Source organism: Lycium barbarum, chromosome 11 (genome assembly GCF_019175385.1).
Source record: "Lycium barbarum isolate Lr01 chromosome 11, ASM1917538v2, whole genome shotgun sequence".
Lineage (NCBI taxonomy): Eukaryota > Viridiplantae > Streptophyta > Magnoliopsida > Solanales > Solanaceae > Lycium > Lycium barbarum.
In genome coordinates this window covers 11,801,307-11,872,870 of record NC_083347.1, presented here as the reverse complement: position 1 = coordinate 11,872,870, position 71,564 = coordinate 11,801,307, and the positions used below count along the sequence as shown (strand labels likewise).

At 36.7% G+C, this 71,564-nt stretch overlaps 7 protein-coding genes and 1 pseudogene across 10 annotated transcripts; 2 read left to right on the top strand and 6 right to left on the bottom strand.

Moving 5' to 3' along the window:
* Window positions 1-7,726: 7,726 nt before the first annotated feature.
* On the bottom strand, window positions 7,727-12,060 carry LOC132616798 (ras-related protein YPT3). Its single transcript, XM_060331461.1, has 2 exons — window positions 11,710-12,060; window positions 7,727-8,486 (listed from the first exon to the last, which is right to left on the bottom strand). The coding sequence occupies exons 1-2, from the start codon at window positions 11,928-11,930 to the stop codon at window positions 8,051-8,053; spliced, it is 657 nt and encodes a 218-aa protein (XP_060187444.1). The 5' UTR covers window positions 11,931-12,060; the 3' UTR covers window positions 7,727-8,050.
* Window positions 12,061-18,029: 5,969 nt separating this feature from the next.
* LOC132617391 (probable alpha,alpha-trehalose-phosphate synthase [UDP-forming] 7) lies at window positions 18,030-24,321 on the top strand. 2 transcript variants are annotated; one of them, XR_009573721.1, is made up of 5 exons: window positions 18,030-18,376; window positions 18,807-20,843; window positions 21,536-21,809; window positions 23,268-23,639; window positions 23,756-24,321. XR_009573721.1 is itself a non-coding variant. In XM_060332382.1 (4 exons), exons 2-4 carry the CDS (start codon window positions 18,853-18,855, stop codon window positions 23,577-23,579), a joined length of 2,577 nt encoding a protein of 858 aa, XP_060188365.1. In that variant the 5' UTR covers window positions 18,030-18,376; window positions 18,807-18,852; the 3' UTR covers window positions 23,580-24,321. The 2 variants fall into 2 exon arrangements, 1 of the variants encoding a protein (XP_060188365.1); XM_060332382.1 differs by having other exon boundaries at window positions 23,268-24,321.
* Window positions 24,322-25,034: 713 nt separating this feature from the next.
* LOC132617392 (pentatricopeptide repeat-containing protein At2g41080) lies at window positions 25,035-27,578 on the bottom strand. The gene has a single exon (XM_060332383.1). The coding sequence runs from the start codon at window positions 27,128-27,130 to the stop codon at window positions 25,172-25,174; it is 1,959 nt and encodes a 652-aa protein (XP_060188366.1). The 5' UTR covers window positions 27,131-27,578; the 3' UTR covers window positions 25,035-25,171.
* Window positions 27,579-27,975: 397 nt separating this feature from the next.
* On the bottom strand, window positions 27,976-33,290 carry LOC132618745 (ATP-dependent zinc metalloprotease FTSH 2, chloroplastic). Of its 2 annotated transcripts, XM_060333745.1 has the most exons (5): window positions 33,089-33,290; window positions 29,716-30,927; window positions 29,325-29,638; window positions 28,964-29,204; window positions 27,976-28,505 (listed from the first exon to the last, which is right to left on the bottom strand). In XM_060333745.1, the coding sequence occupies exons 2-5, from the start codon at window positions 30,898-30,900 to the stop codon at window positions 28,164-28,166; spliced, it is 2,082 nt and encodes a 693-aa protein (XP_060189728.1). In that variant the 5' UTR covers window positions 30,901-30,927; window positions 33,089-33,290; the 3' UTR covers window positions 27,976-28,163. The 2 variants fall into 2 exon arrangements, with proteins under 2 accessions (XP_060189728.1, XP_060189729.1); XM_060333746.1 differs by lacking the exon at window positions 33,089-33,290 and having other exon boundaries at window positions 29,716-30,944.
* Window positions 33,291-34,601: 1,311 nt separating this feature from the next.
* Window positions 34,602-36,782, bottom strand: LOC132616713 (early nodule-specific protein 2-like). Its single transcript, XM_060331305.1, has 3 exons — window positions 35,836-36,782; window positions 35,496-35,572; window positions 34,602-35,421 (listed from the first exon to the last, which is right to left on the bottom strand). Exons 1-3 carry the CDS (start codon window positions 35,983-35,985, stop codon window positions 34,764-34,766), a joined length of 885 nt encoding a protein of 294 aa, XP_060187288.1. The 5' UTR covers window positions 35,986-36,782; the 3' UTR covers window positions 34,602-34,763.
* A 151-nt stretch (window positions 36,783-36,933) lies between these two features.
* LOC132616714 (protein SYM1) lies at window positions 36,934-41,429 on the bottom strand. Of its 2 annotated transcripts, none has more exons than XM_060331307.1 (6): window positions 41,090-41,429; window positions 38,336-38,491; window positions 38,074-38,206; window positions 37,945-37,984; window positions 37,288-37,407; window positions 36,934-37,176 (listed from the first exon to the last, which is right to left on the bottom strand). In XM_060331307.1, exons 1-5 carry the CDS (start codon window positions 41,375-41,377, stop codon window positions 37,320-37,322), a joined length of 705 nt encoding a protein of 234 aa, XP_060187290.1. In that variant the 5' UTR covers window positions 41,378-41,429; the 3' UTR covers window positions 36,934-37,176; window positions 37,288-37,319. The 2 variants fall into 2 exon arrangements, with proteins under 2 accessions (XP_060187290.1, XP_060187289.1); XM_060331306.1 differs by having other exon boundaries at window positions 36,934-37,212; window positions 41,090-41,428.
* Window positions 41,430-43,640: 2,211 nt separating this feature from the next.
* Window positions 43,641-48,335, bottom strand: LOC132619433 (uncharacterized). The gene is made up of 3 exons (XM_060334340.1): window positions 48,330-48,335; window positions 46,670-46,833; window positions 43,641-43,794 (listed from the first exon to the last, which is right to left on the bottom strand). The coding sequence occupies exons 1-3, from the start codon at window positions 48,333-48,335 to the stop codon at window positions 43,641-43,643; spliced, it is 324 nt and encodes a 107-aa protein (XP_060190323.1).
* Window positions 48,336-48,488: 153 nt separating this feature from the next.
* On the top strand, window positions 48,489-52,380 carry LOC132619432 (cysteine--tRNA ligase, chloroplastic/mitochondrial-like; annotated as a pseudogene).
* The last annotated feature ends 19,184 nt before the right edge of the window (window positions 52,381-71,564 follow it).

Genomic DNA, 71,564 nt, shown 5'->3' with positions numbered 1-71,564 from the left:
CGAATTGTTCGTATCTTGTAGGAATTCAGTTATAAAATGTTCGAGGCTTATGGAAATGTGTATAACTCCAATTGACGAGGTATGTAGGGCTTTCTCTTCTCTTCTTGGCATGAATAGAATTCAAATGAGCTTCCATTGAAACGTTATTTTCGTAACTTGTATCAACCACATTCCGAAATAGTTAAGATCATCTCTTCTCATGAATAGCTTATCGTGGAATACTTTCCCGCAGTTCGTATCTATTGTTTGTCAATTGAAGAATGATGTTCATTATGGTACTTTTCACGTCAAAGTTGAGGCAGTTGTATTTCCAATCATTTGAGTTGATCTTTACCTCACGTGTAATCTGTATCAAGTATATTTCATATTCTTTACATTTTTGGTCTTTGTCACACCCCATTTTAACCGGGCTAAAATTTAGAGGTACGACGTATTGGTGATTCCTATTTGTTTTATTTTAAGAAGTCGCCACCTAATTAATTTAACGGTGAATTAGGACACCAATGTTAACTAAGGTAAAGTTAAAACTACCTCTGTTAATAGTCTGCTTAACCAGTGTGATTCTAGGTAAGGGCTCTATGTTATCCTAAAGGGAAGGGGTTAGGCATCCTTTAGAATCCGTTAACTTACGGTTATCCAACCAAACTTAGATCAATTAATTAAGATGGAAATTCATAGAAAAGAGGACTTTGAATGTCATTTTAAATAAACTCAGGCTTTAAATCAAATGCAATTTAACAATAAAACTCATAAGAGATAATTTGCATAAAAGAGGATTTAAATGCTATTTAAATAAAAGCTTAAAATGTTGCTAAGACTTTATATGAAATATAGTAAATGCTATTTAAGATGAGACTTGTAGGGAATATAACAAAAAAAAAATTTGCCTATAAATAATAGCTTTTGAGAAGAGATTTAGCAATTTTGAACTTTATATGAATGTGGCAAATGTAAAAAAATCTAAGCTTATGAATAGGGTTCAAAAGAAAGCGAGTTTTCTTTCTCCTTTTTATTATTTTATAAGTTATGTTTAGTTAAAAATATGATTGATTCAAACTTGAAGAGTTATTAATATAATATATTACTTGTGTTTATATTTGCATATTAATGACGTTTTGAAATGTTTAGATAATAGAAAGATAAAACACAATTCTTTTAATTCAAAATATGTAATCATGCTATGTTTTGAGAATCAATTATTCGGAAAATGAATTAATCGTTAATTTCCTTGAATTATCTACCCATTACTAAGCCCACTAATGTCTCCAAGGTTCATCTAAATTAGCAAAATAAAACATTAGACATACAAGTCAAATGTAAAAGATAAAATAGAGGAGAGAGTTAAATGGGATCAGCCCATTTTAAAAAGACAACTGCAATCTGTTTGCCATTGGGCTTGGCCCAGAATTCCCTTTTTTATGCTTGCAGGCCACTGCTGCTACACACATGGGCCAAGGCCCAAATTTTGTTTTCTTTGTTGCGAATAGGCCTGATGGGAAAATGACTCGAGAATATTGTGTTGGGCCTTTAGCCCAACATCGAATGCGGGAGGGATGAGTCCCCTGGACTCGTATGCGAGTTTCATGCATAAAAATGAAAGGAAAAGGATTAGTATCTAATCGATGAATAAGGTTAAACATGTAGAATGTAATTCAAAACGAATCAATAGATTATGTATATATTGTGTATATTTTGTATATCTTATGTATATACATTCATAACGATGCATAGAAGGTCAATACCGGAATCCCGGGCATGGCTAACAATTAGGCCTGCTGCTACAGAAACAGTAAAAAAAAAAACTTTCCACTGAAATAGGATAAACCAATCAAGCAAAGGAACATAAAATCCAATATCATAAATTATAGGACAAACTAAGTTAATAACAGGAGAATAAGAATGACATGATATGGCTAGACTAAACAAAGATAGGGGCATTATGATTGTAATCGAGAGATATACCATATATACACTGGATATACCATTCGTATATACCATGGGTATACAGAGCTCTGTACGCATCTGATATATTCGGTATACCTTTAGTATGCATGGTTTGCATCTCAGCAGAACAGGCATGCAAACTTAAGAAGCATCTAACTCTATCATTTAACCCATCATATATCATTATTAATTACCTATTCGTCATTGTATAAGCTTCACATGAACACATAAATCCTAGTAAAGACTAAAAATAATTGAACGGAATCAGGACATAAACAGAAAGATTCTGTTAGCTGGAAACCAGAACCATAAAACATGAACATCTAGACCTCTTAACCACTGAAATGAGACAAATCAGAAAGCAATACATAGGCAGAATACAAACGAGCAGATTAGCAGGCCTTGAAATCCCCTTTTTGAACAAATGATACAGACATGCATTACACACAATTGGTTTGAGGTACTTTCCCATAAGAGAACAAACAGATTTACATGAGTGTTGCATGGTATATTTCGATCGTATTTCAACCAAACTAAGACCCACAACATGTGCAAATTCCTCAGATTATCCACTGAAGTCCATAGCTATCATGTTTTGCAATAGGAAGAAAATAAACTCTAAAAAAAACACTCTATCCTCATTCTAAGACCCAGAATTCTGGACCAATTAGCAAGATTTATAGCTCATACTGCACAGCCCAAAACAGAGTCGCACAGGGGTCTTTGTAAAATATTATGTAATGATTGAATGCATGTGAAGAATTATTTCAGATGAAGTATTGTATAAATAGGCAAATAAGCATGAACAGGCAAGCTAAAATGCAAGGAAACCAGATCATATATAGAAAGATACAACTATATGCGCATTCAGGATCAGACCATTGTCAACAAGGAGTAGAAATCAAGCGAGATTCAGAGAGTGTTTAGAGATGTTTCCAGCCATAAGAGTAACTGAGCAGCAGCCCATAACAATTGAGCAACAACCAACAATAGTCAAACAATGTCTAGCCAAAGATATGGCCCCAGATATAGGTTTGGTTTCAAACAATAAGTTTCTTTTGCCTTCAAAGCGATATATAGCAGTAGTAATTCAACCAGTGGGTGGTATGTTGTAGTAAACAATAGTAACAGGCAGCCACATATAGGAACAGCCACATTAAGACAAATTCAGCATACTCAGATCCCACTTTAAACTAACTCTTAAGCATACGTAATGACACTATATATCGTTATCACGGATGGCATTTTAAGCTTACTCCAAATTAGACCAGGATTTCTCTTAATCATATCACACTCTATCAGTCTAAGTCAACAAATGATCAAATAGGCTTTATACCAATCTCAGATAACTCATCACTCATTTAACTTAACATTTTATTCAACTAATCATGTTTTGGTAAAAACACCAGCAGACAGGTTCAATTATTCAGGCATGATATAAGAACAACATCAAGTTTTAGCTAGGTTCAAAATGATACCAAGAAATGTATAAGTAACTTCAAGACTTGCACATGCTATAAACCAAAAGATATGGCAAAGGACAGGAAATCAGTCTTGCTTTTGAAGGGTAGAGACTTTAAGCGATCAGTGATCAGATGATTCATTTTTAGTGATTTTAAGATTCAAGATCCCATCTCTGGTTAAACTTTGCTCTCCCTTTTAAGACTCAGCAACCAAAACAATAAGCCATAACAATGAATTTATCAAGCAACAACAGATTAGTCCAAAATTTAAAGACTTAGAATTTAGAGTCATTTTTACTACTGTTTTAAAGCCTACCAGCAGCAATTGATTGGAAAAGAGAGAATCTTGACATGTCATTTCTAGCTTATACAACATGATGTGGGAAATACAAACAGGGCTAACAATAATCCATAGATGAAATGATTCCTAGAAGTTCTACTTGGTTCAAAATGAATTTTCTGATGTCAAAAAAAAAGTACTGGAACTACTGGTTCTGTTGAAATTTGTTGAACAAGATATTTACACTTAAGAGATGTATACATTTATTTATCCACCATAATTTCCATTCTGTTTCAATGCTCAAGGCAAATAAATGGCTTAAAAGAAGAGCCTATCATTTATACGCAAATCACATTTTAGACCATTACGATCACAGTTCGACTCTGCCGGACCTTCTACAAACAAATTTGGACTTTCCAAATAAGAAATCATGATTTAGACAGGACTTCATTCGACATATGCATACTTAATTGGAATAACAGCATCCTTAACATACAAAACAGCTCATTTAGTCATATCCGAAATTTGTGAAAGCATTGTTAACTGAATACGAGCTTACCGTGTTCTTCAAAATAGGACACATGTTAATCATATGTAAGTTAGTAACATGGTTTCAAAATTGTCATTATCAGTTAATACGTGGTGCACATAAAAACGCATCAAACCTATTTGACTCAGAATTTTAAACAGTAAGTATGCTAATCGCCGAACTAAGCATATGGATATAGATTGACATTAAACATGGGTATCTAATTAAACATATAAACAGGTTTGATGCCTAATCTAAATCAGCTACCAATTGAACAACATGATTAACACACTAAACGAACATGAAGTTACACTGAGTAGGATTAAGCCGAGATTAACCAATTTTGCAGAAAATAGTTCAAGTAAACACCAAACAGATAAAAAATGAATTTCAAGGAAGAGGGGAAATTACCTTCTTCGGGTGCAGCGAAGTGGGAGCGGGGTTTCGATATCTACCTCGAACACTCGTTGAATCCGAGTTTGCGATGCTCGGATTCAAAACCAAACCAACGCAAACGAAACAAAAAATGACTGGAATTCGGACTGGATATTCAGAAATATTGCGACTAAAAGAAAACTAATATTTTCTCCCGGGGTTGAGACGGCTAAAGCTTATGTTTTTATAGGGGATTTTGCGGTTTTTCTTCCGTCTCCTCGTCCCTCTTTATAGGTTTTCGCTTTGTGTTGAAAGAAGAGAGAAGGGAGCGGGAAAGGGAGAGAGAGAGAGGAGCGGGGTGGTGGGGACGAAGATGATGATGATGAAGAAGAGGCGCGGGTGGTGGTGGGGATGACGATGAGAGAAGAGGGGAAATGAGCGGCGGAGGAAAAAGAAAAGGTGAGGGAACCCTACCTGTTTTCTTCAATTAAGAAACGGGTCGGGTCCATTTTTGGACTGGGTAGGATTTGGGTTGTGGGCTGATCTGAAAAATGTGGGTTGGTCATTATTGGACTGGTCCAAGCAGGTTTGTGGAATGGATGAGCCCAAAATTTGACTGATGGATTTAAAATATGGGGCTTTATAAAAAAGACCATCAATTAATGACATAACAACGTGTGCTAAAATATAAAATATGCAATTATTAATGCTCAGATAATATATGTCGTCGTAATAGTCGTGCAATAATATTTTGAAAATCCACAGTAAATAAACACTACTATTTAATTTTGCGAAGATAAATACGATGTGTGTGCGTAAGCTGGTAAAAAATGCTGAAATGATAAAAAATAACTATGAATTATAATAATAATAATAATAATAATAATAATAATAATAATAATAACTCTAATAGAATAATAAAACGTGAGTATTAATAAGAGGCTAATAATTATAGTAAAATATAATTTTTTTTTTTTAATTTTCCCAAAATATTAGAAGCGTAAATAGGTATTTCGGAGGAGAGGCGGGACAAAATTGGGTGTCAACAGTCTTCTTGATTGAAAGCTAAAGAATGTAGCGACAATAATGAAAAATCGGAGGGTAATGACGACGGGTCACTCCGACTCTTTCTATGATGTCTCTTCTGAGGTCAGTCTTGCATTGCACTTATATATATGCATTTACTTTCATTACCGAGCCGCGCTATAGTGGGCCGGGTAGGCACTTATATGTGCACCTAGACATGTTTCTTTCTTTACCGAGTCGTGTTGTAGGCGGCCAGGTAGGCACATAGCTGTGCACCTAGATGTATTTCTTTCTTTACCGAGCCGTGCTGTAGGCGGCCGAGTAGGCACGTAGCTGTGCATTGCCACTGATCAGTTGGGCAGAGATGATGTTATGATGATGATCTCACCCCATAGAGGGATTTATTATTGTTATATGATATGATATATGCCTCCACAGTGAGGAATGATTTTACGCGCATGCAAGCCGTGCTGTAGGCGGCCGGGTAGGCACGTAGCTGTGCATTGCCACTGATCAGTTGGGCAGAGATGATGTTATGATGGTGAGCTCACCCTACAGAGGGATTTATGATTGTTATATGATATGATATATACCTCCACAATGAGGAATGATTTTACGGGCATGCATTTACATTTATGTCATGATTATGGTCGCCCTCAGTGGCCTCGTTCAGAGTTTCAGTTTGTCTCTACATCTTTTCCCACGTTATCTGTATCTCTTATGCTTATGTTATGTCTATGCTTACTGCCTTACATGCTCTGTACATCTTTCGTACTGAAGCATTTTGTGCGCTGTGATCATGCCCACAGGTACGGTAGACGGATTGTTGTACCTTTCTCAATAGGATACCAAAGTTCAATAGGGATGTTCGCACTCCATTCTCCGGAGTTGCTGGTCAGAGTCATTAAATAGGATGCGTGCATATATATATAGAGAGAGAGTATGGCTATGGGTATGTCGGGGCCACTGTCCCGACTGGTTGATGCATATTAGTGCTCTTAGAGGCTTACAGACTATCAGTCACAGTGTACAGGTATTGTGTTTGGCCTTGCCGGCCTTCTGACTAGTTGTCTTTCTTGGTTGTGGCCTTATCGGCCCTAGTTATGCATATATGTGTTGTTGGGCCTTTTCTGCTTGCAGGTTGTCATGATATACTTCTTACAATTGTTATTCAGCAGCCTCGTCGGCCTATGATTCACGTTACATTGTTTAGATATCACAGTTGGTTTGCTCGGCCCTTCGGGTGCCGGGTGCCGGCCACACCCCCAAGGTTGGGGTGTGACAGAACGCATTGTATAAATAGTTAGTGGTAGTAAGATATTTTCATATCATTGTATACACATTTCTGTATTTTTTCTCTCTCTACATATGAATGAAGTTTTAATCTTCTTCTTCAAGTCTTAGTTTTCTCCATTAATCTCTGATCAATTGCCATGGCTGAGTCATTCAACACTACCACACAACTCTGCCTACCAAAGTTTGGGCATATAGAGGGAAATCATCTAAAAATTTTTTTGCCCTTCACTAAAATTTGAACATAAAGTCTCATAGTTCTTTCCCACTTCATTGATCATTAGACAGATCCTAATATATATTTTTGTCTTTTTAAATTTCATGAGGAATCAGACTATGCTGAAACAATGAAAATAGTGGTTAGTTCGATAAGACAAAGAAAGCAATGATGGAGTATCCTTCTGTCTGTCATGGCAAGGAAGTGCTGTTAAATGAGATTCACATGCCGACAGAGTACCCCTCAATTATTCCTTCGAAAGAGAACGCGACCCACCCAAAATTAGACATATGAAAGAAATCATAATAGTTTTGCCTGTGTGCGCTTTGTTGACCACTTGGCACACCCCAATATGTTCTTTTAACTTTAATTTCGTGTCAAACTACACCAAATAAATTGAAATTCATAGGAATTTTGGTGACTTTCTTAAGACAGAGAAAGCAATGATCTGTCCGTAAATGCAAGGAAGGGCTGTAAATGAGATTCTTACATGCTGTACCTGCAGACTATCAAATTTTGATCTTGCCCAAGTTATGAACACCAACAATTGCTACTCAGTAAATAGACTTTTAAAGGAAAAAACTAAATTCAGACGTTCATTCGATACAAAAGAAGATATCGATAATATGGTATTGGAAAGATCTTGATAGTGTCTCAATATTTCAAAGCCATCATCCAGAACAACATAAAACTAAGACCTTGTTTGAACATTCAGTAATTAGAAATTAGAAACTAACAGCACCTGCTCCTCCTTTGGAGTTCTGCATGAGAACGTTGATTCATGTATTCTCATGGCTAGTATAAATCTTATATCCCACAAGCACGATAACCAGCAAAAAGAAAAAGGGAGGAAATCATTGATTTAATGACAATTTACAACTGATAAAGCTTGAGCTATTGTCTTTGCATAGTTTCCCGCGACCCTAGGTTGAACAGCATCCGAACTTTTTCCAAGCAGATCCTTCATCTTTGATGTTAATTGTCTGTCCTTTAGGTGGAGCAGATGTAGTAGCACCTTCATCGCCTGTCTCGACTGCCTTTTTACTAACTATACCGTATATCTGCGTGAGAACTTCAGTAAATGCATTGTTGACATTAGTTGCTTCTAATGCAGAAGTCTCCATGAAGTATAATGCCTCCCTTTCTGCCAAGGATTTAGCCTCATCAGTTGAAACAGCCACAAGATGTCGGAGATCTGATTTGTTGCCAAGGAGCATGACTACAATGTTAGGGTCAGTATGGTCCCTCAACTCCTTCAACCACCTTGTAACGTTCTCAAAGGTAACATGTCGAGTAACATCATATACGAGCAAAGCACCGACAGCTCCCCGATAGTAAGCACTGGTAATGGCACGATACCTGGTATGGCAGAAGAAAAACTGAAGCACTAGTACAACAACTTAAGATGATCGCATCCAATTGACAAAAGTTCTAAAAGGGACAAGGATACATCCAATTGTTCCCTTTCTATGAAACAGTAGCAACAACACATTCGTCATTAGCAAAGAATGTCAATAGTGGGGGGAAAAGGGACACCAAGAGAGAGGGAAGAAGAAAAACGAAAAAAGAAAAAATCTGCAAGTGAGCTTGAATTTAATGAATTTGCTAATCAAGAAAAATAATGTTGTAGTTTACTATAAGAGACCCATTTTATTACTAATAAAACTTGAAATTCACAAAGTCAACTTTATGTCAAAGATACAACTAATTCAGCTGTTCTCAAGACAAGCAATAAAGCGGAACCAAGATGTAACTTAAATGGGTTCAAAAGACTAACCTAAATACTTCATTCCATTAGTATTTCTCAACATTTCTCCCTAAACATAGAAATAAATCCACAACTCACGGAACAAGAGATGATCTAACATGATCTACACAAAATTGGAAAAAACAATACGAGAAGAAACCATAAGATAGAAAATAAAGATCCAGAAGGATGAGGTCTACTCCATCTTTCTTCTGCTACTATCTTTTAGGGCTAAGTTGGAAACTGTGGGTAAAAATATCAGATTAAAAATAGCACCTTACGCGGAATAGTTAGAAAAGAAAATAAATTCTTTTTTCCTCACAAGAGATGAAATTGTGCAGAGATTACCTCTCATGCGGCTACGTTCTCAGGAAAATGGTTTTGCATGCAAACACCAATAGGGAATATAGCAAAACGTGGCCATTCAAGCAGGAATAACTGTACTTTATCTTCCTCTTAATCCACTTCTCATGTTTTATCATGCCAGCTACATAACATACTCCAATCACACATCGTTTAAACTGCACCATGTTTGCACCCAAATATTATTATTTTCTGTAAGAAACATGAGCATAGAACGTTTGGAAGGATGACAATGATGTAATACCATTGCTAATGGCATGCGAAACACACTTATGATTCATAAGCCCGGTAGCCAATAATGTCAACCACATCCTAAGGTATTTTAGTTCCCCAAAGTTTCTCCCTAAGCTGGAATGTTTTGGTTCCCCAAATGTCTTTTCTTTCATCACGTTCGTCGTTCGCTACCTTTGGGAGAAATGACTTATGCGGGATTTTTTTTTTTTTTTTCACTCATTCCAAATATCTACTACAATCCTTCTCCTTGAATAACATAATACAATAGAAGTTATGAACACCAAGTGTGATCTAACAGTCAATGAAGTGGATGAAGACAATGGAATTTCTGGGATCAAATCCTAGCAAAGACAAAAAAAATTAGGTGAGCTCTACAATCTGCCCAAGCTTTGGTAGATACTTCCCGGGTAACTATACCAGTGGAGTTAGCACGCAACTGACCATAAACGGCCTCGGTTTAGTTTCTAGCCATGTTAGAAGTGTTTGCAAAAATTACAACCAAACAAAAAAGTGTCTTATTCTGCAAAGAGTAACGGTGTCTCGAAATGGAGTATATTTTACATTGCTCAGTTTAGTAAAGCTATTTCATATTTAGAGTAAGCATTTGTTGGCAAAAAGCATTTCATTCTAGTCTATACATCATTCCAGGCCTGTAATAGATTCAATTCCCTTATCAGGTATAAGGCTAAATTCTCTTCTTTTTTTTCCTTCTTTCTATAACTGGCAAAAGAAAAGATAAGAAATTTCCGTAAAAATCTAACATCAAGGATTTGGTGGAGTGGATGGGATCTCCCGCTGTTAACCAGAGGTCATAGGTTCGAGTCCCGGAGGGGGAACCCCTTGGTAGGGAGCGCTTCCCCATTTACGAATGTCAGTGGCGGATCTAGGATTTTAAGTTCGTGGGTGCTCGCCTTTTAACGACGAACTATGATTGTTTCCAGGTAATTAGGACACTGAAGAAAAGGTTGTAAACATTAATGCAAGTGATACTTTTTTTCTCCTTTTTACCACAGTTAAGCAAACTAATTAAAAAGGGAAAATTAGAAGTCCAAAAAAGCAAATAAGCAGTGAGAAAGGAAAAGAAAAACCAGCTGGTAAAACTAAAAGGAAGATCTGGCCAAAAATTTGAGAAGCAAACGCTCTAAGCAAAGGATTGGTCTCGAATCTCACGCAAACAACAACTTTGATTTTCCCTTTTAAATCAAAGCACCCAGCAGCAGCTTTATGCAATGGGTGCTTAAGCATTTTATATATCCGTTTTGTTGATTTTTATATATAAATACGTAAAGCTTGGGATGCAGTCAATGGGTGCTGGAGCACCACTTTGCACTACGTGGGTCCGCCCCTGACGAATATAAACTACCGGGGCTAGTGAGAATCGGATATCATATGGTTACACCCACAAGGAAAAATGCTAAGAAACCAGCCAACCAATAAAATGGTCAAGGATTTCAAATATTATGAGGAAATCGAGAGTTGCTTTGGTCATTGATTTTTCATATTAGAAAATATACCCTCCCAATGTAAGTAGTATGGGCTGAATAAGTTAAAATAATCTTATGACAACAAATTTGGAAGCTAAAATTTCTAAAACTAGCTTTTAGATTGACACCACAATAGCATCTAAACAATAAGGTATATGTATACACACTCTGCACAAGTGTTGAATGTGTGATCTTCATCAAAAAAAAAAAAAAGTTTTGAATGTGTGATCATCTCGTCTAAAGGTCTATTAGAGATGACACAATTTTATAAACTTAATTATGTCTTCAAAACTGCCCTCACGATCAACTCTTATATTTTTCATAAACCAAGCACGTAAAATTTTTATTTTTATAATTGGTGTCAGTAAGACTTCCATGTCCCTCAAATTTCAAATAGGAACACACAACCCCTTAGACAAGAAATCCCCTTCAAGCAACAATACCACATGGTGTACATCTAGAAACTCTTAGACAATACCAATAAACACAACAACATTCAAGAATTCTACAAATAAGAAGATCAAAACAACTAAACCTCAAGCAATTTTGATTCCACTAAAGCAAGACACACTTCAAAACAAGCACTTACTAGTTACTACTACTCTTGAACCCCACAACTTAAAAATTTTGCAGACTTAACTCAATTCTCAAACCATAAATCATAAACAAGAAAACCCCAGATACAGAAACACAAAAAGGAACACATACATAAGATTCATATCAAGAATTTTTCCAAAAAAGATATAAACTTTACCTTTCTTGACCAGCAGTATCCCAAATCTGAGCTTTAATAACTTTACCTTCAATTTTAAGACTTTTTGTTGCAAACTCAACACCAATAGTAGACTTAGATTCTAAATTGAATTCATTCTTGGTAAACCTGGAAAGCAGATTGGATTTACCTACACCTGAATCACCTATCAACACCAACTTGAATAGGTAATCATACTCTTCTTCACCTCTATAAGCTGCCATAACTATCTTTTTTGCTCTGTAATTTTACTTCTCTTTTTGATTGAGCAAAATAGTAACTCACAAAAAAGCTTCAAGTTTTGAAGAAATAAAAAAGTCTTGAAGGCAGAGAAATGGGGTTGAGATTCTTGTCTGAGGTGGGCTATATCCTAGGAACAGCCTGAAATGGCAAGTTTATATGATGAAATGACATAATTACCCTTTCAGGTGTTTATGATTTTTTTGTCCTACTATATCTTATTGGATAAAAATGAAGAAAACAAAATGGTAAAGATTGAGGTGTTTGACCATGGATATTTTTTACGGAGTTGAATTCCGAAAATCATATTTGGCCATAAGATTTCGGAATAAAACTTGAAACTTCGAGTTGAATTTCGAAATTTGAAAAACATCAAAAAGTTGTTTTCACTTTAATAACAACTCCAATTTATATTCATGGTCAAATACAATTGTAATTTTCAAATATACTATTTTTCACTTTGAGAGCAAAAGCTACTATTTTCAAATACTCATACTTTACTTGACCAAACGTGCCCTTAGATATTAGTACATCGATTTTCGAAGGAATTGAAATATGTATATAAGGAAATAGCAGAATTACAGGCAACTTTGGAAAGTTAATTAAAGATTGAATATTAATGGTCATTCGTGGTAACATAATTAGTGATAATATATTGTCATTTAAGAAGAACAATTTTCTATATATTCTTTTTGTTTGTTATCCCTCTCTTCTTCTTCTTTCCTTCTTTCTGTTCAAGTTCAAGTACATATATTTGTATTCAGATTTTAGACAGTACGTTTATCCACTTACTATATAGCTATTATATTCTTACAACATATTTACAGCACACCAAATGTCAGTTACAAAATACAATCTCAAAAGGAAAAGGATAAATTAGGAAGAACAATGATTTGATTAATAAACTGTTTAGGCGTATAATTAGAACCACACATATCAATATGTGGGATGTTGCGTTAGGCATGTGGGTTGGCTGAGTCATTGTCCAAGAGCATAACGGATCTTATAATTGTTTATAAATCCTAGTTGTCTAATAATTGGTAGATAAGTGTATTCTAATCGAAAGAGGTACAATTGTACATGTACCCAAGGAAAGCCAGTGGTACAACACGAAACATCAGTGACAAATATATCATAAGGACAGGTTTCGTAGGGTCATCTAGATAATTTTGTTACTACTAGTATTTAATGATTTATCATGTCAACTAGATAATCTTTTTTCAAGAGTAACAAACTCAAGCGAAAATATATATTAAGTGATAAAAGTTTTCATACAAGATATCATTCATTTTGATGTAAACGTTATGTTTGTTTAGTTTCCGGTCAATTGGTTTCCTAATAAGAAAATAGATCATGAGCCTAACTTAACCTCGTGAAATGAGGATTGCACCATGCGGAGAGACCTTCCAATTTTTAAAGAGCCGATGCGGGAATACAACACATTTGCACGCCCAACCAAGCATAGATAATAATACAATATGAGGGGCCAACATCGAATAAACTAAAAAATGGGATTAGCCTGATTCTGATATCTTATTAAGAAGATAGACTTCCGGTCTAACTTAATCCCGAAAGCTAATTCATAAAAGGAAAATTGTCCAATAGAACGATACCATATAAAAAGACCATCTAATTCTTTAAGGAGCCAACCTGGGAACTCAATACATCCTAACCACATCAATATTCAATGGTATATCTACAGATTCTTTGCGATTTAATATTGAGAAAATATAGAAGGATCCATGATTGAATTTGGCCAGTTGTAAGTTTTCCTATTATTGACACTTAACTGTAACCCACTTGTTTTTGTTTTGAAAAATGAAAATTGCCATAGCCATTTCATATGAACCAGAATCTTTTTAGGCAATGATGAAACCATTAATGGTCATACTCATACATGATGCGTTATACCCATAATCATAGTAACGTCTATCGAAAGTTTAACTAGGAGATAAGAATACCATATTATAGACATCATCTTTTAGAAACAAGATTACAAACTAAGGAGCCGTTTTGACATTTAAAAAATTCCTTTAAGAAAACAAAATATTATTTGGTTGTAGAATGGTTTAATCTTTTGGTTAGTGTTTGAAGATGAGTTTTCCAAGTTTTCAAATGAATTTTTTTGCTCTCCGCTTACAAAACTTCAAACTTCAACTTTTCCAAATGATCAAATGCATGAACAACAACAACATACATAATCTCACCAGGTGAGCTTGGGGAGGGTAGAGGTACGCAGACCTTACCCCTACCTTTTAATGGGTAGAGAGGTTGTTTCCGATAGACCCTCAACTCAAGGAGAGATGAGAAAGCATCAATAATAATAAACAGTAATAGTAGCAAGATAATAGGACGACGAAGTAAAAATAATAATCAGATAGTGCTAGAGATAAGAACAAGCAATCCAAAGCTAAAATAAAAATAAGAGATATGCGAATGCTAAAATAAAAATACAAGAAAATGACGGAAATAATACTGGTCAAGCAAGAAAGAAAGGTACTACTAATCCTACGACTAGCCTTTTACCCTAATCCTCAACCTCCACACCTTCCTATCTAGGGTCATGTCCTTGGTAAGCTGAAGAGTAGTCATATCCTGCCTGATCACCTCTCTCCACTTCTTCGGCCTTCCTCTACCTCTCTTCCAGCCCTCCCTCGCTCGCCAGCCTCTCACACCTCCTCATTGGCGTATTTGTGTCTCTTCTCTGGACATGTCCGAACCATCTTAGTCTCACCTCCCGCATCTTGTCTACTACGAAGGCCACCCCTACCTTGTCTCGAATCTCTTCATTTCTGATCATATCTCTCCTAGTCAGCCCACACATCGATCTCTACATTCTCATTTCTGTACCTTTCATCTTCTGAACATGAGAGTTCTTAACTGGCTAACACTCCGCTCCATATAGCATCATCAATCTCACTACTAAATTAAAAAAAAAAAAAAAAAAAAAGGTATTGTCTTTTTGAACTCTTGCTGCAGATTTTTCCATTTGCTTGGCTTTTCTCTTTAGTTTGGTTGCGTGGTTGAATTTTGTCAATCAATCACATCCTCTTTATTACCCAAAAAAGGTTAAAATTATTGACTACTTTTCATTCATGACAAAGAGGAAAAAGTACTCTTATCCTATCATATTTTTTTGTCTGCATGCGACTCTCGCATAAAGAACTAAAGCCAAAAACACGAATTACACAATACAAAAATGCCAAAGAGGATTTAGGCCAACTTTAAGGATCAATCAACCAAATTATATGACATTATCTTTTTAATCTGTTTCAAACAAAAACTGATGCTTTTTTAATATTTGAAGCTTTTAATTTTATTTTTATATTACGCATATTTAATTTATTTATGAAGAAGTTTTTTCTTTTAAATCAAATATCATATCCGAAAATTAGGATTCACATGCTTCCACAACCAGCCACTAGCAAGTGCCATGTGTTGGGCTCTGAGCTGGCAAGCTAACAAGCTCCCATATAAGCACTCACCATAAAATATCCCGTCATAGTCCCACATACTATCATAATATCATTTACAAGTTAAAATAAATATTTTTTTACTCTCGGTATGTATAAAAATCATACTATTAATTTGTTAATGCTTAGAAATTTAATAAAGTGAGAATACATATTATTAACTATTATACGAAACAAGTTTATGTGAGGTCACACAGTTATATGTGTTAAGTTGATAGAAATATTGGGTCCTGATTTTTATATGCGTCTGGAATTTTTGTGTTGTGTCTTACACAATTAATACTAATTGTATGAGGGTTTTTTTGCCTTATAAGTTAGTGAATCAATAATTTGTGGATTCAAAAATATAAGATTCGGGTCCATTAACTTGTGAAAAGAAAATCACATTCAGTTAATTTTAATTATGTGAGACGCATAATAAAGTTTTTTGTGTTAGCGTGAAAATTACAAGTGTCATTTTTGCATACGTAACGTGCTTCGCACGTGGTCCTCCAATGCCCACTTGCACTTGACTCAAGTCAGCTTGTTATCCCCTTCTCTTTTTCCGAATCCTTTTTCTTGCAATTAATATTCCTCATATTCTTAGACTAAATGTTTGGTAGACCATTTCAATTCTATTATAAAAAAAAAACATTTTTTCTTAACTTAATGGTTTCCTATATACTCATCTAATCTTTGTGTTTAGTTTTCTTTTACAAATAAGGAAATTTTTGTGTGTACTTCTTTTGTGAGTCTTTGTTGTTTTTGTTGATGAAATTTGGAATCATGCTAGTATTCTTTTCTAGCTTTTCATCTGGGGTTCGATATTCGTATTGAAGTTACAATTAATTTGAATTAACGTCGCATAAGGTTCAGTAAAAGGGGAAACACTCCTTTGACAAAACCTTTTATACTTAAGGCTCGAATCTGAAAATTTTAACTAAAGATAAAGGAATCCTATATATCTACTAAAATCTATGATGGTTATATTGTCGGATCTGTAAGATTTATAGTAACAGTTTCGATGCAATTTCTATACTAAAATAAAATGCAAAAAATCTTATTCTTAAATTTCAGTATTTCATTAGAAATACGACGAAAGAAACACAAGATAGTAAAGTTTGAAGTGTTCCAAATAAATAATACTTCCATCACCAAGTGCACGTTGAGACTTATAGTAACATCATGTGACATCAGTAAAATCCAATTATTAGATGTTACGGCATATCTTTGCTGAAATGGTTGTCAATTACCATTTACTAGTACTTTGTTAAATTTCTTTAGTTTGAACAACTTTTTTCTTTATTCTCAATTTAAATTAAAGTTTAACTCCTTATCTATAATTTATCTTCACCTTTTCACTTTTACGATAAACACAAATTTAACCTTGTGCATTTTGACAACATCAATCACATTCAACTAAGATTTCGTTGCCCCCGTTATCTCGTAAACAATTTTGGGTGAGCTGTCAATTTTTAACATTTATAGACATAGCATATATTTATTAGTTTTTGGTTTAATCCACAAATGTAAGGCCCTCAATATTTAAGTTGTTCAACTAAACATTTTTATTTGGCCAGAAAACATAGATATGACATCTAAGGGCTGAACCAAATGGTCAAATGTAGTGGGAAGAGAACTATGAGATTTCAACGGAAGAAAAAATAATAAAGGGCCGTTTGGTTATATGGATTAGGCGGTTATTTCAATATAAAATCCGAAATTTTGGTTTGTTCAACATTTAATTTTGAGTATTAACTACAATCAGGATAAATTAATATTTGTGTGTATTAGCTAAAATTAGGATAAAAATTATATCAAAATCATGAAATTATTGGTCTCGTGTAAAAAGTGAGATTATTTATACTGGTTATAATTGCAAGACTATAATCCTCGGATCACCTCGTGTTCGGCCAAATGATCCTTAAATGATTTCTTTTCATTTTTTAAGTTTGGGTGAGCAGAACTTTCTATGCTTGTATTGGTGAGAAGTAACAATTTAAAATTGGCTCGAACACCACCATTAATAAAAATAATTGATTCAAGTTGATTCGGACACCACTGTCATTAAAAAGGGGGAAAAGGCTCAAATATGCCATCGAACTATCGAAAATGACTTATTTATGTCACTCGTCAATAGTTTGGCTCATTTATGCCATCCCCATTACCTAAATGGCTTGGATGAGTCATTTTTCATTAACGCCGGTTTTACAATACCAGATATGACATGTGGTCTCCAATTAGAGGTCCACCTCATTATTAAACCAACACAAATTAAATTCTAAATTAAACTAAAACCCGATCCATTAATTTCGGGTTTAATTTGTGCTGGTTTAATAAACGACGTGAACCTCTAGTTGGAGGTCACGTGTCATATCTGGTATTATAAAACCGAAGTTAATAAAAAATGGCATGGATGAGCCATTTGGTAACGGCGATAGCATAAATGAACCAAACTATTAACAGGTGGTATAAATGAGCCATTTTTATAGTTCGATAATATATTTTAACCTTTTCCGTTAAAAAAAAAAAACCCACATATATATGTCAATGTATTCGATTATTTTTGGACCTTTATGCAAGACTTTTTCTTTTATCCTTATCCCTTCCCCTTTTAGCCTCTTTCGGTGGCCTTAGCTTACAGAAAATAGACATCCTCATTTGGTGATTTTAAACACACACTTTCACGTATGCATTGCACGTCTATTTTTTTATAATATATCTAGGTCATAGTCAAGGAAATAATCTTAATTTTTCGCTTGAAGATCAGATATAACTACTCAATTTTAATGGGAAAAAAAATTTATTTCTCTGAATATTCATATCCAAGACTTCTTTTGTGCCCATTTGGAAATAACCTTTTTTCACATTCACATTGAAAATAAATCACAACCCTTCTTGTTTATCCTTAGCAAACCCTAAAGATTGAATCTTTCAGTTAAAAAGATCCAAGATTTGAGGCTTTTTGAATCTTTAAGGTAAAATCTTGGTTACCCATTTAATTTTTTTGTTTGTTTACTTTATATAAATTCTTGATTTCACTTTGTATGTTTATTTTTCATCTGGGTGTGTATAAGATCATATTTTTATGTAGTTACTTGCATGGGTTTCCCATTTTATTTTGTTTCTGTACTTTGTATGATGTATGATGTGTTTTTGTTTTGAAACTAAACTTTTGAAATGCTTGATTCACTTTGTTTGAATTATTTTCATGTGGGTATGATTAAAGATCATATCTTTATCTAGTTACTTACATGGGTTTCTGTCTGATTTATTCTAAGCAGCATTTTTTTTGCACTTTTGCTCTGTGATTTGGTTTTAGGTTACCAATTTTGATATTATTGAGCTAGGGTGTGTTTGTTTTGGCTATAAGTATGGTTAAACTTGAATTGTATGGTGTAATTGCAGAAAATTGAGAATCTCCAATTAGAGGAAAGCAAGAATCTTTGTCAAGATGATGTCGAGATCGTATACGAATCTTTTGGATTTGGCATCTGGGAATTTCCCAGTAATGGGAAGGGAAAGGGATCGGAGACGGATGTCGCGAGTAATGACAGTGCCTGGGAGTATATGTGAGCTGGATGATGACCAGGCTGTTAGTGTGTCTTCTGATAATCAATCTTCACTTGCTGGTGATCGAATGATTGTTGTGGCGAATCTGTTGCCATTGAAAGCGAAAAGGAGACCGGATAATAAAGGTTGGAGCTATAGTTGGAATGAGGACTCATTGCTTTTGAGACTTAAGGATGGTTTACCTGAAGATATGGAAGTATTATTTGTTGGGTCTTTATCTGTTGACGTTGATCCGATTGAACAGGATGATGTTTCTAGCTATCTGTTAGATAAGTTTAGATGTGTGCCGACGTTTCTTCCACCTAATATTCTGGAAAAGTATTATGAGGGTTTCTGCAAGAGGCATTTGTGGCCACTTTTTCACTACATGTTGCCATTTTCACCCGACCACGGAGGACGCTTTGATCGTTCTATGTGGGAAGCATATGTTGCTGCCAACAAGATGTTTTCACAGAAAGTGGTTGAGGTGCTTAATCCCGAGGATGATTTTGTTTGGATTCATGATTATCATTTGATGGTGTTGCCGACTTTCTTGAGAAGGCGGTTCAATCGATTGAGAATTGGGTTTTTCCTTCACAGTCCGTTCCCTTCATCTGAGATATACAGGACTCTTCCTGTTAGAGAGGAAATACTAAAGGCTCTGCTATGTTCCGACCTTGTTGGATTCCACACTTTCGACTATGCTCGACATTTCCTTTCGTGTTGCAGTCGAATGCTGGGGTTAGAGTATCAGTCTAAAAGAGGTTATATAGGACTGGAATACTATGGAAGGACAGTAGGTATCAAGATTATGCCCGTAGGGATACATATGGGTCACATTGAGTCCATGAAGAAAATTGCAGATAAAGAGTTAAAGTTTAAGGAGCTAAAACAACAATTCGAAGGAAAAACTGTTCTGCTTGGAGTTGATGACTTGGATATTTTCAAAGGTATCAACTTGAAGCTTCTAGCAATGGAGCACATGCTCAAACAGCATCCCAAGTGGCAAGGGCAGGCTGTGCTTGTTCAGATTGCTAATCCTATGAGGGGTAAAGGAATAAATTTAGAAGAAATACAGGCTGAGATACAGGAAAGTTGCAAGAGAATTAATAAGCAATTTGGCAAGCCTGGGTATGAACCTATAGTTTATATCGATAAGCCTGTGTCAAGTAGCGAACGGATGGCTTATTATAGTGTTGCTGAATGTGTTGTTGTCACAGCTGTTAGGGATGGGATGAACCTGACTCCATATGAATACATCGTCTGTCGACATGGTGTATCGGGTGCAGAAACAGATTCAGGTGTAGTGGGTGGGCCCGACAAGAGCATGCTCGTTGTGTCGGAATTCATAGGGTGTTCACCTTCCTTAAGTGGGGCCATCCGTATTAACCCATGGAATGTCGAAGCAACTGCCGAGGCAATGAATGAGGCTGTATCAATGAATGAGGCTGAGAAACAGCTACGACATGAGAAGCATTACCGTTACATAAGCACCCATGATGTTGCTTATTGGTCGAGAAGTTTCTTGCAAGATATGGAGAGAACTTGTGCTGATCACTTTAGGAAAAGATGCTATGGCATTGGTTTGGGCTTTGGGTTTAGAGTTGTTTCCCTAGATCCCAACTTCAGGAAGCTCTCAATTGATGATATTGTGAACGCTTATATTAAGTCTAAGAGCAGGGCCATATTCCTGGACTACGACGGAACTGTGATGCCGCAGAATTCTATCATTAAGTCTCCAAGTGCTGAAGTTATCTCCATCCTGAATAAAATTTCTGGTGATCCAAACAGCGCAACCTTCATTGTTAGTGGAAGGGGGAGGGAAAGCCTAACCAAGTGGTTTTCTCCTTGTAAAAAGTTGGGACTTGCAGCAGAACATGGCTACTTTTTGAGGTCTGTTTCTTCTATTTCCCTGTACAATGTATCTACTTTTTGTATGGTCTAAATAAATAGTCTAGTCACTAGTGTGCTGGTAAAAGGTGTAACATAGACTGAGAATTCTTGCAAATGAAGTAAAAGTGATATTGGCCATTTATCTCATCATTTTAGGATGCTCCTAACATTCGATATAGGTGTTAGAACTTACAAGTATGGTATAGTATTCTACTGAATTCTATGCAGATTTCACATCTTTCAATACTTCCAATCCATTTATTAATCCAATCTTCCCAGTGCCTTCCAAATCTCTGTTGATACTATTTAATCACATTTTCTATTATTGTTATTACAGAGGCGTATGTAGCATTGTATGTAGGGGTTCAACCCCTAACTTTCGACACGGAGCATAAACTTATGTGTAAAAACCTACTAAAATTGTAATAAATAATAGATATGAACCCCTAACTTTAAAAATATAATAGGTTCAATGCTAAAAAATTTAAGTTTGAACCCACAGATTTCAAATCCTGGATCCGCCTCTGATCGTTAATATAGTTTTGTAGTCAACTTAACTCATGTAACTTCATGCCGTGGCAATTGTGCCTTAGTGAATGTTGAGATTATGTGCATGAATTAGGGTTTGCTGTTTGCCAGGTCATTCTTTTTCTCTTTTACGTTTGCTAACTTTTAATCTTCTGACAATGCAGATGGGAAGGAGAGCAGGAATGGGAAGTATGCAGTCAGAGCTCTGATTTTGGTTGGATGCATCTTGCTGAACCTGTGATGCAATCCTATACAGACGCAACAGATGGTTCTTGCATAGAAAGAAAAGAAAGTGCTATAGTGTGGCAGTATCGTGATGCGGATTCTGGATTTGGGTTTTCTCAGGCAAAGGAGATGCTTGATCATCTGGAGAGTGTTTTAGCAAATGAACCGGTTGCCGTGAAAAGCGGTCAGCACATTGTGGAAGTGAAGCCTCAGGCACGTATTACTTATCCCAGTTTCCAATATGTTTTCATTCTTATTTGTTGCTTATATTCCAAGAATTACATTTAACAAATGGTACTTAGCTTCCCTTAGTAAATGACCCCTTTTCTTATTGATGACAGTCTCCTCACCCAAAAACAGTACACTGGGATGTGTTTGGTCTCCCGTAAATGATCTCTGGATAATACTTTCTTTTTGTTGCTATGGGGCTTTCCGATGAGAAATATGAATATTCCTGTTGACCATACATGATACAACTTATACATGTCTGGCAGTTGCTTTCTGGGCTGCTAGTTGGTTATATTGCTTGTACGGATGGTGTATATTCTTTGTATTTTATTTTAAATAAAGTAATAAAATTACATTAATGAGTGGGCAAAAACCCATGTACAAGAGATATACCAAAAAGAAAAAAGCCTACAAAAAGAGATGGTGATATTGCTTATATGGATGGTGTATATAATTTTTTCTAGTAAGTGCGGATGGTATGTGTTCAAGCTTATTCACATTTCACTTGATGCTCAGAGGCGAATTGAAAGTTAAGCAGTGGGAATTCTAAAGATTCCCCGCGGAAAAAATAGAGATGTCTGGGTTCCCCGTCTTATTATTATTCAGATAAGAATCCTCATAATCATAAATTGGACTATTACTAGTATTAATATTTTTATAGCCTGTCTCTGTAAGTTGAGAGTGTAATTTATCCTTTATTTTGTCCTTTCCATTCACTCGGATTTCTTCTGTTTCATCGATTTTGTCCGGATCCCACCCTTCTTCCGAAAAAAGCGCAGGAGAAGGATAAGGATCTTCTTCAGTGGATTCCTCTTGTTTCTGTTTAGTCCCCTTCATTTCGGAAGCAGTTTCTATTTCTACATCTCTTTCTTCCTCACTTTTCACCCTTTCTTCTATTTTTGAGGCTTCTTTCAGTTTCTCAGTAAGAATGGGTGAGGGTATTCTGCCTAAATAGTAGACACAGGTGTATATTCTTTTTTCTAGTAAGTGCGGATGGTATGCGTTCAAGCTTGCATCGATCTCCATTAGCTATCCCTATTCTGTAATTCGCTATTATCATTCTCCATATTAAATGCATACCTTTATTTTTATCCATGCGCCATTAATCCATGCGTAGCTTATCTACAAACCAAAGAGCCTTTAGTATTTACTAACATTCATGTAAGTAATTGGTTGAATGCTGCAATTTCCTTGCAACTGACAAGTGACCCCTGGCATATATTTCCTGTCTAGAAAAAATATTGTTAAAAGTAATAATTTTAACAACAATATTAGTGTTCTCTTTTCTGCTTTTCTGATGGCTGTTGTCAAATTCTTGAGTATCTTGAACTTATCTTTTTCTTTAACAATTTTTGATGTGTATTATAAGCATTGGTTGCAGTCTGTAATGTGTCGATCCTAGCATGTGTTCTGAATAACCTTAATTTTCTCTTTTGATTCTAGGGGGTCACCAAAGGTTTAGTTGCAGAAAAAGTCTTTAAATCTTTAGCGGCGAAAGGAAAACAGGCGGATTTTGTGCTTTGCATTGGTGATGATAGATCTGACGAAGATATGTTTGAAATCATTGGCGATGCTTTGTCCAGAAATATTATTTCGTATGATACCAAGGTATTTGCTTGCACAGTTGGACAAAAACCTAGCAAAGCGAAGTATTATTTGGATGACACATCTGAGGTGGTGCTAATGCTAGACTCCCTTGCTGAAGCCACTGATACTCCAGTGACTTCCGATGATGAACCCGAGAACTCCGACTGAATTTAGCTACCAGATGCTTGGTTTGCTTTGGTTACCTTCTCTACTGAATGTATATTCCAGGTCCGAAGATGACACATTGTCCATTTGAGTAGGTTTCGAGGTTTAAGAAAATGGAATCTCAATATCTTGTCCTATCATTCTTTCCTTTCTGATTGTTCTATTCTTTTTATCACTAGCCTGGATGTAATATAGTTATGAGAAGGGGAGAAGCACAGGCGAGTGCTGCTTGAAAATAAATTGTCAAGTGCTGGAGGGCATTGAGCATTCATGCAGAATCGGAGAACTGCAAGGAGGGTGGAACTGAGCCGAAGATGTTAGACGTGATTTCTGTAAGACCGAATGGGACAGAGAATTTATTAGGACAGACGAAAGATTTGATCATTCCCGAACTATGCTGGAACTAAATGACGCTGTTCAGGCTGTTTATGTTAATTGTGGTGGCAAAGCTTTAACTGAAGACTGCTTTGTGGCTGCTTGATACTTGAATTGGTAGTATATTGAAGTTGTCTTTTTTAAAGTTGGTCACATGTGGACCTAGTTTAGATTAGCAGTGTCAGTGGATATGGCTGTGGCTGGCAATAAGCATCAAACTATGTTGATTGAGTCGATGGTTTTGGTAGTCTTCTTGTTGTACAGTATAAGATTAATGATGTGAATTGAGAAGATTTCTCTCCTCTTTTCTGATCCTATCAAAAACATTGTGTGGATACAAGTTAATGCAAGAATATTTGGTTTTACAGAATTAGGATTTTTCTTATCGTAAAGGTCTCTTTGCCATCTATCCTAGCAGTAGACCAAGTTTGTCACGATCTAAATTAAGGCTCCGTGACGGGCAATTGGCTACCACTACGTCTGGGCGCACCCTTAACTATCCATAACTATTTTCATCATATCTTTTTTTCTTTTTCTTCTACGTATATGTTTATTCATTCTGCCCCTAAATATTTCTTAACTCGTTATGTTGATTTTTGGGAGAATATGTAGGATCATCTGATGAGTTCTTGTGATACCATGCCACTTTTATAGCAATATTCTTTGCATTTCTTCATGGTTTTGTTTTCTGAATCCAAAATCATAATCTGTCTCAATGCAATGCCATAAAATAAATTGTTGTGGTGTTATTCTCAATATGCTTATCCAAGAACATATTAGTTCCCGTAAACTCACCAATAGACGGTTCTTTATGTCACATGTGAAAGAAAATCATCTTATATCCTTGGCTTCCGAGTTTGCTTGCGTGAAAAGAAGTAAGAAGGAAAAAGAAAAAAAAGTAAAAATCTCCGAGCTTGTAGTCAAATCTCTATTTTGCCAAAGTTAGGGCCTAGGGGTTACATACAATGCCACAAAAATTAACAGAGGAAGTTTGAATAAAGTGTATGTAAGTACATTTAGACACATTGTGCTCTGAGAAATACTCACTTTTCAATATGAATGAAAAAAAAATAAAAGATCTAATTATGAACTAAGTTTGTGAATCTCTTTCAATTTTATTTAATATTGTTACAACTAATGGAGGAAATAATGGTTCATGAACACTCTCAAAGTGAGAAAGGAAATGACTATTACCTACAGCCGGATTACCAAATGCAATCTCACCAATAATCTCCACAAGAACAACAACCATCTTTGAAGTGATGAAACCTACTGGCATCGCGTACAATAATTTCTCGATTCTTCACCTTGGATATGTACTTAATAGCCATATGGCAATCACCACAAATTCGTAAGTTCTTCATTATCCTAATTGGAAAACCCTCCGGGGTGTTCATTAGCGCAAAAGCAATAGCTAATTTTTCACTGTGATGAACCAAATTGTACTCTTGTTCCTCTAATTCCATATCATGCAAAACGGATCCTGTGTCAGGAACATAGCCCTCTAACTTCAGCTCCGCGATCAATTCCTTTAAGTACACATCAACGTCTTCCGACTGTGGATGAGACTTATCACCTATAACGAAATGGTGAACTTGGTTCTTCAACTCCAGCCAACTTATTCCTGGTTCTTTCTTTACTCCCCTTTCCTTCATTGATTTCCTCACTTCAGAGACATAATTCCATCTTTTAGCAGACGCTTGAACATTAGCAAGGAGCACATATGAAGCTGAATCATCAGGATCAATCCTCAAAACTTCTTCAGCCATACTTCTAGCCATATCTGCATTTTTATGAATTTTACAGGCCGATAGCAACGTCTTCCATATGACACCATCTGGCTTCACAGGCATAGATCTAATAAGATCTTTAGCCTCCTGTAATCGGCCTGCTCTTCCTAGGAGGTCAACCACACATGTATAGTGAACCAGTTGAGGCTCCACATTGTACTTTTCCACCATCATGTTGAAAAATTCAAGCCCTTCATCCTTCATCCCACTATGACTACAAGCATATAGCAAACTCAAAAAAGTTACATTATTAGGTGCTAGTCCTTCCTGCTCCATATGGTGAAACAACTCAATGGCGTTCTTTCCCCTACCATGAAACCCGTAAGCAGAAATCATAGCACTCCACAAAACAATATCAGCTTCATCCCTTTCCACAAAAATCTTCTCGGATTCATCTAAACACCCACATTTCGAATACATGCTAATCAACGAACTAACAACAGCAACCACAGAAATCGCTCCAGTTTTTATAACCTCAGTATGAATCTGCTGCCCTTGTCCTATCGTAGCCAGCTCTGAACACGAGCTGATAACACTAACAAACGTTATCTTATCCGGTCTAAAACCCGCGATTTTCATCATATTATACAGCTCCAATGCACCCTCGAAACACCCATTCTGTGCCCTACCAGCAATAAGTGTATTCCAAGCCGCCACAGTTTGAGCTGGCATCGACATGATCACAATTTCTCCTTCTCTCAAATTACCAGACCTCATATACATATGTGCCAACGAACTTGCAACAACCAAATGCCCATCTAAGCCTAATTTCACTACACAACCATGAACTTCCCTACCCTTATTCAAATCTTTCAAACCAGCACAACCTCTTAAAACACTTGCAAGTGTAAATGCATCAGGCAAATAACCCAACTCATACATTCTCGAAAACAAAATCAATGCCCTTTCATTAAACTCAAACTGAGTAAACCCCGTTATCATCGCATTCCAAGAAGCCAAATTTCTCTCACCCATTTCATCAAACAACTTATATGCACTATCCAAATCAGCAATCTGAACATACCCACCAATCAAAATGTTAAAAGACATGACATTTCTTTTAGGCAATTTATCAAATAGTTGAAACGCAGTATCTAACTGACCCAATTTAGTGTAAGCATTGAGCAAATGGTTTGAAACAAATTTGTCTTTGAAACAACCAGATGTTATTATAAGTGAATGCAGCTGTTTGGTGAGTGAAAAAGAGTTTTTTTGGATGCAAGATTGTAAAAGGAAAGAGAAATGAGATGGGTTGTTCCATATTAGGAAAGAAAACTTGTTGAAAGCTTCTTTTATGTAACCTTGAGAACATAGGATTGAAAACTCAGTTGAGGTTGTTGAGAATGGCCGAGAGTTTGGTCTCAGAGGTCTCAAACAAGATTGTCCCATTCATTTGGGCTTACAGTTTTGGTGTAGATTCTTGTATTATAGGATTGGTTAAGTTGGTTGTTTTTACCTAATTTGGCATTGCTTTTTAAGTTGGCTGTTTGTTATTTTGAGAAGAATTAACCTAAATAGACATTTATCTGATCGTTTAAACAAAAATGGTGGGTAGACGTATAATATATACAATTATAATTTTTTTGGTATATTGATAACTACTAAGCAACATCGCTTGAATCTGCCGGGAGCAAAAACTGCATTTGATTGATTGCATCTTCCCATAGTACCAAATCTTGTTTATGTCTATGACCTTCAGAAAATCTATACATTTATTTGTCTCTCTCTAGATATGAATAATAGTCGCCTTGTTGAATTTCACCAAGTATTTGCAATATTCAATAATATCTCTAAGATGTCTTCCTCTTGGACGAGCTCAACAACAAATATGGAGTCTGTTTCTACCTTTAATGTTGTGTATCCCCTTTAATGAAGTATCAAGCAATGTGTCAAACTAATTATAATATGTATGCCTGCTAGGAAAAGTAAGCAGTGAATCTGGTTGGCTATTTGGGTACAGATCATTCTTTGAACTTCCTGTTTTACTCCTTAGATGTAGTAAGTTAGACAAACCTGAAGTGATCTTGTGAACATTGTTTCACAGTAACAAACAACAGCGTTATGCTAAGGGACTTCATGGATAAATCTTCGTTTGTATGGTCATATTGCTATGTGAGGCTTGAGGGTAAGAACTTATTCGTACCTGATGTTTATACTGACCTAACAAATACATAATACATGTCAGTGGGTTGGGCGTGAGGAGCTTGAGCCTTGAGAAGTGCTTAAACCACAGGAAATGAAACATCTCATAGCATTATGATCAAGAAACCATTAGTTATATTTCAAATGCGAAAATAGCTTACAACGCACATGCATAAAATATTTAACTTTTTGATAATCTATCTTAAGCTATCGTATATACCCTGAACAATTAGATAGATGATGAGTGTGTATGAATTATACAAGTTGCAGCATATGTTTATTATACAGCTGCTGGGGTAGGTACAGCAGGAGCGACTCTGTTTTCAGCAGGAATTTCAGCAAACTCTGAGAGAATAGCACGGAATTCATCTCCAGTCATCGTCTCCTTTTCAAGGAGGACTTCCACAATCTTATCAATTGCTTCACGGTTGGCGCGGATTTGGCTCAATGCTATCTCATATGCGCTGTCTGAAAGCTTCTTCACAGCAACATCAATGTCTTCAGCTAGCTTTTCTGACATCGAGTTCCTCGCCATCATTCTCATGATTACATCACCACTTTGGGCTGAAGAATCCATGAGTGACCATGGGCCAAGTTCAGACATCCCAAAAGTTACAACCATCTGCATGGACAGTTTGTCAGATCTTCAGAATGATGAGTTTCAGAATAATAAAAAAGAAGAAGATAAAAGCTTCTCCCTCCGTTCCAATTATGTGACCCTATTTTCTTGTTAGTTCCATCCAAAAAGAATGTTACGTTTTTATATTTGAAAACAATTCTTAACTTTAGACCTTCCATTTTACCCTTACTGAATATTTTTATAGCCTCAGAAATTTCATGGCATGTGTAAGACCATAACTTCCAAAAAATCTTTCATTCTCGACTCCGTGTCAAGCCAAACTACACTGCATACATTGAAATAGAGGGAGTAGTTGTATTGCTCATTATTTCTAAAATCTTTGAAAGAAAGGGGAGACTTCAAGCCAATCAATCTGTATAATTTCCAGTCTCTGTAGATTACCTCAACATATATTCCATTGCAGAATCCCTAAACACAAAAATGGCAGTGAATATGCATACCTGTTTTGCCAAACCGGTGATCTGCTGCAAATCACCAGCAGCACCAGTGGTCACTTCAGGTTCACCAAAGATCACTTCCTCTGCAGCTCTTCCGCCAAGTCCACCGACAATTCTAGCAAAGAGTTGCTGCTTGGATATTAAAGTTGGGTCATCTGCAGGAATGAACCAGGTCAAACCTTTTGCCTGACCACGTGGGATTAGAGTGACCTTTTGAACAGCATCATGCCCTGGAGTGAGAGTTCTGCATCGCAAAGAACACAATTTAAATGCCAACACAATAATAAACTCATAATATTTTCATAAAAAAGGTTTATATGATGTGAATTGGGAGCCAAGAGTAACTAGCTAGTGCAGCACTCACCCACAGATGGCATGTCCAACTTCGTGATATGCCACCAGACTCTTGCTCTTTCCATCAGTCATGACTGTTCCTTCCATTCCAGCCACTATCCTATCAATTGAGTCATCAATCTCTTTGGATGCAATTGCTGTCTTTCCACGCCGACCTGCAAGAATGGCTGCTTCATTTAAGAGGTTAGCAAGATCTGCTCCACTGAAACCAGGTGTCCTCATGGCTATAACTTCAAGAGACACATCCGAATCGAACTTCTTGTTGCCAGCATGAACCTTTAGGATATCTGTTCTTCCCTTGATGTCTGGAACATCAACAGATACCTGCATAAGAGCTTCCAATTTAGTTTTTTTGCTAAATTCACAGTTGAAAACCGGAGGACACAAGGACAGATGCTTACTTGTCTATCAAACCGTCCTGGCCTCAGCAAAGCAGAGTCAAGAATATCTGCACGATTAGTTGCTGCAACAACTATTATACCAGTATTTCCTTCGAAACCATCCATTTCAGTCAATAGTTGATTCAGGGTCTGTTCCCTTTCATCATTCCCTCCTCCAATTCCAGTCCCTCTTTGCCGCCCAACAGCATCAATTTCATCAACAAATACAATGCAGGGAGCATTTTCCTTGGCCTTCTTGAAAAGATCACGGACCCGAGAGGCTCCAACACCAACAAACATCTCAACAAATTCTGAACCTGAAATTGAGAAAAACGGAACACCCGCTTCACCAGCAATTGCCTTTGCTAGCAGGGTCTTCCCAGTACCAGGTGGACCAACAAGAAGAACACCTTTTGGAATACGAGCCCCCACTGCAGTAAACCTTTCAGGTTTCTTCAAAAATTCTACGACCTCCATAAAATCTTGTTTTGCTTCATCTACACCAGCAACATCATCAAATGTCACACCAGTGTTTGGCTCCATTTGGAACTTAGCCTTTGATTGACCAAATGCTAGTGGGTTGCCAGGCCCACCAGGACCTCCCATTCCTCCTCCAGACCGCCTTGACAGCAGGAAAAGACCACCAATCAAAATAAGCGGGAATGCTAGATTTCCAATCAAGTTGAATAGGAAAGAACCTGAGTCCTCTTGAGCATTGTGAGCAGCAAAATCAATGTTCTTTTCCCGGAACTTTTGAAGGAGTTCCTGGCTAAGCCCAGGTAGTTGTACCCGAACCCTCTGAATCCGGTTTCCTAATTCTGGAGATACTGCCTCAACAATAGCTATGGTTCCGTTTTCAAACAAATCTACTTTTTGCACCCTATCCTTGTCCAGATACTCCAAAAATCTAGAATAAGACATCCTTGAGTTAGAAACAGCTTGCTGCTCATCAGCAGCATAGGCTTTCCCATTACCTAACAAAGCAGGCACTCCAAGCCCAACATTTCCAAGCAATAATTTGAGAAAGCCTCTTCTTCCTTCAATCGGCCTTTGCGATGCTTTTACAACTACTCTTGATGTTTTACTGGACGATGGAAGATTTGGGGAGTATAAAATTTTCCTGCCGTAGATCTCCTTCCTAGAAACTTTCTGTGTTTTATGGGTAGATAAACCATTTCCCGCTATGCATACTGATGAAGTAGCCATACTGATACACTCACAAAAAAAAAAAACCTGCACAGTTCACTTCTACTGATAAATTTGCAAACAAGACATGACAAAGTTGATAACTGCAAGTCACAAGGAAATAAATCAATCAGGCAAAGAACTGGTGTCATGCCCATCTAGATTACTTCTAAATTATTGGGAATGGATGGAAACCTTTTCCCTTTTCCGTTCTTCATCTCAAGTTAATACAGGCTTAAGATAAATACCATTAATTTCAATGATGACTATTCTGCAACCCACGTAAAGCTTGTCAATTTCATCTAACAATGGGTAACTCCTAGTTCCCTTTATGGTTGGCATGAATTTTTTTTCCAGTTAAATTATGCAGCAAAAGTTTAGGAGGGTTTACTGCATGTAAATGCTTCACATCGGATTTTTGAAGTTTAACCTATACTACATGGAACTCCGCCTGTGTGAGCTCGCTCACATTGCCGGTCCCAAGCCCGGATAAAGGAGGAGGGTTGCCGAGGGTCAATCGGAAACAGCCTCCCTACCCAGGTAGGGGTAAGGCTGCGTACATCTTACCCTCCCCAGACCCCACTATTGTGGGATTACACTGGGTAGTGACCAAGACCCAACCTATACTACATGGATCTTTAATTTACTTTAACATACCTGTATCAAGCGGTTTAGCATAGGTATGGGTAATTCATGCTTATTCTTTCAAATGCACGAAAAATTAGTGAGGAACTGCAAGCATCGATAACAATACTTGTGCACACCTATGCTTTATTGGTTTACCATGTATATAGTAGTTTAACTCAACATAAGTACTAAACAGAAGTTAGCTTTAAACATGGATCTCTATTATGTTTAAGTTACAAAACAAACAGAATCCCTATCAAATCAGAATCGGGAATATAATGTTTAAGCGACATGATTCTGAATGCTGCTTTGAGTTTCAATTGTGCCCATTTGCAGGAGAGTGAAGGACACCCATCCTAAAGTAAAAATCACTCATTTTAAGACTTCGATTATTTCAAATTTCAACACTTTGTCTAGAAAAATGTTAGCTTGGCACCTGGGTATCACTTCCCTAGTAATGAGGGGTGGATCTAGAGGCTTGTATACAGGTTCACAGGAACCTAATAGTTTTTGCCCAGACCATGTATATATTATTAAAAAATCAACTAACCCAGTATTATTATACTACTATTAACCTGAGGTTGTAAGAACCCATAAACTTTAAATTCTGGATTCGCCTCTACCGGTCATTAACCAAAATAAGCGAGACAAGTAAAAACAAATTTTGTTATGTCAAAAATTCAAATCCTCCACTTATAACATAGCCAGTTATGTGTGTTTCACCCAGAATAAGATTTTTTTTTTTTTTTTTTTAAAAAAAAACACCAACCTTGAAGTTGAAAACCTTTTTCCCCCAATTCAAATAAAAAAACCAACCTTGAAGTTGAAAAATCTTTTCGCCAATTCAAATACTAAGCCAAAACTCTATTTTCTTGGTTTCCTACCCAGTGTCTGGCACACACTTAGGGGCCCAACTAATCCAGATTAGCGCCAGGAAGTCCCTTTTTTGGGGGTAAAGGGAAAACTAAGCAAAATCACTAGAACATGCCCCAGGAAGTCCCAATTTTTGAAGTTAAACTCTTCATGTCGATGTGTGTGTGTTTTCATTATACAAACTACAGCCTAAGGTAAAGGAACACTCTCACTGAGGCATTATAACAAACAAGTTGGAATCACAAAAAAAAAAAAAAAGGGGCAGCTACAGAACTGAAGTTAAGAGCTAGAAAACGTTCAAATACTAAGCCCAATTTCTATCCTTCTCTGTGTGTGTGTGTCTTTTCTTATATAGAAACTACAGCCTAAAGGTAAAGGAACAGTCCCAGTGAGGCATTTTAACAAACAGATTGTACTCAATCAAAAAAAGGGCAGCTAAAAAGTTGAAATCAAGAACTAAAAAGCATTCAAATACAAGTCTAGTCGCAGAGTACCTAATAAATTGAAAACCCCTTTTCTCCAATTCAAATACTAAGCCAAATCTCTATGCTTGTACAGCTTACAGCAAAGAAGCAGTCTCACTGAGGCATTTTTTTTTTTTGAGAATATCTCACAGAGGCATTTTAACAAACAGATTGTAATCACAAAACAAAAAGAGACAATTACAAAATTGAAGTTAAAAGCTAAGTATCAGAGTAAAAGAAAGTACCTGATAAGTTGAAAGAGGAAAGGGGAAGAAGATGGATACAGAAACAAGATGAGTTGTAAGGTAATTTAGAGGGAAGGGATGTGGTTTCAGATTTGTCTACGTGGCTTTTCCACAATGGATGGTTTCTCAGATTTTATTTCCTCATAAGTTTTTGGATTCTTATGGCAGATTTTCATCAATTTGAATGGCTAGTCTTTAGTCAAATTGCTTCTTAATTTCTTTTCTTGGGTGGTTTCATATTAACCATAGAGATGATACAACTGTAATTTTTGTGTACATCCTTAATTGTTCTTTTATTTTTTTTCAATTCTTTTGGGGCATCGACATGAAGAGTTTTGGTCGAATTAGAACCTTTGTACTCGTTGACTCAACTTTTACTTGTTCATGTTTGACTTCGCAACTAATACTCCCCCGCTTCTTAATAGGTATTCACTTAGTCTTCTTTTAAAAAAAAATTGATTCAAAATAAATGTCCACTTACATAATTCACGAAGGAATTAATTTTATTTTCAGATTGCCCTTCTTAAGTGCTAAGTGCCCAGATCCCAATATGGTAGGTTAATAGTAATATGCAAATTTTCATTATGGGTAATTTAATCAAAGTACCTATATTTTCTAAGAGTTGATATTTTCTTAAGGGTGTGCTAAGGGCTAACTGCACACTTATTTTGAACTAGAAAAAGTAATTAATAAAATGATAAGTTAACAATATTATCCTTTGAATATAATAAATTCGGGAAATGGATTGAGAAATTATTATAGTTAATAATAAGGACAAATTAGAAACTAAGTGATAAATTCTTGATTTTTTAAATTGAATAAATAAAAATGAACATCTAATTTTAGTATAATAGACAAGTATGGGTGGAGGGAGTGATATCTTTTATTTTAACTTCTTTAATAAAAATCCTACTTGGCCATCCACCAAAATCTGATTGGTTATCCTTTAATTGACTGGCTCTCTCTCTTTTCTTCTCTTTTACACAATTGGGTTAATATTTTGAACCTATCTCAAAGAATTACTTTCCTCACCTAGAGGCGGAGGCGGAGGTAGAGTACAAGGTATAGGTTCGACAGAATCTAATAATTTTAGTCCAATCATTATATTTGTTTAAAAATCTATTTAATATGTGAGAATTATTAATTTAGAATCAATAACTCAAGGGTTAGAATCCAAAATTTATAAACGTAAGATACTTGATCCGCCTCTGTGGATCCCACCATAAGAGTTTAGTTAAGAGTATGATGAAAATTTGTATTAGTAGTCTTTATAATTTAATTGTGATTTAATGAAACAAGTCTAGACCATGTACAAGACCTTTAATTGGTAATTAGTCATTGTTAAAAGGATTAGATTCGTTACTTTTTGATGGACAGCTTGATTTTGTATAAGCAACTGAAGAAATGACTGCAATTTCAATATAGTTGACACTTGACAACACACAATTGCAAAATAACTTGACAAATCTCCTCTTACTAGAATCTAGACCTAGCAAAATATGTACATACATCAAGTTATAAAATAGAACTTTTTTTATTCAAGTAAATATTTCATTTGTAAGACAGGAACAAATGCATGATCTCATTGTGTGTTCATACAAGCATTAATAAGCTACAACAAAAAGTGAATAAATGAAAGGCAAGTAGCATTAGCCTAAAAATTAAGCAACCGCATTTAGCCTCTGGTTAATCTTGGTAAGAGAATGGATCTAATTTGATCCAATTCAAAAGTTCCATCAAATGCTCTCATAATGGAAATCAGGTTCCGTTCCACCATCATATCATGTGGTATTGTATTTGTTGCAGTAGTAGGCCTGGCCGATGAGTCCGTTGCCTGTTTCATTCGTTCACATATTGCAAATCGACAAACAGGGCATGAGCCATGGTTCGTTACCCAAGGAACGATGCAGTCTTCATGAAACATGTGACTGCATGGAGTTACTGTCACCATTTCTTTAGGCACAAAATCTTCCAAACATATGGAACATCTTTTACCATCTTCATCATTGTCTTTTTCCGGTTCGCTAGTAGTATTGTTCATGTTATTATTCAAGCCTCTAAAATAAAGGCCTACTTTTTTTGCAACTTTTGCTTGTACAGGATTGTAGATTTCTTTCTTGAGCTTGTTCAAGGTAGCCTTTTGCTCATTTGGGCTCAATTTGGATTCATCCCTCGACGTTTCCTGGTTCTGCATAAACCATGGGGGAGGAGAATCAAATGGAAGTTGGCTTGGCCTTGGATATGATGCATGTCTTGGTATATCATCGTTATGCAGTAGAACTCGAACGGGAGGATGTGGTGGCCTAAGTCGTGGTTGGCCTGGATATGGATAACTGCAAGTGGTTCCTGATGATCAGTCTTGGATTTTGACTGGATTATGAAAAAAAAGATAGAAGAAAATGTTTACCTGGTTGCACCGGGAGGTACTTGATATGGTCTCTCTGTTACAGGCAACCTTGGATCATGAACGATACGTCTAGGATTCTGTGAAACACAAAACACTTCAAATCAATTCTAAGTATAGGATATCTTTCTGGTGTAGATATGTACAGATGCAGATCCACTAACTAAACTTGATGGTTCAACCTTTAAGGTTTTTATCGTTGAAGTCATAATACTTTTAAAGTTACGGGTTTATAATCTAATATTTTTTGAAATTTTGGTGGTTAATCACATGTATATCTATTTACATGTCGAAAATACTGTCTTCAGCCTCTATGTCATGTATAGGAGAAGAAGAGACTTACCTGAGGGCTTTCTCGGGGAGGCGGAGGACGAGGGAAAGCGGGTTGCCATCTGTTCCAGTTGTTGTGCTCAGGTCCATGTGCATTAGGATCATGCCACTGTCCAGGCGAATTCTCATGTGGTGTAAAATTATAAGGCCTGTTGCTGCTCATGTTTCAACTATTTCGTGTGTTCTCTCCTATTTTCTTCTTCAATGGCTTAGGAACCTTTAATTTTGGGAGAATAAATGGCACAATATATTTTGATCTATAGCAGCTTTTGAGTTTCCCTTTAGTTTCGATAATACTCTGTGTTGTGGTGAAATGTGATTCTTTTTCCCAATCAAAAGGTGCTTCTCTGTGACAGATTAAAGTAATAGAGAAGCAAAGAATCCAGTTCTTAGCTGCGAGTTGTGTAACTGGTACTGGTGACTTGGTTCTGGACATAGATTCTTTCCATAATTTAACTTGGTGACTTTCCAGTTCAGCAAGATCAACGGACCAGGATTCCTGTCTTTCACTATCTTATCATTTTACCGCGTTGGATTAAATCAGAAGCCAAACCGTCATGTATAAGTGAGAAAGGAATCAAATCAGAAAGAATAGGAAGCTAGAGGAGACAGAGTTGCAATAGGTGGACGACAAACGTAAGAATTATAAGGTTGTTTTATGGAGTGGAATGGTCATTGAGGATTCATATTCCAAGCTCAACTATTTTAAGATTTGAGGCGAAATTGATAGATATGATGTTGAATTCATAATTGGGGGTAAATTGTACAAGGTGCAGGTGTATGGCTTGAGATTATGCGTATCAACAATATGATAACAGTCTCCACAAGCAGATATGCTGCACTCTCCATGTTATATAATTCTCAACCAACGATACACATTTCGAAAAGAGAGGTTTTATACAACACTTTTCACTAAAAAATTTGGTTTTCCAAAAGAGAGTTCCTCCATGCTGTGTCCAACATATAGGAATTTGACATAACAACTTTGGTCCTGGTATATAAAAGTGCCGCAGAACTTGCTTTTAAATTGTGTACTGCAAAAAATTCCTTTTGCATATATATCATCTGGCTCGAGCCAATACCTAAATGGGAAAAGAGAGCAAAAAAACCAGACAGAGAAAGAAAATTAACGAATTAATTGGTCAAACAAGCTAATCAAATGCCTTTCATGATAGCACTAGAGTCATAAACAAAAGAAAACTCTATTCCTGGAGAACTTATAGCAATGGCGAAACAAATTCTCTTAACATATCATATGTGGGAACGAGGTCCAGCTGAGACACTGTTGAACGCTAGTGCGAGCCACCTTTGGAAAATCAGAAAGGTCTCAACCGCTGCCTCCAGACATCATTTTCTGTCTTGACAGACTAGTTATATCAATTGTGCGATCCTAAATTAGCAAATTAAAATTAATATATGATATAACATATACTAAGCTCAAATATTGGGCTAGGCTTGCACTAACCTGCTCTCTCCTGCCAATCCCTTGGGCGACAGTTACTTGCTCATAGTTGCTGACAGCCAGAAATTCCAGAATATAGAAGCCATAGACATGAAAGCGACACGAGCTTGAAGAGGAACCGCCCTATGATTTTCCAAACACACAAGTTGTCATATTTCATTATACTAAAGACTGTTCAGTTACTAGTGTAACCACATAATTCATGCTAAGAGCTGTTAAATTACTAGTATAACCACATAGTTATAAAATATAATTACTAGTAAAACCACGTAATTCCCTTGAAGAACAAAACTTAATAGTAGCAGGTTTTCAGAGACAAATAGATGGAATGAGAGAAACATGTGATTTGCATATGCCTTTTGCTAAGAGTTTATCCAGTGACAAAGATCAATAAAATTTAATAACACCAAACCAGAAATGAAAATACTTTCAGCAGTCTACGAAGAGAATTTACAACTGCCAATGCACAAAATAGACCAGATATCTAAGCAAATGATGTAAAAGTAACATTCATGACCTTAGAAAAACATTTTTACGAGAATGAGAAGACCTCCCGTTACAGCTAGGCTAACAGAGATCAGGAGAAGTTTTTATTTTATATTTGTCCATCTTTTGGGATAAGGTTGAGGAAGGGGCTAAGGAGTGTAGTAAAAGACATACCAAAAGTTCAATACACTGACAGGGATCCAGAACCTAAATCCTGCAAGAGAAGGAAGAACGAAACCAATTTTCATTGGGGAGAAGGAATTAAAGCAACCAGCAAAAGGTATGTCATATGGAAGTGCTTACCGAATAATAGAGTTGGAAGGGCATCTTTCTGATACTTGTTTGGAAGATCTGAAAGTTTCCCCAGCCATAAATTATTCCATGCAAAGATAACAGCTATTACAGCAGGACCTAGAACAATTTGGTTTAATACAACCTGAAACAAAGAGTATTAAAGGTACTGGTCAAACCTAAAGGTACTGGTCAAGCTCATAAAAAAGTAGTTCATTTTTTATTGGTAGGTCAAGCTCATCATGACAGAAGTTCTTCTGAGAAGCATAACTACCTTCATCAATACATTCTCCACACTTTGCTTGGGCATACATCTGTCAAGATATGAGTACCATGCGAAAGTACCAGGACCATATAACAAAAATCCATACGAAGCCATCCGGATGGACCTAAGCCAGTCATGTTCAGATAGGAGAGCACTAATCATATCCTAAAACGACATTTTGGTCAAATACAAAATTCAAATTAGTGTGTAAATACTCCAACAGTTACCTCATTAATTCAGTGAATCAGATAGGAAAGGGAAGCCATTGTATGAGAGTGCATACGGCTATAAAATGTGTGAATCAATTCAGTGTGCAACTAACATCAACTCCTTGAAGCTGGATATTCTATTTAGGAATAGAAAAGCCAATAATCACTTATTGAGTAGTTCATTAAGAATCTGAAATTTACCAAAGGCGTTGATTGGTCAACAAATATTAACAGAAAGACAAATCTTTTATCAAGTAATTGTGTGTGCGTGAGTGTGTATATATATGCACATATCTTTTTGATAACCGTGATGTCGGGGCCAACTTGCGTGCATCTCGACTAATTCCACGGAGCACCTACTACCTCTCACCAGCACGGGTGCCAAGTAACTCTGTCCACCAACGCTTGGACAAATGAGAAGAAATCCGTTAGTGCTTTTGCCTCCGTTGGAATTTGAACCTGAGACCTCATGGTTCTCAACCCACTTCAATGACCACTAGGCCACACCCAATATGAAAGAGAGAGAGAGAGAGAGAGAGAGAGAGAGAGAGAGAGAGAAGAAACTGAATCGCAAGTCATTCCTTCCCTTTTTCCAAATTGTCTGATGTAGTGTCAGCAACACAAATAAAAGCAAAAAATCTAGAATTTCTTTTCTCTTTATGGAAGCACATGATATTGTGTACCCCTGCATGGATGCTTAATAGACTGTGCCAGGTCAATAATAATGGAACAAGTTAATCACTGGAAGAGTGAAGACTGAAGAGACTATCCGCATGTCGTGCTTAAGAAGACAAAAGCAAATAGAAATAATTGTTTTCAAGCCTGTTATCCTTCTATAGAGGATCAATAGCATTAACCTAATTCCAAATATAAATGTTGTTACTGATAAAGGGGAAAGCAGAAGCGACACATATATAGTACATGTGACTAGTTACAGCACATGTGTCAAAGAGATTGGCCATAGTAGAGTCCATGTAAACCATTTTATTGTAGAAACAATTAGACAAATAATATCTTCGCTCACTCCCTATCAGGAGAAAATTCTTAGAAGCTGATGTTTAAAACCTTAAAAGAGACTAGTGATAGACAGGATGCTAATCTTCGGAAAAGAGAGATTAAATCAGGTAATGCACCAGCTGGAGGGAGGCTAAGGTTGACTCAGAAACAATTATTTTCTTAATCTTTTTAATTTGGCTACTTAAGGAAAAAGTACATACCACGTGAAATTACTCCTTGGCTGCATCATGTACGTCTATAGTTCAATAACGGAGTAAGAGAATGAGGATATGTAACCTATTTAAAGACAGAGACAACTACAATGAGAAGACATTAAGCAAAATTTGGATAAGTACCAATACGGCTCGAGCTAAGAACCATAAGCACATATAATAGGGGCAAAAGAAGACAGGCCTAATGAGCCTATTGATTAGGAATAAGTTGTTCCACTGGAACTGCACAGAATATATGGATCAAAATATGTGGAAGTAGGCAGAATTGGGAGATTGTTAACTCCTGCCTCCCACTTTGCTTGGTTCTTGAAAGAACAGGGAGACACCAGCACTCATGCTTTCATAGAAGGACCACATCGAGGCGACACTTCCTCCCTAAAATATGAACTATATTTTGGACAGCAACAAGCATCAATGTGCAATACACATACAGTCGGCAGACAACAAATAACATTGTAATCACATCAGAGACCATAAATTTCGTTGAGACGGCAAACCTCTTTTACCATCATTCCTTACATCATTTTCATTTTGAAGCCCACTAATTATGTCTTAGACCATAAATATTGGTTTCAAACTAATACTACCACTATTGTTTTGGAATACATTTAGTTTTTATGATTATCAAATAACAGGGACTATGCCAAAAAGAACTGCTTCATGTTTAGCATAATCACATTAATATGAATCGCTTCAAAAACTATTATTTTACCACGGAATATCAATCAGCTAATCAAACTTCTTTTTTGCCACTTTCTTCATGCCTTCATTGCCAAGCATTCAATTTTGACACGTCTATCCTACACTAATCCTATTATTAGCAGAGTAGCTGAAACTTTGCTACATTGTGTTGAAAATTGCTTTCAGTTACTGCAGTAATTTTATTTTTAGCATAATAAGTTGGTTAGCTTAGGATGAATCTACTTTTTGAATTTTAAAATTTTATTGGATAGATTAGTCTAGTTGAGACATTTTAGGCTTTCGAAATATCCTATAGGTTAGCCATTTAAAGCCCTCTATGCTTAATAAAAACATTGAGACAATTTCAATCATACTTTCAACCCCATTTTGCTGCCCCATCTTTTAAAAAACCAACACATAAGCAGTCAAAATTTCACAATATCACAACTACCAAAAATGACCTTCATAAAATGCCAAATTTCCCAACATCCATATAACCCCAAAATGTGTTCAAGAAACCCAAGTGGGGTTTCAAGAAATACCAACATTTCAAACCCCACAACTCAAAAATCCCATAAATTTCATTATACTAGAAAAACAACCTTAACTTTACCAAATTAAAAAAAAATAAAAAAAAAATTAACCTTGGCATGAGGTGGATTAGGAAGAGTATCTTTGTTCTTGATCCAACGGTCACGAAGCTGAGCTATAGTGTCACCAGTAAGTGCAAGAGAACTAGCAGTTATAGCTTGCTTTAAAGGAAACCTATAACCTGCTCCACCAGTTGCATCCACTTGTGAGGATTTTGATGCATTATTATTACTACTACTGTTTTTACCTTCTTTTTTTCCACTTCTTTTTCTTCTTCCAAATTCAGAATGGAAAAATCCCATTCCCCATATACTTCCATTTCCACCACTCAAGGAACCCATTCTTGTTTTTTTCCTTTCTTTCAGAGAAAAAATAGAGGTGCCGTATAGGGAATTATAAAACTACTACTATATAGTAAAGGGGAAATGACAAAATGGTCACTTATGTTTGGAGTAGGTTCAAAATGGTTCCATAAATATATTGTTGAGCAATTTTAATCCTTTAAGTTAATTGAAATGTACTAATTCCTCCGTCCCAATTTGTTCGACGCTTTTCACTTTTCGAGAGTTAAAATTTTTAATTTTGATCGTGTGTTTGAACATAGAATCTTTAAAAATTATCGAAATAAAATTTAGATATTTGGAAACTACGTAAGAAGTACTATAAATCACTATAATTACTAATTTAAAATATTTAAAAGACATATGCAAATTACGATCAAAGAAAAACTCGTTTGGCCATCGAAAAGCGAAAAGTGTCAAGCAAATTGGGACGGAGGGAGTACAACAACAATATATCCGGTAAGATCTCGCTCAGTGGGGGTCTAGATAGGGTAGCGTGTACACAACCTTACCCATACTTTATGAAGGTAAAGAGGTTTGTTTCTGATAGACCACTGATTCAAGTAAAGCATATCAAATTCAGACGGAAAAGATAGTACCATAGTGAAGAAGCCATGTAGAAAATACTTCGTGTCGTTCAAAAAGAGTGTCCACTTAGTCATTTGCACACCCATTAAAAAGACACAAACTCGTAAGCAAAAATAAGTAATTTGACTAAATAATCCCTAATTAAATAGGTATTGAGATTTGATTACTTCATACTTATATAAGCGCAAATCTAAAAAAATAGGGTTAATTCTTTCTTGATTTGGTAACTGGACACACTTTTTGAATCAAAAAATAAAAGCTAAGTGGACGCTCATTTTGAATCGGAGTGTAAAATAGAGAAAATAATAATAGTAACAACAAATAATATGACAACTCAACAAAGAACACCATGTGATAATAAAATCAAAAAATAAGATAGTATAAAGATGAATAATAATAATATTGATAAAGAAAATTAGACAACGCTCGACTACCTTCTAACCTTCTACCCTAATTTTAACTGAAATGTACTACTTTCTTTGCCGATTTATGTGACACTTTTCGTTTTTCGATATTCAAACAATGTGAACTTTGACCAACATTTAAAATTGTATTTTTTTTTTGTCATATTGACATGAGAAGAATTGCACATAGTTTTTGAATATCAAAATCTTAATTTTAAATATTGAAGTGATCTAATTTAATTTAATTTAATTTTAAGATTGGTCAAATTAACTCTCGATAAAAGAAAAATGTCATATAAATTGAGATTGAGGAAATACAAAATAAAAATGAGAAAAATAGATAAATGGAGCATGTTTATGAGACATTATTGATAGATGTTTATTGACGATGCATGATGTATTGCTGCATGTCAGAATCTCAATGACATACTGACATGCAGCAATACAATGCAACTGAAGGGGTCTTTGAGATTCTGACATTTGCACACGAAGGTAAGGGCGGAAATATACATAAAGTCTCTGCCGAAGGGAAAAAGTGTTCGTGTGGAAAGTGGAGAAACTACCATATGCCATGTTCACATGCAATTAAATTTTGTGATATTCGCGGAATTCAACCAAATACCTATGTTAGCAAGTACTACAGTTGCAGGTTTTATAAGCAAACGTACAGTAGAAATTTTTCACCGTTGGGTGATGAGGCATATTGGCCACCTTCTCCCTTCAGTTTAATTGCAAACACTGAATACGAGCGAACTTCAGGAGCGCGGAGTACAACTAGAAGGAGGAATGAAATGGATATAGCTCCTGCTCGCATGGCTAGAAAGTGTAGTCCGTGCAAGCAAACAGGTCATAACAAGAATCGCTGCCCCGACAGAAATCAGTAGTTGTTGTTGCTTGTTGGTTTTTATGTTTTTTCTTAACTTGTATGATTGTTGTTTCCTTATGTACTCTTCCAAGAATATATAACATGTCTTGTGCTGTTTAATAGTTAGTATGTAATTTAACATTTACTACTCAGTTAATGTATGACGTTTATTTAACTTATATTTAATTTTTTATTTCTGTTTGCATATATAACACATTTAATTATTTGCATGTGTTAAAATATTTATTTGAGTTAATCATGCTTTAAAAATTAAAAAAATCAATATTTTTTTTATTATTAAAAACATAACCGAATATGATTTAAATCTAGGCAACGTCTTACTGAGTATGAAAAAAATATCCACGTTATACAAAGGAGGAAAAAAAGCAAAGGAAATCAAAGAATATTATGTACCATCATCAGCCACATCAATTTCACTGTCATTGGTGGAGGTGGTTGTTGTAGTTTTGTTCAAAACAGTATGCTTTTTGGATGAACCTTTGGAAAGGCTAACAGGGTGTTTAATGGCATTTAGCTCCAGTTTTCTTAGTGCAGCATTGTCACGACCCAACCCCGTAGGCCGTGACTAGTGCCCGAACTGGGCACCCGAACACACTCATCCAATCCGAATCACATACAGATAGCGTATACGGGCACAAATATCACACGCTGCCTCACATTATATCAAACTGTCTCAGACACATTTCAAACGCAACCAAATATGTACATATATATCAAAAGCCGACAAGGCTATCAAATGGCGCAACGACCCAAAACATATACAAATGCACGCCGACAAGGCTGCCATGGCGAGTGGGATCATACAAACACACCTGTACAGAAGTAGGCACAACCCACATATACGTCTACAGACCTCTAAACAGACCAACCAAATCATATGGCGGGACAGGGCCCCGCCGTACCCCTGAACAAATATATACATATGCAAAGAACGAATATATACCAAAATGCAGGCTCCGGAATGATAGGAGCACTCCAAACAGCAGAGGAGGGTGTCCTAAACTGGAGGATCACCAAACTGTGCGTCTGTACCTGCGGGCATGAAACGCAGCCCCCGAAGAAAGGGGGTCAGTATGAAATATGTACTGAGTATGCAAAGCAGAGGATACAGGAAACAAATCTGAGGCATAAACGAAATAGAATTGCAGAAAATAAGTGCAAGCCCAAAGTATCAAAATATTTATTATCAAAATATAAGTCATGCATAGGGCACAGAGAATATGGTCGCCCGCCCGTCAATGGCGCCATAACACAGCATAACACCAGAAGGTTTCAAATCTCCGTATCCCCGTCACACATCATAACACAGCCTAACGCCATACACAGCATAACGCCAAATATAAGTGGAACCCGACCCTCTAGCGAGTGGCTCGGTGGACCATAAACACAGCATAACACCGGAGTATATCAAAGTGCGCACGACAACAAAACCGGCCCGGGACTCGGCGAAAGATATAATAGAACGTACGAGCAGAGTCGTGAGTAACCATATGCATAAAATCATTATCATGGACTCAACTATAAGTAAAATGACCATAATTGAGAATCAAAATAATAGTCATACCAAATTCTTTCAAAAGTCTTCCGAATTACATAAAGGAAAGTCGCGGGACCCACGGACGGGTATCGACCCGAGCCGAGCCCGCCTATGGAGAACATACTCATCATACGCCATGCAAACTCCTACGAAAATATCGGAGCAATCCGAGCCTTTATGTGAAAGATACGACGTCCATAGTTACGGGATTCTTTAAAACAACACTTTTTGTGCAACATTTGGAAATCAATTATTTCGAAGACATAAGGGTTCATATTTCATCACAGCAAACATACGATTGCCAAGAATTATGTATAAGAGTCATAACGTACTCGGATTGCGAATTTAGAATTTCCTCGAGGCTCGTGACATAATCTATTTATAACTAAGGCATGCCAAAAGAAGGAAGGTTGAGCTTTACATACCTCGTACGCACTCCAAGCTAGCCTAACCCAAGCTAATTCCAACCTACGCCTCGGGCTCCCCAAGGTCTACAAATACGTTAACGAATATCAAACATTAGGCATAGGCACTTAGGCGACTTATTCCAAACTAACACTCAATTCTACAGAAATTTGGGCAGCATTTCCCCTGTAAATAGGCCAACCCCGAGAATTTAACTCGGCCAAAATCAACCACAATAACCAACCTAGAAACCCCAATAACCAATCCGAAAGGCAATAAAACAAAATAACTCTCCTTTACAACATTCAACAACATTCATAATATTCAATGGACATTTTAAAAAATTGACACAATATTTCCAACAATCCAACAATTGCTCCAATTTTCCTAAAAACAGTCCCAAACCCGAGAACCTCTCTATACACACTTCCGACTTTCGAATCATGATTTGCACCAATAATCCACATTCTAACAATGCTATTCTCATAAAAATAAAAATTGCATTAATCGCACATAATTCTCCAAATCAGTCCGCAACACTTACCATATCAACTTGCAACATTAAACTCTCATTTCCAACCTAAAAGTCATCACAACAACCACTAAAACACTAAGCGACATTAATGCGTTCTTTGACATATAGTATGACCCACATTCGACTATCATCACACATGCATATATTAGTGATTCTTAGCCATCCTACACACTACCCAACTAAATATGCTACATAGAATTAATTCATCAACTCAATCACAACACACCCATTTACACGACCACACACACTATACACGGCTCACCTCCAACTTACCATATTTCACAAATTTCATCCATATTAACATACTACAACATGCTTAAAATATTCACAACACATAAAACAAGATCAAATCTTACCTTTCTTCTTCAACTCCACAAATAGGCTAGGGTTTGCGATCTACTAGACGGATGGATTGATCGCTCCAACAACACTTCCACGCTACTTAGGGACCTCCAATTAGTGGATTTTTACCAAGGAAATATTTTTGGGGTGGCTAGAATTGGACTTGATTTTTCTTGGTTCTTGGCCGAGAGGTTGTTGAAGCTGTTCTTCAACTTCTTGATTTTTTTCTAAGTGTTGAATGCTAGAAGATGACTTAAAAGTCATCTTTTAAGCTTCTAGTTGAACCTTCCATGTGTCCATGGCCCACACATGTGTTGGACCACTTAAAATTGGCCACAACATGTGTGGGACCAATCTCAAGCCACACGGCCAAGGGCCCATTTTTTTGCAAGATTTTCAACTTCCTAATATATGACTTTTGGTCCAAATTTTTCCTAAGTGTTCCATGCCAACAATTTCATGTACAACTTATGTCTCAAAATAAAATCGAAGGTCAAAAGTCCCGACTTCATATCCCGGAAAGGTCTTGGCCCTAACTTATCATAGTTAATCCGGATTGTCCCAATGTATAAAATACGGGACGTAACAAGCATTGCCAAGATCAATGCCACAAATATCTGAAAGCCTGACAAGATAAAGCAATACATCCGATAGCTCTTCACCTAAATGCTGCTTCTCTTTCTCTTCCCAATCTGGTAGACCTCTTGGGACCTCACCTTTCCACTGAAATATTTCAGACAGTTCTCCCACTTCACCCACCTGATATTAAAAAACAAACATGCATTAATTGTATAATATTAGGGTAGAATGAGTGAGTTCATTCGGATCAGTCCACTATACAAGTTATAATTGTATAACGTGGACTGATCCACGTTATACAATATAAATTGTATAACGTGGATCAGTCCACGTTATACAATAATTTTTTATTTTATTTTTTTGTTTTTCGTTGAATTGTCAGACACGAATTTTTTTTTTGGGGTATATCGTGGGCTGATCCACGATATACCCCTTTTGGTATATTAATTTTTTGCCAGCCCCTTTTGGTAAAGACCGTGTATTTTTATACCCTTTAGGCTCCGAACTCCAATTCTTCATGCTCCTTCGTCATTTTACGGGTATGATGTTCTCTTTTTGGTTGCCACAAATTTTATTCTCGTTAGTCTATACGTGTATTTGCTATCTATATTAGCAATATATAGCACTAGTTTATTTTAGGACGACACTATATAACAATAGTATGACTGTGAATATCCCTGCAGATTCGGTTATTGATCTTTTTTTCTTCGAATTTTTTTGGACGACTTGTTGTTATTGATTTAATTTATGTACGTACGTAGTCAATTTTGAAAGCTTCTCGTGGTATTATGGGCGTGTTGCAATATATATATATATATATATATATATATATATATATATATATATATATATATATATATTGGTTGTCGGTTGATGCAGTATTTTTGGGTTTTGCTTCTTTGTTTTCCTTTTTTACAAACAAGCTTGAAAATTTTATTTTAGTTGAATGTTAACGTGTGGATATACATGGATATTTAATTGAATGTTACCGTATGGATATACACGAAGCATGTTTAGGCACACACTATGTGGGTGAACGTTCTTTCTCTATCTCTTTTTGTCTGGTTTAAGAAATTTTAGTCTAATGTTTAATTATTATTTTTTGACAATCATGGTGTCCGGGACAGCTTGCGCGCATCTTGACTAGTTCCACGGGATACCTGCGACAAGATTTGAACCTGAGATTTTGTTATCTGTGAAAGATTATTGTGTGCCTATTTTGTATGTATTTGTATCCTATGCTACTAGATACTAATGAGTTACTAATGGCAACGGATAACTCCTCCTGTAGATAATTAGTTTCTCAGTTGAATGTTTATTTTTTGCAACTATCAACATGTAGATGTTTTTTTAGCATGAGGTACAAATGAAGCACCCACTTTAGTGAAGAAATACAGAGTCATAGGGAAGACAAAAAAGCCAAATAAGAACCGATCAATAGAGAGAATTTTTTTACAATATAGGTAGAATATTCATTGTTTAGTGTGAGTATATGAGCAATAAATTGTTTTATAGTGGGATTTTGCCTTTTGAAGAAACTTGACTCCTTAATACATGTGATAGTTTTACTCGGTAATGGAGTTATTGTTTGGCTTAAGTTAATCTTTTGTTTAAAGAGGTTGTTATTTATTTTTCTTGGACGACCTTTCCAAGTTTAGTGCCTGTTTGGAGCAAACTTCCATTTCAAAATTGACATTCTTTTCCTGATAGATTTACTATTGTATCTAATGTTAATTTCTTTTGTATTCCTCTAACTGGTTACTTGAATTGCACATAACAATTGGCGATTCTTCTTTTTTACTAACTAGAAAGTTGGATCTTTAGGGACGATGGCAATGGCGGGGACGGTAGAATTTCGAGTATTCAATACGAAAACAAAGAAGAAAAAGTGTTCCAATCAAAGGAACCGGGAAAGGTTAAGATGTATGTTTGTGGCATTACACCTTATACTTTCAGTCACCTTGGTCATGCCCGTGCCTATGTCACCTTCGACGTTCTGTACAGGTATCTCAAGTACTTGGGATATGATGTTGTGTATGTGCGCAACTTCACTGATATAGATGACAAGATAATTACTCGGGCTGAAGAGTCGAGAGAAATTGATGATCCAATTGCTCTGAGCACTCGATTCAGCCAAGAGTTTCTAAAAGACATGGATGATCTCCAGTGTCTCACTCCAACTCATCAGCCATGGGTTACTGAGCATATGGAACAGATTAAGGACATGATTAATAAGATAATCACTAATGGATATGGATACACAATTGATGGAGATGTTTATTTCTCTATCGATAGTTGTCCCGAGTATGATCGTGGATTATCTGCTCGAGTTGAGGTTGATTCAAGGAAGCGAAATCATGCTGATTTTGCCTTGTGGAAGGCTGTAAAGCTGGGTGAACCAAGTTGGGACAGTTCATGGGGTCCTGGAAGACCAGGTTGGCATATTGAATGCAGTTCAATGAGTGAGTACTATCTAACACGTTCTTTTGATATACATGGTGATGGAATGGACTTAATTTTTCCTCACCATGAAAACGAGATCGTCCAGAGTTGCGCTGCTTGCGGCCCGGAGAGTCATATTAGCTACTGGATGCATAACGGTTTTATTAACAATAATGGTGAGAAGATGTCGAAATCGTTAGGCAACTTCTTCACTATACATGAGGTTACTCGATTGTACCACCTCCTTGCATTGAGGTACTTCTTGTTGGGTACGCATTACCTCTCTCCTGTTAATTACTCAGTGTTAGAGATAGAAATTGCTTCAGAATCTGTTTTCTACATTATCAGACCTTACATGATTGTGAAGAAGCCTTGTTGTCATCAAAAGTGGTAGTAAAAGATGGGGTGGCCGTTCATGTTAGCCCTGAAGCCCAAAAATTGCGTAAAGAGTTGGACATAAAACTTGCTGATGATTTGCATACACCTACAATTTTGAATGTTGCTCTTCAGGATGCCCTTAAAATTATTAACAAGCTTGATAAGACAAAATGCATTGCATTCCACGTTTTGATGATTGTCAAACTACTGGACAAATATAGAGAGAGACCTGGTTCACGATCTGCTCTCTCTGTACGTCGTACAATCAGCAGCAACAACTGTAAAGCTGCACGGCCAACTGCACAATTGTGCAGCAGTGCTGCGGCCCATGCTTTATGTCAAACACGGAATGAGTGGTCTCTATCTCACCCACATGTTCCCCACTATATATACTGTCACGACCCGCCTAGTGGGCCATGACGGGCACCCGGAGCTGACTACCGAGCACCACGCATCATACTCCTATCGTCTTAAACTGTACGCATATAAACTTCATAAAACATGTACGCGCACGCGCGCGCGCGCGCGCGCGCACACACACACACACACACACACACACACACACACATATATATATATATACACACATAAGCCCTCACGGCGGCAAAAGAATAATATACAAAATGTATAATGAGGGTTACAAAACATCCACTACCCACACATGAGTATCTACGAGCCTCTAGCTAAGACACTGAAGTCATGAGGACGGGACAGGACCCCGCCATATCAAAGTATGTACACAAAAGAATATATTAGAACTGCACCTCCGGAATATGGAAGTGCTCCTGTGCAAGCTGGTGTGGCTCCTAGGAAGCTGGTTCGTCTCCTTGTCTACCTGTGGGCATGAACACAACGTCCAAGAAGAAAAGGGACGTCAATACGAGCAATGTACTGAGTATGTAAGGCATGCATCATAACATAACAAGGGAACAGGAAGATAAAATAAAGATGAGAAAATAACCGGTGACTGCTTGCCCCTTAAGGCGGAGTCATGCATGCAAGCTCGTAAAAATGTTACCATATCATGTATTACTGCGGAACGTGCAGCCCGATCCATATATCATCATATATCAATAATTTTCCGCGGAACGAACGGCCCGATCCATTACCCATATATCCCGCGTCCGGGATGATATCAAAAGATACCAGCTGATCAGGTGGCTATGCGTCTATAGCGCCTCACCTTTCCCCATGTCCCCTATATACATATAGATATCGTATACACATATAATATACGTAGCATGCATGAGACCCCAAACAAAGTGCACCTTATCGGAGTGACGTAAGGTCGTGAACCTCCGATTACATTATGGCGTCGTCCTCACCATAAGTCTCACCTTGAAAGAACTAATATTTTGAGGTGAGGCAACAAGGAAAAATAGTATCAATGAAATCATAAGCATAGAAATATCTGCATCATGAAGTCATCATTGTCGTATTTATCGTTATGGAACGTAACTCGTAAGAAGTTCTCAAAGTTCTTCAAACTTCATCTTTAGGGATGTAAGAAGGTCATGGAAGTATAGGGAAGAAATTATGAAACAAGAGTCATGCCTTTGAAGGAAAGGGAATAGCCTTACATACCTTTTTCGTTTAACTAATCTATCGCTTGCTTATTCTCCTTTGATGCTCACGTTTCTACCTTCAAGAGAAGTCGTATGAACATTAGCCAATCGATTACTTAAACGTGCTTACTAAAGCTAAAGAAAATTGGGCAGCATTTCCCTTGTTTATACTACTTTCCCCATATTCTATATCAACTCTCAAACGTTCATAACAACATTCACAGTATAATAGAAAACAATCATCATTCATCTACATTATCCGCATTTCACAACTCTTCTTCAATTTCTCCGTAACTGTGGTTATAGTTCACTATCGCCTTTTCTCATATATAATACTTATTTCATGGTCTAAATGTCATTCACAACATACTTACAACCACAACATACCAATATTCATAATTCAATCCAAACCTTTACCCAACAATGTCACTATACACACATTCATGACCCATTTCTTATATTTTTTTACAATCCATGTGTTTTTAACTTTCAACACCTTAAACAACCAAGAATGATCATAAAACTCACCTTAGATGACGGATGAATAAACCTTGAGTGGGAATTTCTCTTCTTGCACAAAAGCCCTAGTCTACTTCCTTTGAGATTTCTTGGTGTAGATGAACTTTTATTACGTTTCATACACTTGATTTCGTGGTTTTGGTGTAGTTGATCATGGATTTCCCTTGGTTTCTTGTGGATGAATAATGGAGAGTGTTCTAGAGGTTTATATGACCAAAAATGGTGAAAATATGATTTTTGGCTCGAGCTTGATCTATATATAGTGGTCCAGAAAATTCTGGACCGACAAAACATACGACAAGCTTTGCTAGACGCAAAGCGTGCTTTGATAAACGCATGTTGTGTCGCAGACCTTGCAGAATCACAAAATTTCACTGGCACACTTTGCTGCGCAACTGCGTGGCCGCAAAGCGCTCTTTGCTGCTCGCATGTTGTGCCACAAAGTGCGCCAGAATGTGAATTTTTAGCAAACTTCCACCAAAACTTAACTCCGATGATCCAACGAGTCTTAAACCTTCCCGAGGCTTACTAAACATGATTTTACTCCATTATATACTCAAGATGGACATATCTATCCCCATGGCCTCGAAAAAATTGTCCTACTTCCCAAGGCTAGGACAATTTGCATTCGGCGAAACTCAACGTATGAAAATGAGAGGTGTAACATATACGACTTGTTCCAACATATTTTTGCATCAATTGAAAACTTAAACCATCCAGTGCAAATCCTTGCCGCCACAAGTTCTCAAGTGCTCTCAAGAATAAAGCCACTTACAAGCTGAAGAACCTGATCCAGACACCAAATTATGTTTATGTTCTTTAGGTTGTTGTGAGTCTTTGTTCATTTGTTTTTTAAATTGTAAACTTACTCTTCTTTCAAGAAGTTATTGTAGGTAGCTTAAATTCTCAGTAGTTCTTAGGCAGTTTACCTATTCAATCTATTGAGTGGTACCCTTGGCTAGAGTTAGTCAAGTGTATTAGTTGGTTTAGCTAGAGTTAGTCAAATGTGGTTGTGTGTTTGGCTAAGGGTAGTCAAGAGTTGTAGCTTATAATATGTGTATTGTAAGGGTGAGGGATTTATGTGAGTTAAATTCCTAAATTGCAAGAGGTTGTAATATGAAGTTACTCAATGTAGTGAAGTGAAATCCTACATGGTAGGTCGTGGTTTTTAATCCCTTGAGCAAGGAGTTTTCCACAGAAAAATCTTGTGTTATTTACCTACTGCACTGTCTCAGTGAACTGGTAGACATCCAGGTCTCTCCATATACTGTTCGGTGGACGCACTGCTACTAACAAGTTGTATCAGAGCAGGTGCTTTCTAAAAAATTAACACCTAGAAAGAATCTGTGAAATGCAAGCCCCACCAAACTTGGAAGAAGGTCAATCATCCACCAGAGCACCCAAATTCAATGAAAAATATTATGGGTAGTGGAAGGCTAGGATGCATAACTTTATTATGGCTGAAGACTCAAATCTGTGGGCATCATTTGTGATAGTTCTCGTGTCCCTGTAAACAAAGATGAAGCTGGCTTGGCAACCACTCCAAAAATAAGGTGTTACACATCGTAGTTTTGTACGTTGGGATTCATAAGTGCTGTGTCACGACCCAACCCCGTAGGCCGTGACTAGTGTTCGTGCTGGACACCCAAACGTACCCAATAACCCAAACCAGCAGACTAGCAGATTATATAAATATAAAAGTCAGTCGACGTTACTAGTGTCACAAAGGAACATTTATAGCACATGGAAGCCGATAAGGCTATCACAAATCATAGCAACCCAAAACATATACAGAACCCACATGTATGTCTACAGACCTCTACAGAACATAACAGAATCATAAGACGGGACAGGGCCCCGTCGTACCCCTGAATAGCGTACATATATACAACAGCAGCAGACTGTACCAGAGTATAGACTCTGGACAAAAGAGCGCTCCAGAATAGCAGAATAGGTGTCCTAGGCAGGTGGGTCAGCAAATCTGTAGTCTGTACCTGCACGGCATGAAAACGAAGCCCCCGAAGAAAGGGGGTTAGTACGAAATATGTACTGAGTATGTAAAGCATGGAACGTAGTAAAAAAAGTCATAATCGGAACAGGAGATACAGAAAATGAACGGAATATCCAAATTAGCAAAATGCTGATCATAAAGCATAAATAGTAGTTACACGAAACGTATGTCATACCTGGTCCCATTACGGAACAAAATCATAACCGGAACAGAACGTACAGAAATGTGAGTGAGATGTCCAGAGTATCAAATGCATATTTTCAAAACATGAAGAGTGTGTACAGAAACATATGCCATATCATATCCGGCCCCTTCCAGGGGACTCGGCAGACAGAACGTGGTCACCCCCCGACACTGGTGCCACAACACATAAGGATCAGAAAAGGGGAATAACCTCGTAACATAGCATATCATATCAGATGGCCATATCAGATCATATCATATCATATCAGAATAGTGTACATGGCACAGCATACTCCACAACCCATGTACATGTATACCTACCCCCTCACATCGAGGCACGGCGAACAATACAGTGGAAGACGCTTGAGAACATATCCTGGCCCGGGCTCAGTGTGGGAAACGTTGAGGCATCCACGAATGGAGTAGTGAGAAACTAAATGCAATAAAATACCTTATATATTTCCAGAGACTCAATGAGGCATATCAAATGACGAATCAAATCAATAAAATCGGACGGAATCATAATAAGTGAATTTCGAATGTCATAATGGATTACGGAAGCATAATCTTTCTAAGTTCGTTTCCAAGTTCCAAAACAGTTTACAAGACTTAATAGAATATTTAAAATAAGTTTTATTTAGTAGTTACAAGAGTAGTTAAAACATTTCTTAAAAAAAACGCTCGAAGACAAGTCATAACCACTAAAAGGGTAAAATCGGAAATAGTGGACCCACCTCGGGACAAACGAAGCGGTGGGCTCAAATTACATATTTAAAGCTTATAAAGTCACCTACGGAGGTTCTAGGGGCATTCCATAATTTTCTAAACAATTTGCGGAAGTTTGCACAATTCTTTCAATAAAGCATACTTATAGGGTTCAATTCCATTGAATGAAAAAGGGGTATTTTCAAATGCGGATTCCGATGAGCAGAACACTTTTCGAGGCTCAAATCCGATCCTAGTACACCTAGGGCATGCCAAAAGAAGAATCGGGATAGCTTTACATACCTTGTATGCTCTTTACACCTTTCCAAATTCAATTCCCGTTTCGCCCAAAATCTGTAATTGGTCACATTTACCAATTCTCAATTTCCAATCTTTAAGTATTCAATCTTTATTCATAATTGCCTACAGAAATTTGGGCAGCATCTCCCCTATACATATAGCATCCCCGAGAATTTTACTCGGCCAAAACAATCAACAACAACCCAACAACAACATCAACAACAACAATAGTCACCATAAACACAATATAACTTAACTAGCTATCTTTCCAACATAATGTCATAACCTTCATTTCAACTTCAATTTCCAAACTAATCTCAATGGTTTCACATTCATCATTAATCTAGATCATCACAATATAATTTGGAAATATTTCATATCATTCCTACGAAATATTCACAAGATATACAAAATATACAAACTTTCCACCAAAACATAATTCACCCAAAACTTCAAATCTTCAACCTACATATTCATAACATATTTCCACCTTCCAATTTCATCAACCATAATCATAATTTACATCTTAACAACTTCATTTCCATAATATCTCAAAATTATTCTAAGGTGACATAATCTTCTACATTCCAACTTCAACCAAAATTCATTCAACTTTCATTTCCAATATAATTTTCACCATAACCACAACTAGAATACAACATAAAATTCAACTCATATCATATATACAACAATATACACACACGGCTACATACATATATACATACCCACTTTGCAAACTTCCATATTTCCATATTTCCATAATTTCTACTCATTTCCACATACCACAACATAAACAAACCTTCATAACATAAGAAAAAGGAATTGATTCTTACCTTTTTCTACAAACTTCTTCACTTGAACAAGTTGTCAACTTGAAGAAATAAGTGCTCCTTCTACCAAAACAACTACACCAAGTTGTAGAGGACACTTAATTTAGTAGGAATTCAACAAGAAAATAATTTTAGAGGCAAGATTTTGAGGGGTGATTTTTCTATGGCCAAACCCGAAATGGCCTTATTTTTGCTCTTCTTTGTGTTTGTTTTTCTCTTCTTTGCTTCATGAATGTTCTTGGTTGAAAATGAAGACTTAGCCCCTTTTTATTATTAATCACATGACTAATTTAAATGGGCTTGGGTCCTTTATTAAGGACCATGGCCGGCCACCTCCTCACTTGGGCCTGAATTTTTCTTTTCATTTTTTTGGGCCAATTCGGTTGATCCCGAGTTGGGCCTAGCCCACTGACCTTTCGACCTTAAGACGTTCATATCTCCTTGTACCGACGTCACCTTGGAACCCACGACCTATGGATGGAAAGCTAATTCAATTATCTACAACTTCTATTTCTTGGTATATTTCCAAATTCCAAACTTATAATACCGTTTTTGCCCCTCCAAGTCAGGTCATCCGAAAACGTTTTCTTAAAAATATTCGTTTGGAGGGCTTCCACTTTGATTTGGACCAAGGGTACTTAATGAGTTGTGTTTAACTTCACATATGTGATTCATATAATTTGTCACATGTCCCAAAAAAAAATCTTGATGTGTGGGCCCCACCTTAACTTACAATTAATCCGACGTTCAAAAATACGGGATGTAACATGCTGATTGTTTTAAGTATGGACACTGGAGTTACCTTCAAGAATATATGAGATTATATGCACCAATTTTATGGTTATGAGGGTTTAAGTTCATATAATAGGCTATGGAAGGATTGAAGGGCAAGTGAATCAAGGAAATTAAATTTGTTGGAACTTTGAAGAAAAAATGAGGGGCAATTTTAGCCCAACTTGGAGGAAGAATATCTTTTAGTATATGAGGAGTTTTGAAGCAAAGTAAAAGCCTAAATTGAAGTTCATGAAGTCTAGTTTCCAATGCAACAAACCGATCATTGATACGACATCGGAGTAGAGAATTATGGACGTTACAAATTAGGCGGGCAGAGCAGGGGACTGCACTGCGCGGACGCACAGTGTCGCGCGCTGCTACAGTGCTACAGTCCACCGACTTCAACCCACTATATAAGGGTTAAAACCCCCATTTTCCTCCAAAATAATTTCCCAAAAAATTCAGCAACATAAGGGAGCATACATACAACATAAAAGTGAGGATTTTGAGTAATTTCAAGTGACGGAGTATTAATCGAGGTCCGAGTAACGTGTAGTCGCGATTATAGTTTTGTCTTGCGTTGGAATTGGCTTGGATTCAAAGTAAATATTGAAGATATTGCTGCTCTAGCAAGAATAAGGTATGAATCTCTCCTTATTAATATTAATTTCAGTTTATTTACGGAGATAAAGTTATTAAATAGTCGTATAACAAGTTGGTTAGTTGAGAAACTTGGAAAACATCGTGTGGGATGTTTTATGGAGCCTATTGGTGTTGATAATATTGTTGTGATGTTGGTATTGTTGTTGTTGGTTATTGGATTGTGATTTCGGGCTAGGCATATAAACAGGGGAGATGCTGCCCGAATTTCGGCAGATTCTAAATGGATTTAAATTGAAGGCTTAAGATAAGCATGTGACAATGATCCTAACAATAGTATAAATGGTTTACATATAGATTTATGAGCTTGGAAGGATAAACGTTGAGTAGTTAAGGAGACCAAGAGGTATGTTAAGGCTATTCCTCTTTCTTTTAAAGGCATGATTCTTTTCCTATGAACGCATACACGACTTCCATAATACCTTATTTCCGAAAATACTAGTAGTTTATGATTCTCAAAATCCTTATGATGCTAAAGACGAATGTTTTCTATAAGGACCATGATGAGGATTATGATGATCCCATTTCTGGAAATTCCAAAGTTATGGTTTTAATGTCATTATGAGATTACTGAGCTGGTTTCAAGATTTTTGAGTATATTTGTTGATGTTGATCTCATCTTATGATTTTGTTCAAAAGGCATGATTTCTATGTTATGATTCCATATATGTTTCTATAACCTTCTTACTTCCAAAGTTTAGAAGTTCATGATTCTTAAAAGCTTCTTATGATAGTAAAGATGAGATGTTTTCTATGATGAACATGAAGATGATGATTTTAATTCTAGAAATTCCAAAGCTTATGATTTTGATACTACTATGAGATTATTGAGTAATTTCATGAATTCCTTGATTTCATTATTATTGTTGATCTCACCTTCTGAATTGTTCCTTCAAGGTGAGATATAGCGATAATGATTGTTCCATAATATAAACCGGAGGTTACCGACCTTACGTCACTCCGATAAAGTTGTAGCTTTCATGTGAGCTTTCATGCATACTATTTACATTATTTATATGAACATATTATATTTATGAATTGGGCCGTACGTTCCTCGGCACTAACATATTATATTTATGGATCGGGTCGTACGTTTCTCGGCACTAACATATTATATTTATGGATCGGGCCGTACGTTCCTCGGCACTAACATATTATACTTATGGATCGGGCCGTACGTTCCTCGACACTAATATATATGGATCAGGTTGCACGTTCCGCAGCACTGCACTTATGGATTGGGCTGTACGTTCCACAACACTAACATTTGTGGATCGGGTTGCACGTTCCGCAACACTAACACTTATATATATATATATATATATATATATATATATATATATATATATATATATATATATATATATATTACTTACATATGATCTCTAAGATTCAAGCATTACATATTGTATGGTCCCAGATGACAGGTTATCTTGGTCTCGTGTTATGTTACACGTTTCTTCTTATGTTATTTTCATGCCTTACATACTCAGTACATTATTCGTACTAACGTCCCTTCTTGTGGACGCTGCGCTCATGCCCGCAGGTAGGCAGGGAGAGGGATCAGACCCGTAGGTGTTTTATCAGCAGATTCTCAGGAGCACTCCACTTGCTTCGGAGCTGTAGTTTATTTGGTATTGGCCCTTATGATAATTTGTATTCTATGTAGAGAATCATAGATGTGTGTGTATTGTTATACCCTATTTTAACCGGAGTCAAATAGTTTACAACATCCCGATAATTCCGGGGTTAATTAAAGTTAGGGAGTCGCCACCTAATTATTTATGGTGAATTAGGGCACCTTAGATTAGTTTAGAGTAATTATCTAAAGTTAACTCTATTTTAAATCTACGAAACCAAAATCTAGGTAAGGGTTCAACTAACTTAAAGGGAAGGTATTAGGCACCCTTTAAGATCCATTAATTATGGTTAACTGACCGGACTTATGTTAATCAATTAGGCTAAATGTTAGGTATAAAATAAACATGTATATATTGTGAAAATCCATTTTTGTTTATAAGACCAGATAGTACTGAAAGTCGATATAAACTCAGAATCTTCTTTTCCATTAAAACAAATATAACATCGGATTCATGACCCGAAGGCAATTGGTATTCATAGAAGGACTAGATTCGTTCATTAGATAAAAGACTGATTTGCTACCTAAGTTACTTCAATGGAAACGTTTTGATCAGATTCCGAATTGGGGTGGATGAAGATAGCTAATGGCTTGCTCAATTCCCTTTATATTCTAAATGTTCTATTCTAAATAAACGTCTACGGTCTATTATTAACTATAGTGGACCTTAAGTAAAATTTGGTTATAACTATATAGTGCCTCACGTTAATCAATCAATGACATAAAAATGGAAATAAAGAGGTTAGTCATATAAGGAGTTTTAAACACACTAATGGGCAAATCAAAGGAACATAGAATGATAAAAAAAATGAAGCCATTTTGGCCTTCGTGAAGGGCAGCGGTATTCTGCCAATTTCAGTCAAGCGAAATAAGAGTATAGGTGATGGAGGGGTGTGAACTCCGTAAGCAGTATCGTTGAGTTTCGAAGTGAAACTCTTCGGCTCCGGTTGTACATACGAAAGAAAAGAAAAAATAGGATTAGAAAGAAAACCCGATCAAGGCAATTATAGAGGATAAAGAAGAAAGTTAAAGTACTTATGCCAAACGAATTCAAAACATTACATTTTACTATAACGTAATCAATCTGAAGAAACAAATAAATGCCAATATCGAATACGACCAACTATAACGGATGTGGAAAATGCAAAACTTATGGGATACGATCGAATGATAAATAGGTAAAAATAGACAAGGAATGTGTACGCAAACAATTGAACTGTAAAGATAGACAAAGAAAGATGTGTGCAAACAATAGACAAAGTAAAGATATGCACTGTTACATTTTTTTCATATTTGTTATAAGCTAAAAAAAAGGGTAAAAGAGAAAAAACATGGGACACACAAACCAATGTCTAGACTAAAGAGTGTAAAAATTAGGCAAACTATCACTAATACTGAGTGTAAACTGAACCCGAAACCACTGAACTAAACTGCCATTCAAATCGGTAGAAATCTAAGGAAAGAAGGCAACCTTAAGGGTAAAGAAAAATGGGCAAAGGCAAATCAGGTTGACAACCAACTCAAAATCATCAACGCAGGGATAAGTGGAAGGTTCCCATACAGTAAAGACACAACGGGAACATTTCCCAGTAGGAAAGCACAGCAGTAGACTTATCAAGGAGTTGACATCAATAATAACATTGCAGCCATAGTTGTAACTTCATGAGGAGCATGAAAGGGAATGCAGGAGTCAATTCCAAGTATAGAATGAGTGGCCAAAGGCAGGTAGTAAGCAGGAACTTTGAAAAGATCAAACTACATTAGCCATCTAAGGCACATAAGTCACAAGGTGAGTTAATTCTAACGCCATTAATCAGTGCCTAAAGTCGCTGGGAAGGTTTGCATATAAGGCTAATTTGCAGAGAAGGGAAATGGGGAATAATGTGGGCTGGTCGGGTAGTTTAGGTTGTCACGCCCCGAACCATGGCCTGGATATAACACGACACTCGGTGCCTGACTGCATGTGACCGAGCGAACCACATGGCTTGCTGAATCATCATGATACATAACATAAGCGGAATATAATGTGAATGCATGATGAGCCTTTATAAAACATAGTAAGTCATAATACTTAATAAAAATACTTGTTTAAACATGAGTGCGGAAATAACATGAAGAGCCAAAATGGCTATACGACTCCGAATGTATGACATGACATAACTGACTTGTCTAGTCTATGAAACCTCTATCATGAGTCTGACTGGAAACATACTTACTAGGACAAGGCCCCCAGCATACCTTAGATGCATAACTAATCATAAACAAAAGTTAACTAAACCCCGAATGAGATGGGGCTCACCAATAAGCTGATACGAATGCTGTCCTACTGAGCAGATGTGTCGTCCTGTATATCAGTACCTGCTTCGTGAAATGCAGGCCCCCGGGCAGTAAAAGGGGACGTCAGCACATTGAATGTACTGGTATGTAAAGCAACCGAAATAAATAACATAGGACATGGAATAACATGATAAGAAATGAAACTGAAAACCTGGACATGAACATGAGCATGAGTTCATATGTATATATATAACATAAGTAAAAACATGATAAGTAGGGAGAGCATTTCATAAACCGACAACATGATATCACCACGTGGATACGCGGAGTCTGGTACCTCGCCGGACCAGCAGAGCCCCTATACATTGCCAGGGTATAAGGTGGTAACGTGCATGATGGATCCATTCAGTGTAAAATTAAGGTATCGTCCTAATTGGGCGGAGCGATCCTTGTCCTATGGTGGCTACATAGTTTCAGGCTATCTGAGCCTTCTCGGTAATTCGTCCAACTCCCAAAAACATGAACATGATATAGTTGGCTAAGAAGCCCATGATTTTCGTGAATTAACTTGTACTTGTCTTATAATCATGACTTCACGAAAATAACTTGTAAACATGGTTTCATGAAATAACTTGTAAACATGGTTTCATGAAATAACTTGTAAACATGGTTTCATGAAATAACTTGAAATATAGTTTCATAAGATAACTTGTCATAGTCTTGCAAACATATTCTTGATTCATGAGTAATCACAATAGTTCGTAATCATATATATAATTGACTTGAAAACATGCTTGTAACTTGCTAGATAGAATCATAAAGTTTCATATAACATAATGAGAACACATGAGGAAGAATTCATGATTCATGGATTTAGCTGGGATTCCTAATAACCGTAATAGAAGATTAGGAATACAACAACGAATATAGATACAAAATTCCTGTACATAAATACGGGCTACCAATATGTTGGGTTTAATGCCCTAGGATTTGAACTTCATGAATATCAAGAAACGGAGCATGGGGAAGAACGTAGAGATTCCCACATGTGGATGGAAGTTCTACATACCTTAACTTCCTGCTTTTGAGCGTATCGCAATGTCCTTCAGTCCCTTCAACTTTAATCTATAGCAATACAGGTCATAGGGACTCTATATTAGCAACAATATCCATGCTTTGTTCATCTAAGCATTTTATCAAACACTTGGTGGGCATGAAGCTCCACAACCTTCATTAATGGTGTTTTCTTCACCCAATCCCCACTCTATTACTTCTAGTTGATTCTACAATCTCAATTAGGTGTAATTAACATCATTCTTCATCACCCACATGAATACAACAATCCCAAGTCAACAATCCAAAACTCTACATAGTTCATATAATCCTCTTTATCAAAACCATTTACTATTCTTCCAAGAACTCATCAATTCACAACTATAAATGATTAGAGAGTAGAAACATTACCTTTTTGAAGTCCAATCCTCTTGAATTCGGGTTCTAGGGTTTCCACATCCAACAAATATGTTCCAAACATAACTCTATGGATTTGAAGGGTTTTGGGGACTTGGATTCAACCTAGAATCATGATAAAAACTTACCTTGGAAGGTTCTTGAGGTTGGGTACTTTTTCTCTATGGGTTTAGAGAGATTTTTCGTGAATGGGGAGGCTGGGGAAATAAACCCCAAGTCCTAAATATAGCTTAAAACGCGTAAACCCGAAACTGACCCTGTTATGCGATGGTCGCGCGACGCACATGCAGCGCACGACCATACTCAGATCATTATTGAGAATAGGGGTTTTTGTGCGATCGGCGTGCGGCGCGGGGCCATCGCACGCGCCCGCACGCGCCTGCACAAGCGACGGGTGTCGGTTCTAAACAGCGTTCGGTAAAATAGGCATAACTTCTTGTACACAGCTCTGTTCAAGACCCATAATATACCGTTGGAAATCTATTTCAAAGGGATACAACTTTTATCAAGGAAGTTTTCCCAAATTCCAAATTAATAAAGGGGTTATGGTCGTTGGAAGTAAGACCTTCTATAAACTCACTTGCAAACATACCCCGTAGAGTGGTTTTCAACTTTGCTTTGCCCAAAGACTCTTCTCATGTCTTGATTGGGTTTCAAACACCATTTATACACTACTCAAATTGGGTTCATTATACCCTCATATTATGAGACAAATCTTAGCCCAAATACACGAGGTGTTACAATATCTCCCCCTTGGGATCATTCGTCCTCGAATGATGGGTCTTGGTTAAGGATATGGCTAGACATGGCTTGACTACATGAACGTGAAGGAAACATGACATGAAACATGGAGACTGAACTAACATGGCATGGTTACATGGAAACGTGAATACTGAGACATGAACATGGGCACTGGATAACTGACATGAGCGTGGAACATGAGACATAACATGACATGGGGCATGGAAACTAACATGACATAGTTTCATGAAAATATCAGTGCCCAAACATGAGACATGAATAGGGAATACATGAACTTGAACGTGAAACGTGAGGCATGAATACATAAGGGACATTATAGCTCTCCTCCAAAATGTCATTAAGCTATCATTAATTCGATACTCGTAATTCTTGCCCGACACACAACATATACCTTGCTTTCCTTAACAACTTTCGTCTCCTTCCTCAAATGTCTTTGAAATCTCATTTAGAATCATTAAATATTACTTCTTACTCGTCAACATGTCGTATACATCATACCCTTAGTGGGTCTATTAGCGGTATGCTAACGGGGAAATTTCCAAGGTATAACATTCTCCCCCCCCTTTTGGAACATTCGTCCTCGAATGTTAAACATTTGGGATTCTACAAAAATTTTGCCAGAGTTTCCCCTGTAATATGGCACTACTAACCTGTCACAACAGCCCATAATATCATTGCTTCACAGGGCTACATCACAATAGCACTATAAATTGGCCACACGCGACCGAAAGCATGAAAAGAAAGCTTACATACCTCAAAATCTTGGTGTTTCATTATTAATATCTTCCGCGGGCTGAAACAAGTGCGGGTACTTGGATTTCATATCCTCCTCGACTTCCCATGTAGCTTCCTCAACTTTCTGACTCCTCTACAGGACTTTCACTAAGGCTACTTCCTTAGTTCTCAACTTTCGAACCTGACGGTCAAGAATGGCTACGAAAATCTCCTCATAGGTCAAATCATCCTTAACTGTTATAGTATCAGCAGAAACAACCAACGACGGGTCTCCTACACACTTCCTCAACATGGACACATGAGACACGGGATGTCTTTCTCTTTGGTGAAAGTTCCTTACTTTCTTAATTGCCTAGCATATATTTTTTTTTTAAATTTATTTTAGCAAAAGCAAAACAGGACAGTTTTGCAAAAACTGGACAGTTTTGCAGAGGCAAAAACTGGACAATTTTGCAGAAACAAAAACTGGACAGTTTTACAGTTTTGCAAAAACTGGTCAGTTTTTATTTTTATTTTTTATTTATAAAATAAAGCAAAGAAAGTTTGGACCAAAGCAAGTTAGCTTAAATCCCAAACTAACCCAAATACGCCAAATTGTTCCCCGGCAACGGCGCCATTTTTGATAACGTCCAAATCCACTCCTCAAAGAGAAAGTGTACACGGTCGTATGCAATATATTTTACCCAACTATGAGTCGGGGTCGATCCCACAGGGAACAATATGCTAGGCGATTAAGAAAGTAAGGAACTTTCACCAACTAAGCTAAAGCCAAACGATGGATAATATTTTGGTTTTTGGAGAAAATTATAACTAATGCAAAAATGTAAACTAACCTAGAAAGCAAGTAAAATGATCAATGGCCACAAGTTTGGATACAAAGAAAATTACACTCAAGTAACGATCCAATGCATTTCATGATTTTACAACTAAGAGTGGGTTTATGTTAATAGATAATGATTTCTAAAATCTCATTGAAAGTCTTCCAACCAAATCAATGAATTTCACTCTAAGCTTTTCCAAGCCTTAGAGTGTGATATTAGGCACAATCAATTTAACCTCAAGTAACTATCCTCTTCCGAGCTCAAGTTATTAGATGGGTTTAATGACCCAAATCCTTGTTAACTAATCTTTCCCAACCTAGATTTCCTCTTCTGAGCTCAATCAAAATAAATGGGTGAGTCCTAGGGTTAGCTAATCCCTTTGGAAACATTCAAGAACGAGATTAATTAAAGAGACAATAACCACTTCATTAGGAATAAAAATCATTCAATACATAAGCATAACAAGAGTTTCAAACCAAACTTTAATCAAGAATATTTTTATAAACAAGATTCAAGTAAAGAAAATAAATACTACACACTTAGATATGCAATACAAAACAAGGAATTGAAGAAAAGATTAAGAAATATCTCATTAAAGTGCTTCCAATCTTCTCCTCAAATGGTGTAGATGAAACCCTAGCCTCCAAGAACTTGTGTGTTGTGCCAAAAATGTTCAAGATATGGCCCCTAGTCTTCCTTTTGTAGTTCCCCAATTTTTCCAAGTCCAAAAAATGACAAAATATGCCCCAGATTTTCGTATTTGCAGTTCTGCCCGTTTTTTGCAAATCTGTCCCGTTTTTGCAAAACTGTCCACTTTTGACAGTTTTGCAAAACTGTGCAGTTTTTGTCCAATTTGGCCTCTTTTTGACTTTATTTTCACTTGGTTTCTTCCGATCACTTCTAAATCACATAAACCTATAAAATGGAAGTAAACGACATTAAATGCACTATTATTTCAATCAAAACATAGCAAAAGTCTAAGATTAAAGAAGAAATAAGTTGGTAAAATACCAACTTATCAGTGTCAACATGTACAGTTAGACATTTTATAGCTTCATCGGATCATATTATTGTATAATATATTGGTAGCCTTGTCGGCTGGTGATGACGAGCATAATTGTTGATGATTATATAGAGATGCACCATTATGTTACGGTATGTGTCCTTACAGGTTATGACAACTATGACTATCTTTGGGGTCCACCCAGAAATGATTATGAGATGTATCGTATGCTTAGAGGTACTTGGTAGGTTAACTCTGGGTGCCCGTCATGGCCCTCTGATTTGGTCGTGACACAAGGAAAGAATATACTGAGGCAGACATGAAGGCTGTGGAGAAGAACTATAAAGCAAAGAAGATTCTTGTCTGTGGCATAGGAGCAGATAAGTACAATCAAATTTCATCATGTACAACTGCTAAGGAGATCTTGGAAGTTCTCCAAACTTCCTATGACGGAACAACTCAAGTAAAAAACTCCAAGATTGACATGCTCACTTAAGAGTACGAGCTGTTGAAAATGAAAGAGGACAAATCTATCCATGACATGAACACTAGATTCACCTCTATAATCAATGAACTTAGCTCTCTAGGAGAGGTCATCACATCTACCAAATTGGTAAGAAAGCTACTCGGAGTTTTGCCTGATTCTTGGGACAACAAAGTAAATGCCATCTATGAAGCCAAAGATCTCGCTAAGCTGATTGTTGATGAACTAATAGGAAATCTCAAGACATATAAGATGAAGATGACCTTGAAGAAGGTAGAAAATAATGAAGTAAAGAAAGAAATAAATCTTGTTCTTAAAGCTGCCGGAGGAGATTCAAGTGACAATGAATCTAAAATGGCCTATCTTACGCGAAGATTTCATGAGATAATCAAGAAGAATGGTGGATTCTCCAAGATAGGAAGCTCCAGTAGAACCTTCAGAGGAAAAGTCAACTGCTGTCACAAATGTGGGAAACCTAGTCACTTCATGAAGGATTGTCCTCAAAACAAGCAGGACAATTATGACAGGACTGCCAGAAGGAACCAGGTTTCTGACTGGAGATTTAGAAGAACAGAAGTTGTTGATGAGCTGGTGAAGCAAGCGCATGCTACATGGGGAGATTCCTCTAGTAAATCTGAAGATGAAAATGACCAAGGGGACACATCAGTGATGGTCATTGAGGATGAAGCAACTGAAAATGAGTCAATATTTGCGCTTATGGCTGAGCTGACATGGATGATGATGATGACGAGAATAAGGAGAGAAGCTTTCTTGACATAAAGAAAAACTTGAAAGCTTACTCTTACAGAAAACTGATATCACTATCAAGCCTGTTTATTGATGCGTATCACGTTCTGGTTACTGAGAAGGGTTAGCTGAATCAAGTAATTGATGAGATGGAGTAAGAAAGGGGCGACCTACATATATCCTCTGGAGAATTGAAGAAATATATCTATGAGACAAACCAACAAAACATCTTGTTGGAAAGTCAAGTGAGAGAAGGCATGAAAATGTTTTTCAAGGGAAAAAGTAAAGCAAGTGAAACTCTTCTAGTGCTTGAAATGAGTTATGATAGCAAAACTAAGCCTCATTGCTGTGATTGAGAAGAATGAGCTACTAGAAAAAGATTTAAAAAGTGTCAAGTTTAATCTTGACAAAGCTCTCAAGTGGACCTGGTCCTCTGATGTGATTACCTCCATGTACAAGAGTAAAGGAGATGGCAAAGAAGGGCTTGGCTTTGAAAAAAAGAAAATGCCCTACAATCCACACAACAAGCATATCTCCACAACTGAAAATTGGTTGTGCACTCACTGTGGTAAAGCAGGACACTACAAGGAGCATGTAAAGCACGGATTGAGGCTCTTCAGAGAAACGATAATTTTATCAAAAAGGGAGTTAAAATAGGAGGAGCTGGTCCTCAGAAGAAAGGTTCTCAGAAACAAATGGAAGGAAAAGGTCCTCAAAAGAAAGGATCTCAAAAAGGGAGAAGAAATGTGCTATCAATGTGGGCTAAAAGGAGCTTGATGCATCATTTTTACAATTATAAAGGACCTAAACTTGTCTGGGTTCCCAAAACCAATTAGTGATATCACCTACAGGATGGGGAGAGTGAAAGGATGCTACTAATTTAGTTGATTGATCGTGACAGCTCCTCATTCAATTTTTTTCCCCTCTCCTTGAAGCCTTCATAGAAGGGTGTGCGCCATTGGTGAGAAAAAGGAAGAACTGAATTCTAGGAATGTCGAAATTAAAGAACCGGGTATATATACATGATAGAATCAGGAGAGCATAAACACAAGCAATGGCTCACACTTCAAAGCTTTTGCCTGATACACTCAAGAATTTGTCCAGGGACATGGTCTCTATGACTCAGGTTAGTAATCCTTTCAGCGCTCATGTATATGCTTGAACTGCAGAATGTGCCAATCAAGTCATACGCCTTTTACCAAAACAACTTTCAAAATCACGTTTCCGACAAATCATTACCTCTCTCCTGAACCGACCCGTTCCCTCTTCTTGCACCTCTTCTAAAATGTCGCCTATGCCATCTTAAAAATCATCCTTCTTGTCTCTCTCTCTCCATTCACTAAAATCCTCAGACCGATAGCCTTTACCTTTAAGCATCTCTCTTACACAAATTTGTCTGAACTTCTCTACATCTCCCTCCCGGTACCAAGTGTTTCCTCATGTCATCAACCCTCTCCAAAGCAAAGAAAAAATGGACTCGAACTCTTCAACCTCAAATTGCTTATCTTCCTCTGACTAAAATACAAATGAATCCTTCCCAAAATCTCTCACACATGGTCCCTCTGAAACCCGTAAGCATAGGAGGAAAGGAAATTTGCATCACTGTCTGTCGTTTTCAGTCAAAATGAGCAATGCAATCGAACTAAGAGTAAGAAAAGAAAAACAGTGGGAAAGAAAGAGAGAAGCCATGCCGTTGAAAAGCATAATGATGAGGAAGAAGAGGACGAAAAAGAAGCTCCTCTAATAAAAATAAATTCTAAGAAAAAAATGGTGGGTAAGATGGAAAACTCTCTTAATATTAAGTCTGAGGGTAATCAGAGTGAAAAATTGGGTAATGAAAGTCGAAGGGAGAAGGAAGGAGAGGATCAGGATATTCAATCCTCTTCCCAAAAGAAGAGAAAAGTGGGTAATAATGAGGAACTGGGTTCCTCCAAAAGTAAAAAAGGTAAAGAGAACTTGCAACAACAAAAGGTTCTTTTTGGAAAAATCTTTGATTTCAACCTATGCGAGAAATCTGGCATGAAAGAATTAATGGAGATGGTGGAATTTTTAAGCATGGACTCATCTCTTCACTCCACCAGCACCTAGGGTGTATGAGGCAGAAGTGACTGAATTGTACAGTAGCCCGCTCAAAATTGATAATGGTGCTCTAGCTTTATCAGTAAATGGAGCCGAGTTCGTGCTGTCCGAGTCAGTACTTGCAGAAATTCCAAACTCCAATAGTCGTTGTTAGAGTTTTTTCGTATTTTTGTTAAGGATATTTTTATCCAACTACTTTTTCGTGTCAAAAGAGTGGATTGACCAGAGATGAAACCAGGAGAAGAAATGAGAGAGTATCATTGCTTCGTTACACACCTGAATCGTAAAAGGCTTTCAGCAGACAACCTACTAAGGATTTCGGCCAGCAAGCAATCATGCAAATAGTCAGACATTGTTACAAAGTCTTTTCTAGTTTTTATGGAGAAGACAACAAAGCCCTAGCTATTTCGGGAAGGAAGATGAGCAATATGAGCACAAAGTATTGAGTACAAGAAAGAAAAAAGCTACAACCATTCTTCAGCTTTCTTTCTTAGCATAACATGACAAATAGCACAGAGAAGCTGATACGAATTATGGAGTGCTGGAAAAGAACAAATCATCTTTTTTCGTTATCAATTTCATTGGGTCAAACGAAAGAATCTAAATTCTAGTTAAGTAGTTTCTTTTTTAAGGAAAAACACCTTCTATTAGCTCGTCAATTGCTAATAACTCCAAGAACCTATAAGCTGTCAAAAATTACTTATTTTGATAAGCAGTTTTGTCGAAATAGAATTTTGGCAAAGCATTTTTCGAGAAAAACAGTTTGTGTAATGACCAATTCGTTCAAGAGCTATTTTCTTCAATAATTGATAAGTAAATTGTGTTTGGTCAATCTTAGTGTTTCTGAACGTCAAATTATGAAAAAGACAATATCATGGCTCGTTTTAGTAGTAGGATTATTTACATAAAGAGAATATTTAAATGTTCATTATGAAAGCCCTTGATATTATGTGAAAAAAATATTAACTTGCATTTTACTAGTAATACTTTGTTATCCAAGAGAGGAAGAGGAGAAATGGAGGACACAAACGGGAGAAGTAACTTGCATTTATGGTTGACATACTATTCCAAAGAGGAAAAAGGAAAAAAGAAAAGGAATAGATAGAAAAAAAGAAATAAAAAGAAAAGACATGGTGGAAACCACAACAAAAAAATACAGTTTCCATTTAATTGAAAGATATATATGTGTTAAATTAATATGGGATCATTTGAAAAATATAAATTTATGATAAGGAAACTGCTTCTGCTTCTATGAAAAAGTAGAAACTTATAATTTCTCCCTAACAACAGAAAATTGTTTCTACTGTTCCTCTTAAACATTTTTTTTGTTGGCCAAACACCACAAATCTAAAAAAGAAAAGAAAAGAAAGAGCTTTTGGAGAAAGAAAATGCTTTTAATCTTCAAGAAGGTTGCCAAAACAGGCTATAACTTGTGATTTTTTCCTAATTATTTAGGAGAAAAAAGTGTCAAATTCTTCAAGTGCTTTTAACCTTCAAGAAACTTGCCAAATCAAGTTATAACTTGTGATTGTTGTGAGCCAAACACATCAAACTAATTCTTTATAACTGTTATGAAAAAAAGACCCAACCTAATCTATCCGACCCGCCCCAAAAACTCCAACATGTCTCTTTCTCATATTATCTCCGGCTGGATTTAAACGAATGACATCACATAACTGCAAATCACCACCTAAAACTCCAATAAAGCTCGACCCAAATTAGGAGTAATAATGGAAGAGAGTTTTTAGGAAAATGGATGGAGGATAAACAAATTCAATAGTATAAAGATAGTTTTGACCCTTCTTCGAAATAACTATTGAGCTGACATTTTTTTCCAGAGGACCAATACCCTAGAACTATTATGGATAATCTTAAGTGCAAGCGAATGGATATGCCACACCCCTACCAGGAGTATGACGGGCTCCAACCTATAGGTCGGGAACCACCTGACTTATCCGTTACTTTGAACATTATAAACCATAACTCAAAAACACTTGCACGCAGAAAAGGCCAAAAATAGGAATATCCGCTCATTCAGCACATATGTACATATGCGGACTGACAAGGTCGCCACAACATAACGTATATCATAAAGCCGGCAAGGCTAACAGTAAAGTATCAAGAGCTCAAAATAAGGCCGACAAGGCAACCAATATATTATACAACAATATGAACCGGTGGAGCTATAAATCATCTAACTGTATACACACATCTACGAGCCTCTACATAGAATACAAATGATGATAAGGACAATACCAAATAGACTGCAGCTCCGAATTAAGTGGAGTGCTCCTGAGAATTCGCTGATAGAACACCTACGGGTCTGATGTGTCTTCCTGCCTACCTGCGGGCATGAGCGTAGCGTTCACAAGAAGGTACGTCAGTACGAATAATGTACTGAGTATGTAAGGCATGAATAACAACATAATATAGATATGAAAGGTAACATGGAATAACAGAGATAACCTGTATATCTGGATGCCTCATAAGGCGGTGTTGATGTGGCGTGATTTTACGCCACAATCGA

Coding starts and splice junctions, on each gene's coding strand:
- LOC132616798 (XM_060331461.1), bottom strand. CDS start 11,930: ATGGCAGCTTATAGAGGTGAAGAAGAGTATGATTACCTATTCAAGTTG. Junction 8,487..11,709: donor GATACTGCTGGTCAAGAAAG/GTAAAGTTTATA, acceptor CTGCCATACCAG/GTATCGTGCCATTACCAGTG.
- LOC132616713 (XM_060331305.1), bottom strand. CDS start 35,985: ATGAGCAGCAACAGGCCTTATAATTTTACACCACATGAGAATTCGCCT. Junction 35,573..35,835: donor CTCCCCGAGAAAGCCCTCAG/GTAAGTCTCTTC, acceptor TGTGTTTCACAG/AATCCTAGACGTATCGTTCA. Junction 35,422..35,495: donor GTACCTCCCGGTGCAACCAG/GTAAACATTTTC, acceptor AACCACTTGCAG/TTATCCATATCCAGGCCAAC.
- LOC132618745 (XM_060333745.1), bottom strand. CDS start 30,900: ATGGCTACTTCATCAGTATGCATAGCGGGAAATGGTTTATCTACCCAT. Junction 29,639..29,715: donor CAGGACGGTTTGATAGACAA/GTAAGCATCTGT, acceptor GCTCTTATGCAG/GTATCTGTTGATGTTCCAGA. Junction 28,506..28,963: donor TCACCGGTTTGGCAAAACAG/GTATGCATATTC, acceptor CTGTCCATGCAG/ATGGTTGTAACTTTTGGGAT.
- LOC132617391 (XM_060332382.1), top strand. CDS start 18,853: ATGATGTCGAGATCGTATACGAATCTTTTGGATTTGGCATCTGGGAAT. Junction 20,844..21,535: donor GAACATGGCTACTTTTTGAG/GTCTGTTTCTTC, acceptor CTGACAATGCAG/ATGGGAAGGAGAGCAGGAAT. Junction 21,810..23,267: donor TTGTGGAAGTGAAGCCTCAG/GCACGTATTACT, acceptor TTTTGATTCTAG/GGGGTCACCAAAGGTTTAGT.
- LOC132619433 (XM_060334340.1), bottom strand. Junction 43,795..46,669: donor ATTTGTGGCATTGATCTTGG/CAATGCTTGTTA, acceptor GTTGGGTCGTGA/CAATGCTGCACTAAGAAAAC.
- LOC132616714 (XM_060331307.1), bottom strand. CDS start 41,377: ATGGGTTCCTTGAGTGGTGGAAATGGAAGTATATGGGGAATGGGATTT. Junction 38,492..41,089: donor CTAATCCACCTCATGCCAAG/GTTAATTTTTTT, acceptor ATGTCGTTTTAG/GATATGATTAGTGCTCTCCT. Junction 38,207..38,335: donor TGGAGAATGTATTGATGAAG/GTAGTTATGCTT, acceptor TCTTTGTTTCAG/GTTGTATTAAACCAAATTGT.
- LOC132617392 (XM_060332383.1), bottom strand. CDS start 27,130: ATGGGACAATCTTGTTTGAGACCTCTGAGACCAAACTCTCGGCCATTC.